The following is a 72,089-nucleotide window of genomic DNA, read 5'->3' as shown; positions in this document are numbered from 1 at the left end:
TATCTTGCTGACTCAGTTTCGCTATTTAAAGTTTCCGTCTATCTATCATAGTTTTCAAGTTTTTAATATTAAAAGGCAAAAATGCATTACCATGTTGACTATAAGTTATCTATGTTCATATCCGTAGATATGGATATTTTAACATCCTGAAGTATCCAAGTACACCCTGAGGCGCAGCCGAAGGGTGTACAGGGTACTGAAGGGTGTTAAAATATCCATATCTACGGATATGAACGTAGATAACGAATTTATCCCCGGTCTTAGTCTAAATCTGGCGATTTTTAGAGAAATTCGACCATAAAGTTTAACGTGAAAGCAACGTTTTTTTCATTTTTTAAATATCTTTTATTGAAATTTGGGAATTTGACATATTTTTAACGGGGTGTAGGGTACTACCTTTGGTAGAACCCTACAGGTAGACAAATATAAGACGTTTTTAAACTAGAGACAGAGAAACTGAAATGGGTCGAATTTGGCGCGCAATGTTGTGAGAGTTTCATCATAAACGGTGTGACGTCAACGTGGGTCATTTGCATAGCTAGGTCAGTAGTACCATTCATTGACAATGTGGCTGCATAGTGATGCATTTACTAAAATGAGTGCAACTAGTCGATATAATAAGATAAAATCGTTAGTGGATTAAGTATTTAATTATACAGACATCATGGAAAATCTACAGAATTCGATATTTCATAAGGAACAACCATGGAACAAAGGAAAACGCGCGTGAAATTCCCCGATGTAATGGATAGCAACGTCCGGGGATATGGGTTAGCAACACCCAGGGGCTATGGGTTTTGTAACGACGTGCGTTAACCAATCAAACTCCTAGAAATATACTAAGCCGGGGATAAAATTATTTCTCATCCGACCCGCATTACCATGTTGACAATTATTTCTCATCCGAACCGCATTACCATGTTTACAATTATTTCTCACCGCATTACCATGTTGATAATTAGTTCTCACCCGACCCACATTACCATGTTGACAATTATTTCTCACCCGACCCGCATTACCATGCTGACAATTATTTCTCATCCGATCCGCATTACCAAGTTGCCAATTATTTCTTACCCGATCCGCATTACCATGTTGACTATTAGTTCTCATCTGACCCGCATTACCATGTTGACAATTAGTTCTCATCCGAACCGCATTGAAAACCTCTAAATTTAATTCTAAATATATGAGGCAGACATAACTGTATCTGTGGTATCCTTAAGTTTGTTTCAAGTTTGATCGGTTAGATGCATATATCATAGTCACCATACTTTGAATTGTTTAATGTAAGGAGCGGAACGTGAGGTTACGGGATAATGCTAGCTTCTTTTAATTCTTCCCAAAAAAGCTGCTGTATGAGGTCTGCTTCATCTGAAAAAACGAAAAAAGACAAAAAGAAGATGATTACAGTTGGAATGCAAATTGTGTGTGAGAAGCACATTCTGTAAACATAATAAAGATGTTGTCGATACAAAAATAAAGCATGTTGTTGTTGTTACTACCACTGGGTCGATACCTCTGCTAGTGGCAGGGGCGGATCCAGCCATTTATAAAAGGGGAGGTTCCTAACCCAGGATAAAAGGGGGGGTCCAACTATATGCCCCATTCAAATGCATTGATCGTCCAAAAAAAAGGGGGGTTTCAACCCCCGGACCCCCCCCCCCCCCCTCCTTCCCCTGGATCCGCCACTGAGTGGACTGTTAGTCCCCGAGGGTATCACTAGTCCAGTAGCCAGTGCTTTGATACTGGCATGAAATACGGATATTGTGTTATCAAAATTTGTTGTTACGCAATTTTTGAAATTATTTTGAATTAAGGTATATATAATATATCTCCTTCATGCAAAGCTCAAATTCCTTGCCCATCTTTGGTTATATTTTTGTCCTTTTTGGTTTATAAGTTCTTCATTTTTTAAAATAAGTTTAAGATGTTGTAATAGTTTGGCCTCGAGCATCACTGAAGAGACATTTATTGTCGAAATGGTGCAGAAAAAGTGGTACCGTTAAAGTTACTGTTGTCAGTTTCAGATATTTTTTTTGTTTGGATCAGAGTGGGTTTTTTGTTGTTCACTTGACCTGAAGGATCAAGTTAGCTTTTTTCGATATGTAGCGTTCTTAGTCCGTTAAATTTTACCAAAATATTAATTCACCTTTGAAACTAATGGGCCAATTGTCACTTGACAACAGTATCGTAACTATATCCCTTTTGGATAAGTCTGTTTAAAGGTTTGGTTAGCTTTTGAGGTGAATGACAAAAATTCTGTGCTTTATATAGAATATTACCATAAAAGATAGGATGTGAAATACATAGACGTATAAGATGTCTGCACGTTGATTTATATTTACGAATGATGTTCTTGTATCATGATCAAATGTAGTACAAGTTTTGACGTGTTTGTGATATCGAAAAGGCTGGTGTAATGATTTTCAGTGTTAAAGAGAGATCAAATACGTTGTTACATATATACACAAGAGCGAATCGAACAAGTTGAGATATATAAACACCATACGATGGTGCCAAAGGGAACCGTTCACAATCTAAAACAGAAAATTAACAATAGGAAATGAAAAATCATCTCTTTTATCGTAAATTTTAGTATTAAGCTTCCCTTTAAAGATATAGATATCAAAATCCAGTTTTAACCTTATCAATGAAATCACGGAAATTACGCCTGTATAGTTCCTAATCATTTGTATTACATGTTTGAGTGTTTCTGATCATACTATTTCTTGTCTTCAAAAATTCAATATACTTTAATTGTCCTTCTCCAGCTATACATGTACATTGTAATTATACATATATTCTTTTTAAAAATATCCAGATATAAAAATAACCATTCGCACTGAGACTACTATAACACGTGTTATAGTAGTCTCAGATTCGCATTAAAAAAAATTAGAATTATTACAAACAAGCAAAAGTAAATTGAATGATCAGTTAGTAATAAAAGTTACTATTAGGCCTATATGAAAAATGAGATACTTTAGAAACTAATGAGAAAAGGCTTAGTGTGTACCTATAGCAGGAGGAATATAAACGCATCGGCTATGTATATAGTATATATTTTAGCTTCCTTCCCCTATCTTAAAATATCCGGTCAAAAAATAGGACGCTTTACAAGTTTGGAATAAATTTGTGTCCTTATTTGTGAAAGATGACACACTATACAATAAACGAGGTGACATCAGAAAAGTCCGACGTAACATTTCGTGGAATACCGTACGCTGACGCCGACCGGACAGGGCATTGGAGTATATGGGCGATATCACTACTCTTTCAAGCTAACAGAGCAGTTGGTATGACGAATTCCTTCATGTATATGGACAAATTGCTCACAAAAAACGTCGGGCATGTAATAACAAAACAGATATTAGACATCAACCCGCTGGTTTATAGATACACGTACAAAACACCTATCAGATTGAGATTTTTAATGGACATCAAGGAGATCGGAAACTCTTCCATAATCTTCGGTACTGCTCTATACGATGAAGAGACTGGACTAAAACTTGCTCAGAATTTGCTCAAATTTGTACAGATCAACACAGAGACTAGGAAGTCATTGCCATTTCCAAGCTGGTTTCAAACTAGTTTGTCTCACCTCAAAATGACAGGGAAGTATACCAGCCTAAATAGAACCACCCTTCCTGAAACACCTGAAAACTATTTCCGATGGAAAGTTATTGTTCGCTACAGTGATCTAGATAAAAACATGCATTCTAATCAAGCCACTTACCTAAAACTTTTCATGGACTGTGCTACCAAAGCATCAACATCAGGATATTATCGCCATTTTAAAACTGATATGTGCTGGTTTAATGTGGAACATGTTGCTATTAATTATATTGGAGAAAGTTTTGTGGATGATGAACTTGAGATATATACCTGGCAAGACAATTCAGATGATTCTAAAATATTCTTTTCATGTTGTAAAGACAAAAAACAGATTACCTTTGCAGAGTTCAAGTATGGAATAGAAAGAACTAAGCTTCTTTCATCTGCAAAATTATAGCTTCATCAAGGAACACATAACAATATAATTAAGGTGGTACATAACACTACAGGGAGATAACTCTGTAAAAATCAGCTAAACATTTTAATCATGTTCTATTGTTAAGGAAATATTAAGCTTCTCAATGATCAAAATTAGTGTTTGTCAAACTGCTATCATGGCTAAATATCCAATGAATTTTTTCCGATAAAGTGTGTGGTTCAAGTTTTTTGAAAGTTTTATATTTTTGTCAAAGGGTCATAATAAAAATTTTTGTCAAAATTTTATGATACATGTAATTAAACGAGCCAATTTAATTTTATTCAAGGTGTTTGGTACCACCTTAAATAATTTCTATTTTACTATTCATTGAATGTATTGGATTATTATTAATTTAATCAGATAGACAATAATTATAATTTCCAGTGCTCAGTCAGGGGCGGATTCAGGCGGGGGTGTGGCGGGCGTGCACCCCCCCCCCCCCCCCCTAAAATTTGCAAAGCATGAGTTGTCCTCAGCCTAATTCTCGCTAATTTTACCACAAAATATTTTAAGTTTGAGCCCCCCTAACCTATTATCCTGGATCCGCCCCTGTCAGTCAAGGACTAATAATTAACATGTTATGCAATTTGTGCACTTTTATATATTTTATATGTTTTAAAACAATTGAAAATACTCACTCAGGTTTATCATGTTTATAATCAAGATAAATAAGAAATTAAATTTATGAATACTTAATTTAATATTTATCATATAGATATAAGAAGATGTGGTATGAGTGCCAATGAGACAACTCTCCATCCAAGTCAAAATTTATAAAAGTAAACCATTATAGGTCAAAGTACGGTCTTCAACATGGAGCCTTGGCTCACACCGAACAACAAGCAATAAAGGGCCCCAAAAATTACTAGTGTAAAACCATTCAAACAGGAAAACCAACGGTCTAATCTATATAACAAACGAGAAACGAGAAACACTTATGAACCACATCAACAAACGACAACTACTGAACATCAGATTCCTGACTTAGGACAGGTGCAAACAATTGCAGCGGGTTTAAACATTTTAATGGTACCAAACCTTCACCCTTATCTGAAACAATAGTGTAACATCACAACATAGAAAGACACTCTATAAAATATCAATTGAAATGGCTTAACTCAATCAAAAGACATATTAACACCAGTGAACATACACTGAACAAATAAATTTGACCTATGATACAATGTAAATACAAAATAAATAAACCAAGGGAAGAATAATAAAAGTAACATGTTATACCACTGTAAAATGTTAAACAATTTAAGAAAAACAATATGCTTGAACAAAAATATCAGCCATTTGCAATTACTCTAAACACTGGTAAATGAAAATAATTTTGTTGTTAGGTATACGTGTGACGGCGTGCACAAAGCTGAGTCCACAAATGTAACGACTTCAAATTACTTCACTCATTTACGACGTCAGCATTTTCCCCCAGAAAACAAACGCGTAACAAAAACACTGGACACTTAGTTTATCACATAGCTTTAAACATACAGGTTCAACATATTTCTTTTTTTTTTAACAACAAAGTGCAGCATATGCTCATTCTGGAAATATAAATAAATATATGCTAAGAGCAGTGTTATGGAAATAATAAGCGACTATGTCATGGAGCCTATTCAGAAAATAGCGTTAAAACGTCATTTCTTTAAATTGTAACATAATAGCTGGACATTAAAAAAATTCAGGTGTTCAGCCTGGACTATCGAATCATTCATATTTTGCAGATTTTTTTTAAACCTTTTGTTATGCATATTTGGAATATCAAGCTATTTTGAAATAAAAAATAGCACTTAAATATTTTTTCTTACCGATTCTTCCATTTTCGAATATTAATCCTTCCAAATTACTACTTCTTACACATAACGAACTACATTTCAAACTCATCCACCATGGCCGTTTTTGATTTTTTTTTTGCGGTGAATTTCGTATGACGTCATAGTCCGAATCCGAAAAATTCTTTTATACGAAAATGCGGGAAAATATGTTGAATTTGTATAAATTTTAAGTCAAAAACTCTATTTTATGCTTATTTTATGTTACAAGTTTCACATATTTTTGCCGTTTTCTCTATGTTCGTTTCATACTTTATAGATTTAATTTTGATAACTTTATAAGTATTGTGGATTGTAATGGCTAGCATTCATCATTTTATCATAAAAAAACTTACTATTTAAAATATATTTTCGACACGGTTGTATAAAACTACTTTTAAAAGCGCATTTTACAGTTGCCTTCAACTTTGTGCACGCCGTCTGACATACAGTTCAAATAGAGAAAGGAAATATTTTTACAAAATAAATAATTTTGATGTTCATAGTACGAAGAAGTGAAAATTTATAGTAATACCAAACATGTTTATAATATGCAAGTTCCTAATTAGATGTCTAGACTTTAAAGGTTTAGCTGTGCAGCAGTGACATGTTACAAAAATGTAGATATGCAACAGTTTAAAAAAATGCACATGATACATGTGTATATACACTGGGGTAATGTATATATATATATAAATATAGTCACAATGACTCTGAGTTTTCCAATCAGGCAGTAACATCCATGCTTAAGGAGAGACGAAAGATACCAAACGGACATTCAAACTCATTAGTAAAAAAAAACTGACAATGCCATGGCAAAAAACGATTAAAAGGCAAATTACAGTATACACAACACAACTGTTACACAGTAAACCGAAGACTGAGCAACGTGAACCCTACCAAAAACCGGGGGTGATCTCAGGGGCTCCAGAAGGGTACGCAGATCCTGATCCACATGTGGCAACCTAAAGAGATTGAATGTCATCTGTGGATGTATAATTATGTAGCCATGTCCAGTGCTATATATCTTTCCAACATCTCTATGAGAGGTCAGTAGGGGCCAGTTGCAAAGCAAAATTTCTGTCCTTATTCAAAACACCCTCTTTTTCAATACTAATATACATGCATTTTCAACCCTTCATCCAAGTCAACCAACTTTTCAGAACCTTATCTAAGTATACTTAGGGGTGGATGGGGCAGGAGGATTTTTTCCAGATTGATATTTTATTTTTATCTGTTGCTGATCATATAATGCATGCTTATTTTTTATCTGCGGATTTGTGGCTCGAATATTTATTTTCACTTTACTTTATTTTATTTCATGTTGCAGAATGTTCATTTTCATCCTGTCTTGTTCAAAGTCATTTATTTTCCGTTTTTACCAGGCCGAGTTTTTATTCATTAACAAAGTCCTCCTATATATCAAGGATACTTTTTTATACATGTATATTTCTTTTATTCGCATCATCAGTAAAAAATATTTTTCTAATTGTGTCCAATGAGACACCCACCCCATCCTACATTTACCTATATATAATTCTGTTTCTCGATACATGTGTAGGTTAGGCAACTCAAATGTCTTTTCATGGAAATTTTAGGGATTATGAAGTATCAGGGGCAGGGTTTAGTGTATAATGTACAACATGAAAAAAAAAACACAAATCATCCTATGTACTACACCAGTCAGGGGAATTACTTAGCTAAGTGATTATTAAATGATTTTAATCACTTGGTTTGATTAGGGTTTTAACAAGAATTATCACAAATATGAGTTATCTATCTTTATTTCATGTCTGAAATCACTGAAATGAGTAGAACATTTAATGTACTAAAAGAAGTGATTTTTGTCGAGCCTTCGACTTTTGTCGAAAAAGCGAGACATAGCGATCCTACATTCCGTCGTCGTTGTTGTCGTCGTCGGCGGCGTCCACAAATATTCACTCTGTGGTTAAAGTTTTTGAAATTTTAATTAAAAGCTAGTATCTAGAAGGAAATTTTTTTTAAATTTTGTTCCATTTTTTCCGTATTTTACTTATAAATGGACTTAGTTTTTCTTCCAGTTAACATTACATACAGTCTGCAGTTTAAGTTTTTAAAACATTTATTAGATTCATAAACTATCCTGAATTTTTACCAAACTTGGACAGAAGCTACTTACAATCAAAAGTTAGTATAAAGAGGAATACTTTTACTTTTTTTTTTCGTCATTTTTGTTGAGCCTGCAATTAACAGCAAAAGTAGGCGAGACACTGGGTTCCGCGGAACCCTTACAAATTTTATATTGTGTGACCTTTCTTCAAAGATATAAAGGCTGTCCCTGCTGGTTTGAATGGAGATAAACTAATTAACTGAGCAAATAGACTCTTATATTATGAAACATGATACACATTTCATATAATATGGATCTGTATTATAAGTGAAAATCACTTGTTTAAGTAATATATTTTTTATGACTATTTTCTGATTAGAAATCACCTCTTTGAGTACCATATTTCAAGCTGACCCCTGGCTTTTTCATTCCCGGAGAACAGTAAAATTTTGACAAGAACAGTACTTTTTTTATTTCATAATGTCTAAGCCGAAATGTTGAAGTTTTCAGGAAAAATACTGCCACTGTTAGGAAAAATCTGATAAGCTTGGGTAAAGCATTTGAAAATGCCCAATTTCACCCCCAAAAATGTATATAATACCAAAATGCAGAAAAAGTGACACAACATTACTTAGGGTTATTTTTGAATAAACCCAATTCTAATTATTACTTTTCAACAGTTTTTTTAGTAAAAAAATGTGTTACGTTTTTATGATTGCTAATTATTATACTATATCTTGAAATTACTACTGAAACAAGTGATAAAATAAATAAGTAATTACCCTGACTTCAAAAAAAAACTTGTTGTTTGTAGTGTTTTCTTAAAAAGTAAATATTGTCTTTGAATTTGTTACTGATATTATGATAAATATCTGAGTGTACAAATGTGCTTCACTACAGAGTTCATTAATTTGTAAGTAAGCAGGAGTTACCTCCCATTAATTATAAAAAAGAAGATGTGGTATGATTGCCAATGAGACAACTCTCCACAAGAGACCAAATGACACAGAAATTAACACATATAGGTCACCTTACGGCCTTCAACAATGAGCAAAGCCCATACCGCACAGTCAGCTATAAAAGGCCCCGAAATGACAATTGTAAAACAATTCAAACGAGAAAACTAACGGCCTAATTTATGTACAAAAAAATGAACGAAAAACAAATATGTAACACATAAACAAACGACAACCACTGAATTACAGGCTCCTGACTTGGGACAGGCACATACATAAAGAATGTGGCGGGGTTAAACATGTTAGCGGGATCCAAACCCTCCCCTAACCTGGGACAGTGGTGTAACGGTACAACATAAGAACGAACTATAACAATCAGTTGAAAGAGGCTTAACTCATCAGATGGATAAAAATACAAATACTACAAATACAAAAGGACGTGGCCGGGTACTTGTAAATGCAAACAACAAAAAGACACTAAGTACAGATCTGAGAGTACTCGCAGTTACTGACAGCTAGTTCAAAGCCACTAACAACTAATAAAAAAAAATCATGCATCTAAGACTAAATTATCAATCCGTACACATCCAACATCCAATGGATTTAGTGTAAAGACGTCATAAACAGTCAGAGAAAAACATGACCTTGTGCAACGCCAAGGTACAGTTATCGACAGATTGTAGATCCATGAATGTGTATATGTATATAACAATAATATTTAGTTTGCTTTTAATTTAATGATAACAAAATCAATATTAGTACCAATAAAAACAATATTTAATGATCTAATTACAGTGTTGAATTGGTAACCTTTTAGAATACGTTTATTTAAAGGATCGATAAGTTTACCAGGATTGTTTCTAAATTTCCGGGCACGGTAAACAATATTGCCGTAAAAATGAGGATGTGCAATCCCATTTGAAATAAGTTTTCTTCAGGTACAACCAAACTTCAAAACCAAATCTTTATATCTGTGGAAGAATTTAGTAAAGGTTTTAAGTAATTTGTGGTAACGAAATCCCTGGCTTAATAATTTACAAGTAATACATAGATTACGTTCGTTAAAATCAAAAACGTCACAACAGACACGGGCATAGCGAACGAGTTGTGAAATATAAACTCCGTAAGATGGTGCCAAAAGAACATCACCATCCAAAAAGGGAAAATAAACAATAGGGAACGAAAAATCGTCCCTTTTATCGTAAATTTTAGTGTGGAGTTTCCCGTGTAAAACCGAAATATCTAAATCCAGGAAAGGACAGTTGTAACCGTTTAAATTTGATTTATTTAAAGTAAGTTCCTTTGGGTAAATTTCGGCAGTATATTGAGAAAATTCTTGATTATTTAACGAAAAAATATCATCAAGATAACGGTAAGTGTTGTTGAATTTATCAATTAAATGCAATTTAGACGGGGCTTTACTGAGTTTAGTCATAAACTGTGATTCATAACAGTACAAAAACAAGTCTGCTATCAAAGGGGCGCAACCATGTTTTACAGAAACAAGTTGATCACATTAATGGACTCATTTTGCTCTCTCAGTTTTTTTGGACATAAAATTAATTAATTGTGACATTGTCCAATTTTATTCTGGTACATTATAGCTCGGGTAGATTATGCCATTTCACCTGTCCACAGTTGGTTTGACCATGCCTAAATAGAGCCTTTATTTTTCAGAATTAATTCATAATAAAGAGCTGCGCCATGAGCACATGATACGCCTGTCGCCTTTTAGCTTGTCTTTATGATTTAATAAATCTATATGATCAACTAGACATACTGTGAACATTGCTCAAATAGACCCCCACCCCCAATAATAAAAAAATAAATAAAAGACATGCTCACACATTGGTACCAATTGACAGAAAATAAAATTATGAATAAAATCCCATAACTCGAAAAGGTAAAATCTAAAATTTATAAGAATGAAAAGGGAGCTTAGTTCAATAGAAATAAACAATTCATCAAAGTTTCATGTAAATCAGTGAAAGCGTTTTTGAGTGATTGTCCGAAAACTGGAAAATCCCCCCTTTTTATTGAATAACGTTCCAATAATTTAGTAAAACCAAAAGGGAGCTTACATCAACAGATATAAACAATTCACCAAATGTCATGAAAAATGGTAAAGGGTTTTTAGTTATTGTCTGAAGTGTTGATGGCGGACAGACTGACAACAGTGTACCATAATACGTCCCGTCTTCAAAGATGGGCGTATAAAAAGTTAACATAGCAATTGCCTGGATGTGTATAGGAAAACTTTGTGTGTGCAAGTTTCGTTTGTCTTTTCAATGTTTTTTTGCCATAGTGTTTTCCGTATGTTTTTAGGCTTAAAAACTTTTTCTCATCACTACACATTCTCTATATGTCTTTCCCCAAGTCATAACTCAGGAGTCTGTGATTTAGTGGTTGTTGTTGGTTGCAGTCTGTCATATTTGTTTATTGTTTTATCAGAAATCAGACCATTGGTTTTCTTGTTTGAATTGATTTACATTTTTTCATGTCTGGGCCTTTTATAGCCTACCATACATTATGTGTTTTGCTCATTGTTGTAGGCCATACTGTGCCCTAAAGTTGTTTACATCCAAGATTGCTACACTTTACGCAAATGTCCACCCCCCTACTCCCTAGTATAAATGAGGAATTAATATGTGTGTCACAATGAGTCATTGTGGGAAGATATTCAAAATATGGTAAAAGTCCCTTAAATCCCATAAAACGGTCAAATCAAGATGGTGGTACAATATGGTCAACTTAACACATGATGGCTAACAATCCTACATGTACCAAGTACTAGACCTTTCTGTCAAATGGTCTCTGAGGAGTTGCATTTACAAGGTTACACTATTACAATACTCCAAAAGATAGTCAAAGTCACATACTTCATTAAAATGGTTGTATAAAAATAACAGTATAATATGGGCAACTACACATGATGGCATCCAATCCTACCAAATATGAGAGGTTTCTGTAAAACATTCTCAGAGAAGTTGTGTTCATAAGGCGCTATTGTGTCCAAAAATTTAAAAATGTTTGGATTCAAAATGACCAACTACACATGATGGCAAACAATCCTACCAAATATTTGGGCTTTTTGTGAAACATTCTCTGAGTATTGACATGATTGATGTGTTTCTGACAGATGGACGGACATATACCATAATCATATCCCCCCGCAGCACAACACGCAAGGGACAATTAGTCTATGGTAGAATGTTATTGCTGTAACATTCCTTTCTTTTGTATTGGGTTTTGTAAACTGTAGGGATTTTATGTCATAATTAATACACCATATTTTTATTTTCCATTACAAGAAAACCAAATTTGTTTTCAAATTTATATTTTATTAAATATAATGTCATTTTCAATATATATGTATATATATCAGCAAAACATTAACAAGATATCTTGTAAAGTAATCAACATAATTAAATATTTCCATCAAAGTTTAAATCAACTTGTGAAATTTACAGTAAAACATAATAAACAAGACATGTATGAAAATATCTCTCCAAAAATTGGAAGTTATAATGTTTCTTTTGAAGTAAGGGCTGCTTCATAATTAATTGTGTGTATGTGAGTGTGGGAGGGGGTGTTACAGAGTACAGAGGGGCTGTAATTAAAATTTCATGGGTGGTTGCACTTTTTGAACGCATTTTTTAGAGTCAAATAAAACTTCTAAAATTACATTTGGGGCAGCAGGGGTGACAGAAGTGCCTCTAACACCACTATTTTGTTCTGGAACAGCCCTAAACAAAGACAACCTGGAATAGTTTTTTAAATTGAAATTTTACAATGTTTCAAAAACTATTTCATCATCAATTGGTCGGAATTGCAAAAATAGTGGAATTTGTTTTCAAAATCTTGAAAAGATAACAAATTGTAGATTTGTATATTTACACACACACATACACAATGAGTCACATTACAAATTTAACTGCAGATTCAGGAAGTTTTCACCTTTTTACACATCAACAATACCAAATCATGGAAAGAATATCATCAGGTAGGTTGTTGGGTGTGTGTGTAGGGGGGGGGGGGGGGGGGTAATTTCAGTACAAATTTATATTGAAAATATGAGACAATTTACAAAACTAATATCACCTAGTATGTAGAAAAACAAAACTACAATGTAACAATGTAACAATGTAAAAACTAATAAATAACTAAAACAAAGGACTAGATGTACAAACAATAGGCAACTGTCAATTCATCATAAAATGTTGTATATCAATTTTCACTGATTTAATAGGTACATAAGCTGTATTTAGGTTAATGTAAATTAACACCGCGTTTTAGTTTCTGCCATAATTTTATAATTGCCTGATATTAAGCAGGATGGCATTTCCTGTCAATATTTTGTTCATCTGCCAACAAGATTAAACAGAATCAAGGTTTATAAGAATTTAAATCATGAAAATTGATATGCATAAATTAAGTTGAATCCTCAATACATCTTTCCATAAATTATTCTTTGTTGAATATTCCGTCTCAGAGGTTCAAAATGTTTCCTTCTGCTTTTCTTGTAATACAATCACTGGTGTTAAATATTTTATTCGGTCATATATAGTAGACCAAATTTGATAAAAAGAACTGTAAACACATCATTGTTCAGAGATATTTCTGGTTTAGATGGGCCATGAAAATTTTAGTGTTCCCCAAAATACAAATTTTATATAGACTTGAATGTAGAATTTAAAAAAAACTATGGAATAAGTTGACATGCAAATACAATTTTTCCTTATTCCAATAAAATTGGTAGAGTTGGTGATACAAAATTTATGAATGCATAGTATTTTAATCATTATAAAGACCTACATCCCACCATTCCTAATTAGTACAATTATTTTCAACCTCTTACATTCAACAAAGACCTAATTTAAGGAAGGCCTCAACATCATAACTATTATTTGTAAAAGATGTATACCCACAGATAAATTGTATCACAGATCGCATTTTTACATAGTTAAACAATATCATTCAATTTTTAACACATAACACAGAAATTAAGAATTATGGAAGCAAACTTTAGGAATCTGATTATGGAAGAAACAGGGAAAACCTAGCAAAGATGGAATCAAAGCATATTTACAAGTTGGTATATTCGAGACAGCAGATGAGTATTACATGTACAAGAATGTCTTCTTTACACTGAAAAGTTAAACTTATAGATGATATGGTCACCTTTCATTGATAAAATATGCAAGTTCTCTAAGAAAATTCTACGAGGATTGTAAAGTAATACATTTTCAAATAAAAGTAAACATCATTCTTATGTGAAAATGTTGTATTTTGTAATCCATACTGCCTTATGAAGAAGGGGTATAAGAGGTGGTCTCATCCAAAAGAGGTGGTCTCATCCAAAAGAGGTGGTCTCATCCAAAAGAGGTGGTCTCATCCAAAGAAAATAAATGCCCAATCTAGAATTCTTGTGAAAATAATGTGTCTTCCTGCATCACCATACAATTACATACTGAATTCCAGATTTCCTGACGATTTAACTGGCTTTTTCCCAATTCCCACAAAATGGCTCAATCCTGAATTTCCAAAAAAAGGTCAGTGCAACCATCACCTTATGAACATAAAGTCTTGCATATTTTCATTAAGCCTTTTGTGTATGTCACCATGTTGCTAGATTTTATGTAATCACCTCGTCATGTTTCTTCACAGGGAAATATGTGCATTTGAAGAGTGAACGAAACAAAAATTTCAAATGCAACATATATCTGTTCTTACTTAATGTAACAGAACTGACAAACAATTGTAATTAGTGCAACATATATATAAATTGTAGTACAGCCAATTTCTCTGTTAAAAACGGGTGCAGAACTTCTAAAGAAAACAAAACGCTTTCAAGTCAAGCTCAATGTGCAGCCTTAGGTGTTGGAATTAACAATGCAAGAATTACAGACAAAATAATTTTTAAAACAATAAAAAAAAAATCAATTACATTAAAAAAAATATGAAAATAATACAAAAATTACAATAACTAATTACTTTTTACAAAGTAACCTTTGTCATACAAAATACTATCTAGCACTTATAGAAGTAATGGAGTTGACACTTAAAGAACATATACAAAATGCTGCATATCACAAAGTAACAGCAAAGACTCATACAATGTAACAATAACAGAAAAGACTGATAAAATGTAACAGTACAGAAAATACAAATACATCATGATGCATTGTGGTTATATTAGAGAATTGACCACATGAGAGTATTTTTGCATTGCTTTTCTCATATGACAAAATGACTCATAATGATAATTTACATACAGCAATTATTATATTAGACATTATCTTCATATGAATAAAAGTTACTTGAAAAGTTGCAACCATAAGATTCAATCGATAATTACTTCTCTATAAGCATACCTTTAGCAGGTTAAAAAACAACTTTTCTGCAATTTAAAATATAAACTGCCAAATAATTAAGAACCACTATTAATCTTATGATCACAAATTCTTATCATGATTAAAATGAAGAACATCTCTCACTTTCAACAGGTACAAACTATGCTGTTTTATGTTTTTGTGTAGTTAAACTTAAATATAAAAATATTCAATTTTTACAAATTTCTTTGGACATATATTTGATTCCGCAAGCTACCAAATAATCCAGAAGTATTTATTAAATGCATGTCTATAACTTAAATTGTATGAATTGTTACATTGATGAGCAGGGTTCAGCACAACAGCAGTAATTCTTCAACTTGTTTGGCAAGAGTTATCTCCCTTTATCTTGGTACAGCAAATCCAGTGATGGTTATGTCCCCTTGTCTATATGCTGGGATTGTGGGAACATTTTTCTTTGATTTTGATTTCCTTTTAGGAGTACTTGCATTGGAAGAATCTATAAAATAAAAAAACAGTAATATAAATTTCTGCTTTAAAATTATAAATGTGCTTCATATTTTCTTGAAGTACTATGAATAAACATAGATTTGATTTTTTGATTTTTGGTGTTTTAACGCCACTTATAAGCACCGCTTTTGGGCTATTTCGTGGCGGCCAGTTTTTATTGGTCGAGTGCACCCGCAGGAAGCGGGGTTCGAACTCACAACCTCAGTGTTGACTGGCTAGTGATTACAGTAGTAACTACTTAAGACCACTCGGCCACCAAGGCCCCTAAATAAACATAGAAGATATCATTGAACATATTCCTTTTTTTTGTAACTATAGAATAAAAATCTTCAAAGAGTTGATTCAATGCAGGAAATTATATACAAATAACACTTTATAAATTTGGTGCAGCAGAACAGCTTTTCTGGATTTTAATACCTTTACAATAAACTCATTATAGATACCAGGATTAAATTTTTTACATCAGACACGACTTTCCTCTTCAAATGTTCAAAAGACAAATCAGTGACCTTTGAATTCAAAAAGCTCGATCCCAAACATTTGAAATTTTAAAAAACATTTGAAAGCCAATGATGTATATTTATTGAAAGGTGATTGCTTTATGCTGCATCAGCACAAAACGGCTATATTGCGGCAATCCTAGAATGTATAAATACCTGAATATATGAGAAGCTATATGACAAAAAGGGACATAAAAAGTATAGCCAAAATCATCATATTTAAATTTGATAATAAAAAGATGGAGAGAGAATGTTTACATATTATTTGCTTTCAAGATATGGTGATCATACTTCTACTGTACAGATGTCAAAATGTTGTATCTATGATAGACATGTCATTGAGTGGTTTACAGTTCAATAAAATGTGTATGGTGTAATGGGGAATATTCAATAGTATATGGTGTAATTGGGATTGGTGTACTGTGTATTAAATGGGGAATACTCAATAGTATATGGTGTAATTGGGATTGGTGTACTGTGTAATGGGGAATACTCAATAGTATATGGTGTAATTGGGATTGGTGTACTGTGTATTAAATGGGGAACAGTGTATGGATGTTAAACCTTTGCTATCAGTTTTTATGCCCCCGCCGTAGTGAAGGGCATTAAGTTTTACCCTTGTCCTTCTGTACGTATGTCCCAAAATAACCAAATGTTATGAAACTTATACACAATGCTTATTACCACAAAACACAGATCAAGTTTGAATATTGGTGGCGTCACTTTTACCGTTCTAGAGTTATGTCCCTTTACAAATGGAAAAAATTGCTGAATTTTTCATTTCCGTTCTCTAACTTTGGTTTGCCTCAACCAAATGTTATGAAACTTATACACAATGCTTATTACCACAAAACACAGATCAAGTTTGAATATTGGTGGCGTCACTTTTACCGTTCTAGAGTTATGTCCCTTTACAAATGGAAAAAATTGCTGAATTTTTCATTTCCGTTCTCTAACTTTGGTTTGCCTCAACCAAATGTTATGAAACTTATACACAATGCTTATTACCACAAAACACAGATCAAGTTTGAATTTTGGTGGCGTCAATTTTACCATTCTAGAGTTATGCCCCTTTACAAATGGAAAAATTGCTGAATTTTTCGTTTCCATTCTCTTATTTTTTTAAGCATTAAACTACTCCATAGTAAGACAAATAATATATTTATAACAATGATGATTATGACAATGACTGAAATTATTAGAACCTTCCATCCCTGTTCTCCTACTTGACAGCTTACCTCTGTATCCCTGTCTCTTCGTTTTGTTTCTGTACCCTACAGGTGATACCAGGTCTCTATCTCCTAGTAACAGAAAAATGGCAACATTATAAAAAATCAAAGAGTTTTATCAATTCCATCATTTTTCACACATTTTTCAGATTACCTAATAAATCTAAAACCAGGATAAATTTAATTAAAAGAAAGTTGTGTCCTATTTAATGAAATTTATTTTAACATTTAATGTTGGTTAAGAATAAGGGTTTAATCTTTATGCTGAAGAATTCACACTTGTCTTTCAGATTAAAACAACTGCCTAAAAACATCTAATTAAGTATTTAGTATTCTTATTTAAGTGGGAAAAAAATATTTGTCCTTGATTGAATTGGGGGAAAAAAGTGAATAATTTGTATGTCAAAGTCCAACATCCACAACTACACAATAAATTGACTAAAGCCAAAAGTGCAAATACAATAAACTATCACCCTCTACCCAGTACTTATAAACTATGCACCAATCAAAACATTGTGTTGCATAACTAAATAACCCATATTTTTTTCTAAATTCTAATTATTGAAAGACACATAAGAAGGTTGGTACTATTACAACTTATTCTATCATAAAAAAAATTATATGAATTTAAAATTCAAACATATTTATTTTATTTATTAACAAATTCCCTTTTCTGAAATTATAAGTATTGGCATGAGGAAAAATGATGTTAAAACTAGATTCTTCCAACAACAATTTTTTTGAAAACAAATAACACCAAGTGATTATCTGCCCTTACTAAGTGATCACTGGCAACAATCCATGTTCTCCTTTGTGAAAGTGCTTTACATGTGTCTGTCATCTATAGCTAACTTCTAAACTCTGATCTCACCTTCAGTTGACTTTGCCAACTCTGGAAATAACCCCTTACATGCTGGGGTCAGGGTAGGATGTCCCCATTGTTCAATATCTGAACTTTGGCCTATTATCAAAGTTGTAAAATTTACAATTCTTCCAGTGACACATTAATAATTTGCAAAAACTAGGCTAAACAAAGTTAATCATTTACAATACCATCTATAATAGTAATAAATATGCAGCCTCTTAACCATGTTATCATTTGTTTTAATGGGTAAAACAACTTGCATCTTATTCTGAATGTATTACATTGTAGATCCAAATTTATTTACAAGTACAGAGTACGAAACATCATATACAATCACAAAAATTATCTAGCCGTCATAGATTCTATGCAAAGATGAACTTTAGCACCTTTAGAACATCTTCAGACTCCAAAATTTAAAATCTGAATAAAACTGTTTATTTGAAGTTTCATTTTTAGTGAATCAACAAAGACACGACAAAAAATATAGTACTAAAATTATCTATATTCCATCCTTAATGTGTTTATCAAGACAGGAAAGTAAAGATGTTTGAAACTGTACTCAATCAATATATAATAATTTATCTATGTATTACATTAGAAAATAATAAGATTTGTTTTGGCTAGTATACCCAAGGCTTAACCAGAATAATGCTTAAAATTCTCTCAGTTTCCAATTTCAATAAATTACATACCTGTGCGTGCAGTATTAACATTGCTTTTCTCACTCAGTCGTCTTGACCGTCCAAACTGTAAATAAAATTCTTCATATTAGGATGAAGTCTAAAATCTAGTTTCAATTTAGTTTATTTAATCTTATAATAATTGTTTTGTAAGATACTTGTTAGTATTTCTTTCTATATGATACAATTTAGTGTACAGCAGACTGTGTAGGGAGAATGCCACACTCTATGCACATGAAACAATCCTTGCATCAACCCAGTTAGGAGTCTGTAGGTGACCTGTTGCAAGGCAACATTTTTGTCCCTATTCAACATATTCTCTTTTTATCAGTGGAAATGTTGGACCTGGAGGGGTTTCATTATCTTTCATGTTGACTGGTACCTTCCTCGTTTGTAGGTGGTACTTTTCAATTTATTCAATGAATACCTTATATAAAAATTCCTACATTTAGGCGGCACTTGTCAATAGCATAGGAGGGTAAAAGTCCCAGGTACCGCCTCCTAATGAATGGCCTGGGCCACTCACCGTCACCTGGGTATTCAGAAAACAACAATCCCTCAACCAATTCAGCCTACTGCACAAAACAACAATCATGGGTAGTCAAGTACATTCAAACACCCCCTTAGTAGTAATAGTAATGGGTAGTCAAGTACATTCAAACACACCCTTAGTAGTAATAGTAATGGGTAGTCAAGTACATTCAAACACACCCTTAGTAGTAATAGTAATGTGTAGTCAAGGACATTCAAACACCCCCTTAGTAGTAATAGTAATGGGTAGTCAAGTACATTCAAACACACAACACACCCTTAGTAGTAATAGTAATGGGTAGTCAAGGACATTCAAACACCCCCTTAGTAGTAATAGTAATGGGTAGTCAAGTACATTCAAACACACCCTTAGTAGTAATAGTAATGGGTAGTCAAGGACATTCAAACACCCCCTTAGTAGTAATAGTAATGGGTAGTCAAGGACATTCAAACACCCCCTTAGTTGTAATAGTAATGGGTAGTCAAGGACATTCAAACACACCCTTAGTAGTAATAGTAATGGGTAGTCAAGGACATTCAAACACACCCTTAGTAGTAATAGTAATGGGTAGTCAAGTACATTCAAACACACAACACACCCTTAGTAGTAATAGTAATGGGTAGTCAAGGACATTCAAACACCCCCTTAGTAGTAATAGTAATGGGTAGTCAAGGACATTCAAACACACCCTTAGTAGTAATAGTAATGGGTAGTCAAGGACATTCAAACACACCCTTAGTAGTAATAGTAATGGGTAGTCAAGGACATTCAAACACCCCCTTAGTAGTAATAGTAATGTGTAGTCAAGTACATTCAAACACACCCTTAGTAGTAATAGTAATACCAGGCATCTAGAAATAAAGTTGGTTTTAACTGGAATGAATTCCTGACATTGTTTCTACTCTATCAATAAATCCTTCTTTAAATAAATTATGCATATTAAAGTTAAAAAAACTGAAATTTAAACAAAAAATACTGGATGTATGCAAATTGAGAATAATGAAATAATGCTTGATTTTATTAATGTTCAGAATGGATTCAAATGCATACAAAATTAGAGAAATAATTCATAATCATTTTAACCAAAAAAATCAGTATACAATAAATCTATATATCTGTACCTGCTGTGAGTACCCCAGTTCATTTCCGCGGGTTCTTCTGTTTTTCTTTAGATCAGCCTCTCTCTGAAGTGAATTCTTCTGACCTTGTCTAATAGGTGGAAGTGTACTATCAGAAAAAGAACTATTTTTAGTACCATGTGATAAGTTGTCATCACTTGGATCTTTAATCATTGGTAAAGTTGTTTCTGTGTATTTCTTGTTATGTTTAGCTAACATATTTTGAGATAAATAACCATCGTTCGTTAAGTCTTTTTCACTGTTAGGTCTATATAATGACTTTGTGTCACCATATTTTTGTTCAATAATCGTCCTTTTTTTGGCTGCCAAAGCAGCAATGTTTCTAGTACCAGTTGCAATAACAGTCCTATCTGTTTTTTCTCCAGGGGTAATTCTAGGAGTTGGTGATAGAGAACGGTCTTCAGGACCACTCATATTGGAATTATTTCTCCAAATTCCAGATAAAGTTCCTTCTTTTATCCTTCTTGCCTGAGCACTCTGTGAGAAGAGCTTGTCATCACTTTTTGCACTGAAAAGAAAAGAAAAGTACAGTAAGTGTTGCATTGTCTGTGTTATGTGAAGATTGAGAGACAAAACAAATTGTAAAAGGCTTTTTTTTTATCATCTATTTTCCATTTGTTAATTAACTAGATATTCCAATAATCCTTGGTAAATTCATTCAAAATTTGTCCAGACTTGAAGAGATTTATAGCTTGAATAAGTAGTATTCTGTTTGGAGAAGACCTCATTTATTAAAAACTTGTGTTCAAAATCAAAAGTCACAATACATATTTGTATAAACAAACATGGGAATCAAACATTAAATAAGATCTTTGTCTATCATGACCATATATTGACCTCTTAAAGTAATTTTGGATTTGTTTTATTGTTGGGTGCTGTGTCATAGATATTTATTCACCAACTTATCTTAATTATATGTACCCGACACCACCTTTAAATATTACCATAGAATTGGAAAGTGAAAGTTTCACAGAACAAATATCCACAGCATTTAATAGACAAACAGTAGCATTGTTTTCCTTTTATTTTAAAAGAATTTCTCCTTTTCTGACTTCTTTTCTACTAAAGTACAAATATAATTTGTTTCACAATTACCAGTCAGCATTTAGTAGACTAACAGATTTATACATCAGATTTTCTTTTTATATTCATACTAACCTTTTCTTTCCTCTTCTCTGATCCTCCTCTTCTGTTAAAGCACTCATATGATCTGTCTCTCCATCACCATACAGTCGTGTACTAGCCACTGAGGGTACCTAGATTAAGTAGTGATATACTACATATACAATAATGTTCAACTATACACTTGATCTTTTTAAAGTGTTAATTTGATAATTTAAAAATCATTCTCCTCAATAAAAGGAGGAAAAAAAATTTCATACACATTTTTTCTTCTTCTAAAAATTGCAATTTTCACAGATGATTTTCTATATTCTTTCACATCTTTCATCTCAATGGTCAGCAATTCTCAAGTTATAATGGGTTTTACAAAAATGTTATTTTTGTCAGCATATTAACTTTCCTTTATTAAAAATTAACAAGAATGTGTCCATAGTACACGGATGCCCCACTCGCACTATCATTTTCTATGTTCAGTGGACCGTGAAATTAGGGTCAAAACTCTAATTTGGCATTATAATTAGAAAGAACATATCATAGGGAACATGTGTAATAAGTTTCAAGTTGATTGGACTTCAACTTCCTTTAAAAACTACCTTGACCAAAAACTTTAACCAGAAGCGAGACGGATGGACGAACAAGCAGACAGACGGACGAATAAACGAACAAAAGAACGGATGAACGGACGCACAGACCGAAAAACATAATGCCTCTCTACTATCATAGGTGGGGCATAAAAAGTCTATAAACCTTAATCTTTCTTTAATATTTGCGGCTGAACAAAAAATAAAACAGCAATCAATCAATAACTACTAGAAATCATCTTACCTTGCTTCTGTATTCTGGAGTCAAATTCAACAGCGTCTCCTCACTGAACAACATACGATCTTCTTTCTCTAACTTATATAATTCCATCAGTTCTTCTAAATCTCTTGTCAATGGTATATTGTTCTCTGTAGCAGAAAAAAAAATTTGTATAATCAGAACTTTTAGAGAGGGTTTTTTTTTCAAATTCTATTTTACAATTAAGATAAAATCATAAAAATGTTTCCTCACGAAAATTTGATCTTTTGAGGAAGATTAGAATTTAAAAGAAGAAAATCAATAATACCTAACTATAGAAATTGTTATATTTAAAAAATTTAAAACCAAAATAAGCAACTTAACAGTATATCAGACTGATATCAGATGTCTTCTTTTACACAATTAGAGAGTTCTGAAATTTTCAAAGTCTGGTTTCTCTTAAATATTTTTCAAAGAATTCTGAACTTTTAAAAGTCTGTTTCCTCTGAAACATTGTTCGTAGTGCTTAGCCCTCATTCATTTCTGATCATATCTTTTAAAATCGCCTTTCCACCATAAATACGAGTTTTTCAAACAAGTACATCTCAATGACAAAAGCAGAGAATTTCCCATAAAATTCATGTGTTACACATCTACTGTCTGCTTAAAGCCATTCTCTCATGAAAATGATACTTTCATTTTAGCAAAATATGCATCAGATGTCTAACGCACCTGTTTATCAACAAATAAATTAATCTATTACAATTCAAAGCTATACCTTCTAATAAAATTTTCTGTTTCCTTATGATTTCATCACAGAGAGTTCTGTGTTGACGAAACCTTACAATAACCATATCTTTCTTCTTGATTTGGAAGTCCCTGATCAGACAGGCAGACTGTCCTTCTGTATTTTCTATTTCCAGTTCATGTACCTTACACATCAACATAACGATCTCTGTCTGGTCTTCGTCGCTGATTCTCTGAGGTACAGTCTGTCGATAAATTAAGGAAAATATTAACAAATATATCAATGTTTTCATTATTACAAGCCAATAACAGACATTTTCAATGCAAAAGTGATCGGATTTTCTGAAAACTACTGTAGAAATTACTATGAATAAAAGGAGATATGGGATATACTATAAATGCAGAAACTATTGCAAGGTTTTTATTATTGCAAATAATGCAATTGGGTGATAATCACAATAATAAGAACTCGCATTCTGATCTCTGATACATATAAGTGTTCGCAGATTTTCCTGAAATCGCAATAATTAGAACTCGCATTTTTTGTTCTTTCTTCAAAAATTGCAATAAATGCACGCAATAATTTCTGAATTTACAGTATATCAATCAGACAGCAACCCAATGGCACAAACAACTAAAAGTTTGGTTATCTTTATAAAACAATGTTTCTCTTCACTTCATCTTTTTTATGTGTATCCATAGTTATTTTTTAATTTTTTTTAAAGACTAAACATTGACCTATAATGGTTTACTTTTATAAATTGTAACTTGGATGGAGAGTTGTCTTATTGGCACTCATACCACATCTTCCTATATCTATAAACATACCTTGATATATATAAAGCAATGATTCTGCATGGAAGCTGTTGTTTTTATGGTAAAATGTTAAAAATGTTAAATTTCATTACAAAAAAGCCCCAACTCTTCCATAAAGGAAAACAATTCAGAATGTCATGAAACTGTGCCAAGGGAAATAACTGCTACTAACCTCTTCTAGTTTTCTTGTTTTTGATTTAGCCTGTTCAAGTTCTTTATACACTGTGCTTCTGATTTTCTCTGTTCTGTATTTTTCATCATGCAAAACTTTGATCTCATCCCTTGCAATTTTAACTTCCTCTGGCTCAACTATCTCATCTGATCCTATACCAGCCAGTTCCATAGATTTAGACATTTGTCCTGGAATAATCAAAGTGGTTTTAGCCTAGAGCAATTCTTTAAATTTTTAAATTAAAATCAATGTAACTACTTATTTATCGGCTTATAATATCTTCCTCACAACTTCATTTCACTTAAGATTGAAAAAATTTGAAATTGTTTTTAAGATACAAAGTTTGATCTTGTTTTTTAGTTATAAACAAAATTCAGATTAATGTTTGTAACATGGTAATATTCCAGTTCTTCTTATGGGCTATTTGATTAAAATGTTTGGGAGAGGGGGGAAATGGATTCTTATCCACCCCCTCAACTAACGTACTTTCTCGAAATGACTTTGCATGCATCAAATGGACATACAAACACAAATGACCCACAACCAATGTCAAAGTTCACTTTCTACTATTCCACATTCATTTTTATAGAATAGTTCTAATGTTGGTTGAACTGACAAAAATATGGGGAAAAAATCTACATAAGTTGCTAAATTACATTTTTTCTATCATTTCTTGATTTAAAATTTCACAGCAATTCATAACCTTCTTTAGGTTTTTTCTTTAAAATCAAATAACAAGGTCAAGCATAATGTATCCCCCTCCACCCCCCCCCACCCCCTCCCCCTCCCCCTCCCCTTCCCCTTTTAAATTCCTATAATAAACAAACCTGCCATATCACCACCTTCTTTCCGTAATGATGACTTTGCTCTCTCTGCTTGCCATCTAAAATACAATAAATCTAATAATCACAAAAGGTCCTACTCCTGCCCCACAATACTATTATCACATATTGCAATTTTGAAGTAAATAAGTGGTTTCTGTTATCTCCCCTTTAACATAAGGGACTGATATTATTTTCCTTTAAGGCATATCATCAGGTAGTTTTCTACAATTTTATAAAGTTCCATCAATATCCATCAAGCCAGTTATGAGGATTTGCGCTTACAAGGCACATGGACAGACAGAGGTTAAGATGGTTAGGGTGAGACCTTTACACCCCAAAACTGTGTAAGGGGGTATAATAATATTTTGAAGTTTTAGATTTTCCCAGTACTCTGATTCAGTTTAAACTAAATAATGCAATGCCTGACAATATTTTTTCCAAACCTTTGCAATTTCATATTAACACTGAATTAAGGTGCATAACTTTATAATTATGAAGTTATGATATTCTAACCTTAAAAAACTTTTTAAAAAGATGACCTGTAACCCTTTGCTAGCAAAATTTATTCAATTTACAGTACAGTAAATATTCAATTTAGTAAAATATTTTCCACAAAACCTATGTCAAAAGATTTCTATGTGTACAGGACACTAATGACCTGGACGCAAATTGACCTTCAGGAACAGATAAATCCACTCACTCAGTAATGATCATCTGATTACGATTTGTCTCCAAGCTAATCTCCATAGTGGCATTGTTCAGTTCCATCAAACTTTTCCTATAATAGTAAATATCACAAGTCATTATAAATACAGCGCCTTGCTTAGTACTATAACAATCGTTAGAATTTTCTATACATTCATTGTTAAAAATGTTCTTTCTGAAAGCTGAGAGTGTTAAGGCAGTACAATTACAAAAAGTTCTTTTTTTTATTTTTCTGTCTATACAAAGCCTTTTTTTTACATTTGTCATTTCGGGGCCCTTTATAACTGGCTATGTGGTATGGTTTTGCTCATTGTTGAAGGCCATATGGTGACCTATAGTTGTTAGCCTCTATGTCATTCTATCTCTGGTGGAAAGTTGTCTCCTTTACAACCATACCACAAATTCTTATTTTTATATTTGCTGAACAATGGTAGTTTTAACAGCATTATGTTATTTTTGTGATATTGTTGACCATATAAAATCACTAGATGTATGGTTAGTTAAATTGAACGATTATTGGTTGCTTAAGATCACATCACTATGGTGATAGAAAGCTGATTATAAAACCAACAGCTAAAAATATTGACCTTGTCTGTATTTCTATATGTGGTTGCAAGATTTACAACAAAAGGTTTTTGTATAATTTGTTGAGGATTTACAAGTACTGTGGATTCATTATTACTTATTGGATACTAATTTGTGATGATTTTGTGGGTACAGGTGACCCACCAATTCAAATGTTCCACGAAATACAAATTTTCTATAAGTGTGTATGCTGACTTTTGTAAAACCACGAAATCAAATATCCACAAAAATACTATCTTTCCTCACTCCATAAAAATTGAAACCCATAAAAATAAATGGATGCACAGTAGTCCTTATTCATGACAACATTATGGAAAGCAAGATCAACCATTATTATTTACACAGTGAAGCCTTATTACCTCAATTCCATTTGATCTTTAAATGATATTAAAAGTTGTTCCTTCAGTTTGTTTAGTTCTTCTTTGTCTAAGTTTCTCTTTGCTTCTAATACTTGTGCTGTGAAGAAAAACAGGATTTATCATAAATATTTAGATTTACACTGGATCCATATAAAATGTCATAGATATGCATATGTATGTACAAATTGATAAAGACATTAATTTATTCCTTCAGTAATTTAACTGCAGTAATGACAAATTTAAATGCGGGAATATTGAGTAAGTTAAAATGAAGATGCTCCTTTCTTTTTGTAATTTAGGTCAGTCTCCGGCATGAGGCTTGTTGTCCTGAAGGGACGATATATATTAACTGTTTGCAATTTAAAAATACTCCAATATTTCTGTTAAATACACAAAAGTTCAAGGGGATTTGGTTCTTTCCACTGCTTCATAGCATAGCGGTCAAATTAACAAATTAAAATTTTTTTAATATAATAACAAATGTATAATTGTGGTAAAATTTGTTGTTGGATACCATCCCGAAACCAACTTAAAACAAATTTCGAAATAAAAATTGCTAGTGGTCACTATATGTTTGTACCTTGTACAGCCTGTATAGAAGATCCTCCATGGAGGCTGACAGAAGTGGTCTTATCATTCAGTTTAACTCTCAGTCGTTGAATCTCCTCCCGTAATTCCTGGATAATGTTTGTGTACTGGGCTATATGATATGATACGTCAGTCACATTTCTTCTGACCTGTAAGGTAAACAAACATAAATAGAATGTTGCATTTTCTTTCTCATTTCAATTATTTAAATGTACAGTTATAAGATTACTAATGATACGCCCATACAAGTCAAACATTTAGAAGTAAAATTAAAGATTCTGAAACAGGTACCAACCTATAGGTGAGATCTAGTGTCTAGTTTAAAAATATTCTAGTAAGTCTATAATAAAAGCAATGGAGTTTCAGTTTTGTATCATTTGATTACATAATCAGCTGTCAGATTATAACTTACTTCAAGAAAGCATAAAAAAAGATGTATTTTATTTTGTATGTGTGAGCTGCTACAAAACTTGATAGAACACAGATATGGTGCTGTTTCATTTTAAAGTTTTCTCAATTATAGCATAAAAATAACAACATTGATTTTCCACTTCAGTAATAATTCATTAAATTTTTGGAGTTATCTCCCATAGACAGTAAATTAAACTATAGTAAAATGTATCCAGACTTGAATATAATTCTTTACATATTGCAGACAATAAAAATGCAGGACCTCAATTTCAGCCCTGATCAGCTGAAAATATCAAAATTAATTTTACTATTGGTTCTGGTTTTATATTGAACGAGTTAACCATTGTTGGAAATTAATACTATTGATTATATATTGAAACTCAATATATAGTTGTTCATCTATCAGTTGAGGTGCTATTTAAAGAATGTTCTAATTTATTTCATATTGATTTTGTATTAAAATAACTGTTTTTCATACAATAAATATGATTCTGCTAGTTTAAATCCATATGTTGTTCTCTGTGTCTTTTGGTTCTTTGTTTCATTGGGTACTGTATCATTATGTATATCCCACATCTTCTTTTATTTATATCTCCATTATTTTTTCCCCCTGTGTCTAAATGTGTTTCTAGACTCCTTGGTCCATGCAGATCATAGATTAATGTATACTACTTGCCTTTGTCTTGATGTGTTTTGCTCGATCTGCATACACTAGTGTATTTCTAGACTCCTCAAACTGTGATGAGGCTGGACTAATATGGGCTATCATCACAGTTTTACAGTTTCCACCTAATGCATCTTTAAGTAGTCTCGTTAGTTTACTGTCTCTGTAGTTGATATACTTGTGTCCATTTTTATCACCTGCAATAGAAAAGAATACAATTTGGCAAATGCATATATACTGTAAACCAACATATTTTCGCTGATACTTTATTTTGTGTTTAACCATTTCTACCAGACTTCCCAGAGATTTATTTTCACTATTTCCTAATTTTTCTTGATGTATTTATGTAAGGGAAGATGGAAGTTTAACATATTCACGACGATATATATTCGCGTTATTTTTGAAATCGTGAAAGTCGCGAAAATTAGTTGGTCTACAGTATGTGAAGTCAAATTTGGAGACACAATAAAGAAGTTGCAGCTGATGAAGGAAACTTAATGAATATGATGAATTGACGATCGCAGTATACTACCTGCTTGATACATTTAGTATAATATCAAAATCTAATCTTAAGGAAATTTTGCAAAGAAAAGTCAGTGTATTGACATTCAGGAACAATTTTCTGTATTTTCATTTTCATTTTGCTTTTGCTGTATGGCCAAACATTTCCTTGCTATTCATCATGTTTTACATGAACATCTGTGATGTTCTTGAATGAATGACAGATTTAATAGCATGTATTTTTGGATAGGTTAGCTTTCATAAACTACTGATTCAGGAGACATCAATCTATTAGATTCCAACAAAACTTACTTAAAGCATTGATACAGTTCCCTAGAGCCAGTAGTGACCTGTTTATATGTGCACCCTCTACCATACGTTTCCCTCTATTGTGTGTGCTTGCCGCTCTTTCTGATCCAGCTAAATCAACCATAAACATTTTGCCGACTCGTACTTCTTGTACCGTATTCCGTACTCTATTCTGTTGTTTTACAATGACTTGGAGGACAGCATGAGATCTGGAAGAAGTTTTATTTGCAGCCGTAGGTTCCTGAGTTCTCTCTTTATTTCCTTGGAATAACATATCCATCACCTATAAGATAAAACCCATCAACGATAAAATAACCATGAAAATGTATTTTCTGCTGAACATTTATTTTGCAGTCAATCAAGCAATCCCAGGTAGTGCATATGTGGTTTTATCATGGCCAACAATCAGATTTGTTTTTATCTATATATGTTTCAATTATGTTCATAAAAATAGATGGCTGTAATAATATTTTGATAACTAAGTTTAATACATACATTCTTTCAACATCTTCCTGAGAAAAAATGTCAATCAAAACTTTTAGTCATGAAAAAAAATGAAAAATGGGAAAAACTTGCAATACCGGCTTGGTTTTCTCTGGCTTACCATCTGGATTCATAAATATTTATTGGTATTGATATTTGTGGATTAATTGAAAATTATTTTGTCATAATACTTGATTTTTGTAGTTTTGAAATTCTGCATATATTGGAGTTTTATATTTCATCATGTGCACACTACTATACCATGCCAACTTGTATAAGATATCTTAAAAGGATATCAAATCATTTTAATTGTTTAAGATTGCTTTTAAAAAGAAATTTACCTCATTCGTTGACCTTGTTGTGACCTCAGATAGACCTGCCACCTGAACACCACCCTTGGCATCTTCTCGAAGATCAAGGATACCTGATGATGGATTTAACAAGTCTCGAATCATTTCATTGTATATCTGAAATAGATAAAGAAAGTTCTTATAAAAGTCCTGACATTGTTCTTATTGTTTACAGACTAAAATATGTTAAGTGTTACAAGCTGTCCCTCCTTTCATTAAGAGCTAATAGATATAGGAAGATGTGGTATGAGTGCCAATGAGACAACTCTCCATCCAAGTTACAACTTGTAAAAGTAAACCATTATAGGTCAAGGTACGGCCTTCAACACAGAGCATTGGCTCACACCGAACAGCAAGCTATAAGACTGCTAAATTAAATGTAACCAAACAATAATTGATTGAAGATCCATAGCAGATATTTGATAGTCTCAGACTCTATAATTTATTCACATTTACACCCTTAGACCTTGCACCACTTATCTATTCCATAATAATTGATGGACGATTCATAGTAGCCAGGTCTTTGAAAGTTTATAAATCATTCACAACAACTTTTGCAGACTTGGACAATTTAGAACTTGACCTATTGTATAGACCCTCATCTATTGTTGAAGACTGCATTTGGCCCTCTACATGTATTTCGATTATTAGTGTTGTGTGGTTGCTGTCTCATTGACATATACCCTGCATCTCCTTTTTTTACACTGAATGAACACCCGGATCTGCTTTTGAATCTTAATTTTTCTGCAGCAAGACACATTAGTAAAAGCTGTATACTTCCTTTTAACCTATCAAATAGTATATGCATGTATTTAATAATGACAAGTTAGAGAATCTACCTACAGTAAAAGTATTACTTACAGGTAATTTATTCTTACTAACTATACTCTAGGGTATATCAAATAGTGATAATTAATATCATTATATAATTGGTTTTGTTAGATACTTATGATAGTTTACTCTTTTGGCACTAAGCTTATTTGCTGAGAGTTGTGAATTTCTATCAGAGTCATGGTTAACCACATATTACAATCCCTGTATCCTCCAGAGGGATTTAAATTGTATACTGCTAGATATAACTATTTGCTCTTAAACCATAGTGCAATTAAGTGCTTTTCCGACCATATAAGAATCAATTGCTGTCCAAACCATATCAGTTTTCAATCTCCAAGAAAATGAAGCTCATTTGTTATAGTTTTTTTTTCCTTTTTCAAAAAAGTTTAATTATAGTAGAAATGAACAAATTAGGATTCATCATTTTCTAATATATTGTATGAACCAAAATTTATAACTTATGGACATATTTATTCACCTAGAACAAAAAGAGATTTTAATCTTATAATGTAATATTTATATTAAGGAATCTCTTGAGAATTATTATAATATGACAAATGGAAATATTTATTGTCTACCTTTCAAATATTTCATATCTAATATCAATTTTCAAATAATTGTGTACTTTCTATTCCCTTTAGATTAAGTTATAATCTAGATCTAAATTCTTTGTTATTTGTCCAATATAAAAATAAGGAGATATGGTATGATTGCCAATGAGACAACTATTCAATGTTCTCTGGAGGAATCTTTCAAAATAAAGATATTTGAGATTATTTATTATTAACTTAATTTCTGCTATAAACAAATAATATAATGACTTTGAAAAAAAAGGCAAAAGATATCAAGGGGACATTCAAAAATTTTAAATAATTAACTCATAAGTCAAAGACAAACTGACAACACCATGGCAAAAAAAAATAAAAAACAAAAAAGACAAACAAGCCCACAAAACTCTACAAAGAAAACTAAAGACAGACAAAGAAAACATTGAACAAACTTTTTTGGATCAGCTAAATTGTAAAACTGAAATAACAAATTTATGAAGTCTGGGTAATAACTTTACATCATATCACAAGTGATCAGAGTTAGTTCCCTTGGGTACTTTCAAAATGTTTTCCACAAACATATTAATGGTAGTGCTCCAGTTTTAAGACACATGTAATTGGCTGTACTGATCAATAATCTCTACTATTATAACCATTCAGACCTAACAAAGATTCTATATCAATTAAAGGTTTATATTACACTAAATTAAATGCAGTATTTTTGTCAAACTGCACAATTAATGCCCTTTACTCTACTCACAAAAAAAAATGTTTTATTCCAATATTTGCTGTACCCTTCTATCATATAATAGCAGTGACTCTAATAATTTAAAAACTATTCATCAGATATGGTATAACTGCACTGATATATTTATTATATGCAATGGGCTTTTATTACATGCACAATGCCTGCCATTTAATTCAAATACAAACTGCAGACATTTCTTGCCAAATCTTCACATAGTCTGTATTCAGCCTAAGTGCTTTTAAATATGTTGTCAAATTAATTATTTCAGATCTAAGATATGAGACCACAGCAATCCCTCTTTTAATCAATCAGTTCTTATGGCAATTATCAAAAAATATTTCAAATTTATATCAAGAATAAAATTACTACATTCAGACAAATTATTTATTTGTTCTGATATGAAGGCCAAAAAAAATATATAAACCTCCACTTAAGATATATTTTCAACTCTGAACAACTTATTTATAAACTTACAAAGAACATATCAGAATTAAATATATAATAGCAGTATAATGTTATTTAATCATCATTTAATCTAACCACTTAAGATACGTCATGTTAAAACCTTATCAAACCAATTAATACTTAATACCTATATAAAATAAATTATACTCATACAAATGTAATTTGAAAAATGAATTATTGACTCACATGACGTGAAAGGATAATTCAATCAGCAGTTTTGACATTCAGATAAATTGTATATTGGCACTTGTATATGTTGACAAATATTTCTATCTTTAATATATGACTTCAATAAAAGCAATTAAGGATAGATTTTGACAGGTTTGAGATTTATTGTACAAGTAATATCACTTAGGTGAGGCTTTCTCTCTTTGTGTATGATTTTTCCACAAAATTCAGCATACAGGGAGCTATTTATACTTTTTGTTAATATAAAAGCCCTTTTTGAAATCTGTAACCCTCTAGTTAAAGGGCCAACTTAAATTTCAAACTCAAATATCTCTGCACTACTCAGGAATTATATTCCAAATCAAGAATTTGAAAGGATTCAAGATCATAGTGAATGTGTGAGGTTCAATAAACAATGTCATTGAATCATGGCACTAGTTAGCTGTGACCAGTGATTTTGGTACTTATTCTTCTTAAATGATTTCCAGAAGAAGAACAAAACTTGTATTATAATTAATACCAGTACTAAAAGAGCAGCCGTTTACCCTTGAGGGGGGGGGGCCTGACCTTTATCGGGACTCCGTGATTGGGTGTTTTTAAGCTGAGGATTTCTGGATTGATCCTTTCGGGATCTGGGAAATCTTTTTTAGAATTTCGGGATGTCAGGATTTAAATTTCTTTAAATTTGTGACCTCAGGATTTCATGTTTTTAAGCCCGGGATTAGGACTCCTCCGACCCCCCCCCCCCCCCCCCCCCCCCCCCTCACCCTTAACACTGACTGCACCATTTTTGAAACCTAAAAATTGAAAAAACTAAAATTGAATTTGCAGGGCCTTAAATTCCAAACCCACCTCATTTGTATTTCATCTGATTTTAATATTTGTTGAAATCTTTGTTTAGATTAAACTATTATTGCCTTATTTACATGTGTTCTATTGACTTTACACCTCACAGTTCTATTTCATTTTGTTTTTCTTTATCCAGTTTCAGGTTTAAAATTCCAAACAGAGAATTTCAATGATTTGAAATTATTGAAATCCTTTAATTTAAACGTAAGGTTAACAAACATTGAATAATCAAAGAGTGTTTGTACTTATAAGGCTGTTGTAATAATATTGTTCAATTCTAACAAATCTTTTTAAGCTTATAATATAAAATACCCTTGTTATTTTCATGGCAATAATATAAATACTATTGAGCCTCTATGAATAACATTTTACATGTTTATAAGAAACAGTACTTGGTAAAAGGTTAAAAATTAAGACCAGTATTTGGTAACATTCCCTAATACAGCCAGATAACAAGTAACAATTAAGTATGTAGTGCAATGAACATGTTTTCATACATTCATGTCCTGTAATTTCTTTCATCCAATAAGTCCATAAATTTTCTAAACATACTGTAAAATGAACAGACTACAGTTTTATGTTATGCCTGAAAATTTATAAATTGTAAAATGGTAAAGTGTAGAATTGCTAAATACTTTTATTCCTGTTTTTTTAGTCAGTGTGAAAAAAATCACGAACAAATATTTTGTTGTAGGATGTGCACATGCAGTTAAGTCTTAGCAATCTTATTATATCTTTTTTATATATATATCATAAAATCATAAGACAGATAATGCTAATTAAATAAAGAAAATGACTGAGTTAAGATAAGCTACATGTACATTCAAATAAACAATCAATTCTCAGATGGCATGCACTTAGAAATCATTTCTTTAGGTAGAAATGTCTAAAACTTGATTGTTCAGAACAAAACGCATGATAAAATTAAAAACTCAATTCTCTGGATTAGGTTCCAATTTTAAGAATATTATCCCTGACCCCAGCTGGGTATCATGTATATTTCAAAATGAGAATGACACTTGCACAATTATGACAATACCTTTAAATACTTGCATTACGAATAAAAAAAGAACCTATTGGTTAAATGTCAATGAGACAGCAACCCAACAACAACAGTTAATCAAAAATAACATGAGCTTGTACTCTGCCTCAATGATGGCCTTACTCAACTTTGAGCTGAAGAACAGCAATTAAAACCTGATCCTTTGCTTTTAGTTTTCTCAAGTGCATGTAGATTATTTATGTCATGAAACGAGGGTGGTAAAGGGTTATTTTCGTGCAACCTGTTTTGCCATTTTTATTTCATGTGCAGCCGTGAAAAAGGTTCATTATTCACTGTGTTTTGTGAAATCGGTAAAAACATCAATGTGCAAGAAATTTTTAATTGTTCCTTCATCGTGAAATTGCAATTTTATTTCGCGTTCTTCTGTGCAGATACCCCCCTTTACGCCCATCTGAAACAATTTCAATCATCTAGATGTTAACCACACCATACAACATTTGACAATTGAAAAGAGCCCTGACACGTTACTTAATATAAAGTTTATATAAAACATGAACTCTATAACTTGACATTATTATGATTTACATAAATTTTCGTTAGGTAAAGAAAAGTACTTTTAGAATTCCAATTAGAAATAATAACGTCTGTCCGTAATAAACAGTTTTTCATATAGCCTGAACTGAAAAAAGCATGGTCAAGGTCAAGGAAATGTTTTTAAGACTTCTTATATAACACATACATATAGTCAAAGTCTAACATGACCTAGTTCAACTTAATCTGCGGTTTTAAGGTGATACAAACTTTTTGTAATCGTGGAAAATTAAATGTCTCTATCTAAAGAATTTTTTGTTACAGTAGTAAAGTTTAAATATATTAAATTTCCTAATCGATACAAATATCACAAAAATCAAAAGTACAAAATTTAAATTTATAACATAAAACTTTGTTACAACCCTGTCAATAAAGAATGATCTTTTAAATAAGTGTCTATTTAATGTGTCAATCTCTAAATGGCTCCAAGAAAGGTCGTATATAAATTTAATAGAAACCATCAAATATCAGTCATGAGCGACAAATTCTGTAAATGAAGACTATAAAAAACAGATATCATTATAAGACTGATAATCTTCTAAGATCATGAATCAAACACTGTCAAGATCTCATGACCAGAAAATTGAGACACCAAAGGGTAAGATTTCCATTCTCTGTTTGCTTACCCAAAAATGTCAGTGGCGGATCCAAGGGGGGGGGGGTTCCGGGGGTTGGAACCCCTTTTCTTTGACGATCAATGCTTTTGAATGGAGGCATATAGTTCGAACCCCCTTTTAAAAATGGCTGGATCTGCCCCTGAAAGTGGTGACTGGATAATCTGAATTGAGAATATAGTCCGTTTGACTTCTATAAATCTTCAGAAAATAATTCTTAAAAATTCATTTTTACAAATAAACATTTTTTTTCTTGATGTATGTTAATGTATGATATATACGAACTCTGACTATGAATATCATAATTTTAGGCCAATAATCAAAAAAGTTACCCATTAGGTCTCTATGTTACTTCTATTGTTTTTTATATAAAATACTTGATGGAGTAAGTATGAATAGTGTAACAGGTTCCCATTCAAAACAAAAACATAAGACATGTGCTTTAAACCTGTTTCATTATACCATGTGACTTTTCTCATTTAAATAACGCTGACCAGCAAACAAACTTTGACTTCATTTAAGTTTTATGTCATGTGATTACTGAACTTATTGTATACATGATTTTGCATTTTTCATTGTTCAATTTCTAAGAGTAACCTTAGTAATATTTTCCACTGGACATTACTAGTATAACATTTTTAAAAACTACAAAGTAGTTTTATTCAAAATTCAGTTTAGAAATTTTATTAAAAAGTTCCCCTTTTCATCAGTAAAGGTCTTTATGGTTATATTTTATCTAATTTTATTTTCATATTATGATTGTCATAAGCTGTGTTTTTTCAAGAAAAAAGTAAATATTAAATGTATTCTGTAAATACTTATTGGTGAAACTTTTTAGAGGCTCTCCATTTTCTTAATACTGTCATCATGCTTTAAGCATGAAAAGCTTGCTTATATTCTTTAATAAGATATATATAAATATATAATCAAATTAAGGTAACAAAAATTAAGATTTGGTAAGGAATAAAAACAAAATAAAACATCTGATTATAATATTTTTTCCCACAAATAACATCTTTGTAGATACATGCAAGTTCATTTATAAAATCATATAAAACCAGTTATAAAAATACTTAGATGATGGTCATTTTTCATGACATGTATTATGTCCTTCGATATTTAAATGAGTTAAGTCACATGGTACAATGAAACAGGTTTAAAACACATGTCTTATGTTTTTGTTTTGAATGGAAAGCTGTTACACTATTCATACTTACTCCATCAAGTATTTTATATAAAAAACAATAGAAGTAACATAGAGACCTAATGGGTTACTTTTTTGATTATTGGCCTAAAATTATGATATTAAATAGTCAGAGTTCGTATATATCATACATCAACATACATCAAGAAAAAAATGTTTATTTGCAAAAATGAATTTTTAAGAATTATTTTCTGAAGATTTATAGAAGTCAAACGGACTATACCATAGATTCCAAGTATTTCACTTTTGTCAAAGTTTTGATTTTTTTCTCACTGGTTACTAGTTAGTCATTCAATATGATTAAATAATAATACAAACTCATCTACATGTACATATGCTGTTGAACATTCTGACACGAATGTAATTTTCTACACCAATACTGTAAATTTAAATTTCTGACACATGCATGACATGTACTACCTGTGTTATAAAACAGATTCAGACATTAGTTTGTACCTCCAAATAAGACATGGAGACTTTGTATTTCATTTCTTCTTTCGTTCTGTCCATCTCTACAAACAAATCGTTTAGTCCCCGGGCCATGATTCCTGGTTCATCATCTGTACCCAACATGGTGTATGTTTTTCCTGCTCCTAGAAATATACAAAAATATACCATTCAGTCCCAAAGTCATTTAATAAACAAGGGCTTTTAAAAGGGCTAATGTAAAAATAAAATTGATTTCCAGATGTAAATAGTATAAATTTTTACCTTCAATCAACCATTTCTTCCCTATTTGTATGAAACACATGTGTCATGTTTGTAATATAATATCCTTTTATATCCCAGACATTCCAACAAATTTTAATATTCATTAAGAGAACCTGTATGCCTAAAATAATTTGAAGCATTCAACTAGTAGAATTGAAAGGAAAACCCAACAACACAAAGAACCAAAGACATAAATGTGTCTGGTTTGGGAAGGTCTAGAATGGACTGGAATAATTATTTTAACTAATTGTTAAAAAAGGATTGACTTGGATGTAATGTAAATTAATGATAGGGTAACCCACAAAAGTGTTTCAGTATTAGATTGCACTGAAGTCTTGACTGATTTTTTTCAGGACTTGCTGGTGCCGTCAAGTCCTAAAACACCACTTATATGTCAAAGAAATTATGTACTATAGTGTTTGAGTTCAATAAAATTGAGAATGGAAATTGGGAATGTGTCAAAGAGACAACAACCCGACCAAAGAGCAGAAAACAGCCGAAGGCCACCAATGGGTCTTCAACACAGTGAGAAAATCCTGCACCCGGAGGGGGGGCTTCAGCTGGCCCCTAAACAACAATGCGCACTAGTTCAGTAAAAATAATCTAGTATTCTGGCAGTGTATTCTGTATCAGAATAAAAAAATCATTCAGAATTGCATTGTCAAATTCTTTGGACAGGCAAGTCTCCAATAAAATATAATTTCACTCAAATCAATTTTGAATAGTCATAATGAAACAGTCAGTCAATATTGTTTATCGCAATGCTTCTTATTATTGATATTTCTTTTTATTTCTTCTTCATTTTTTGCCAAATGACATAGCAATATTTGATTGAGCCGTAATATTATAAAATTTGATGTACCATACAGCATAATATCTGATAACTTCAATTCTATCGAAATACATCATCGCACATGAAAAGTAGAATTAGATATTAACATAATATTTTAATGAAATATATGTTAAATGCTAGATTAAACAAGCAATATTAAATTTATGTTCATCCAAAGTATTGATTTAAAACATCCTATATGAATTACTAATGTGATTTTTTTTCAAAAGATGACAAATGTGAGATCCTTGGATATTATACAAACATAAATAAATAAATAGGATTCATGCATGCAAATGTAACTTCAAATGTAAAAGAAAATTGTAAATAACCAGTCTGTCAAGCGGGTGGTTGAGGGTTCCTTCGGTGTACTAAATGCTTGCCAACTTTTCATTTTCATTTATCAATCAACATTCGATCACTGCTTTTTGTGCAAAAGAATAAAAATGCAACCTAATAATTTCACATTATAACATTTTCCTTTTTAATGTGAAATAATACTTTACTTAGTGTAATTCTATGCACATTAAATGTTGGTATTAGACACACCCATGAGAACATTAGCATGAATTGGTGTATATCAAAATTATACCATAATATTTGGTTAATGCAAATTGATAGATTTCAGTAATTTAGAAATGGGATCATTTTAGCAATTTGACCTTATTTTATGGTAAAGCATGATTAAAACAGAATGTCCAATATTCATGTCATCATTCATGTTGTATAAATTTGAAAAAAAAGTAGACACTTAAATTACCACATGAAAGGATAAATGCAAGGGCATAAAAACAAAAGATCCAATCCCCCTAAAAACTTCTGTTTTACGTTCAATACTTTTGTGTTTGTTTTTAGTTTCAAATGGAGGTACAAAAGATTGCCAATTTTCAGTTAATCTTTTCAACTGAAAAATGCAGTTGCAGTTTTGTATGCTGAACTATTATTATTTCAAGTTTTGCTTACAGAGTAAAAGTAAGTTTATTTTAATTATTTGTATGATACAAACATTTACAATTTTTTTTCATTTCCAGACATTTTTCAATTATTAATTTTCAGAACATTCAGTAAGACAACCTAATATAAGTAAGTAACATAAAAACATGTTCAAATTTGATATATATATATATATGTGATTATGTTTATTCTTTCTTCTGAGTCATGGGGCCTCGGTGGCTGAGTGGTCTAAGAAGTTGCTACTGTAATCACTAGCCAGTCAACACTGAGGTTGTGAGTTCGAACCCCGCTCGTGCCGGTGCACTCGACTCCAATCTTAATTGACTAGGATTGTCAGTTTTCCTATCGAAGGTCAGTGGTTTTCTCCGGGCAATTAGGCCTCCTCCACCAATAAAAACTGGCCGCCACGAAATAGCCCAAAAGCGGTGCTTAAAAGTGGTGTTAAAACACCAACAATCAAAAATCAATCAAATCTTCTGAGTCATGCAAATTGCCAGATCTTTACAGGTAGAATATATGTATCCTAAGAGGGTACAGAACAACTAAGGGAGTTAACTCTTTAAAAATCAGCTGAACATTTTAATAACATACTATTACAGTAAAGAGAAATCAAGCTTCTCAATGATCAAAATTAGTGTTTGTCAAACTGCTATATATCCAATGAAATTATTCCTGTAAATTGTGTAGTACAAATCTCTTGAATTTTTTTATATTTTTGTCAACAGGCCAAAGTAAATATTTTTTCAAAATTTTATGAAAATTAAGCGAGCCAAATCTATTTTAGTCAAAGTGTTAGGTACCTCCTTATGTTGATTTCTAAAACACCCCAGCATAAGAAAGAGTTACAATTGTGAAAATAAAACAAAAATGGAGGTAAAGAGGTATATATTTGTATTGCCTTTCTTCTGCATGTGATAGCATGCCAATATCAGTCTAACTTAAATGCTCATATCATTTTGCAACTTGAAAACCTATTCAACATTTGGTTTAGATTTTTTTACACATTGTTGATTGTCAAGATTGTTAATCTCGACGATCAGCAAATTGTATGTTGGAAAAGCTGAAAATATGAAAAAAATGTTAGTAATAATCATTTAAAACATACCAGTTGCTCCATAGGCAAACACTGTAGCATTGTAACCATTGATGATATTTGGCAGCAAAGATCTTGTTGTATTCTTGTAAACCTCATCCTGAAGAATAAAAAACAAAAATATTTACCCAAATAAACAAACTAACTTAATAATGATCATCCCATTTACATTTTGGTCAACAAAAATACATTGTATGTTTATCTGAAGTACAAGTCAGTATAGGAAACATGTGGACAAAATTTAATCTCAACTTTAGAAAATTAACAACAATTAGGAAAAGAGACAGGAAATCAGCTGTGTTATGGTCCTTTTACAATGTTCCACTTGTTGAAGCCACGACTCAGGTCTCATTCCTCATCTTATGACATTACTTAATGTGAGATATCATTGAGGGTTGCAACTAGTGTAGCCAGAACTGCCTTCTTTCCTCAGAGTGCCTTGAGTTTAACATGGGGTTTGTGTTGCTCAATCTTTAGTTTTCAGTACAGTGTTTTATGAGTTATTGTTTGTCTGCTAGTCTCAATTTATTTCGTCATGGTTGTTAATGTCTGCCTTTCTGTGATTAATAATTTAAATTACACTTAGTATATCCTCTACCTTTTTCCCTATCACCACTTTGGAAAGTTAAAATTAAAACTTCTTCATTTCATATATCATTTTATATATTGGCATGTAGTCAGGATGTCTCTGAGGGGGGTTAGTTTGGGTCAAGACAGTCAAACTTCAACCTGAATCTCGACTTTAATAGTCTTTAATAGTATTTTTGATTTCAGAGGGGGTTCAAAACACATGGCTTTAGGTATGTAAACTGTTGTGTTTACCCCTTACATTTGAAATGAGAACATGTCAATTTAAACATTTTCTTTTTTTAAAGTGATAATTCTGAAATCATGAAGTACCTGGTCACTTATATTCAATGAATATCGTTATCTAAATTTTCATTAAGCTCGAATATTTGAAGTGTTTAATGACAAAAAATCCACTTAATCACGTTCAATGCAATGATAAAGCTCTTATATAAATATTTCCATTTGTTTTAACAAAATAAATCCCTTTATCATGTGCCAGATCAGAAAAAACAAACAATTCCGATTGCATATCATATAACAATTGTGCCATTTATCTGAACAATGCCATTGTTTTTGTGTATTTAAGAACATATAAAATATGTCTTCATAGACAATAATTTTGTTTTTGTGTATTTAAGAATATATAAAATAGGTCATCCCAGACAATAGTTTTGTTTTTGCATTACATGCAAATTAGCAGTTTTATCTTTAAAATCTTAAGTTTTTGCACACTTGGATAATTGACAATGATATTTAAGATAATTATAGTAATGTCACCTTGATGATGGGTCAAAGGGTTGGAATTAGATCCACAAGGTTTTTTCAATTTATTTAGTTTTAGTCTTATTTAGAATAAAAATCATTCTTTTTATGGAGGGAATTTCAACTTTGAAATTTATATATTTGATTGTGGGATCAAATATATTCCATTAAAAATATGAAGTCAATTAAAAAAATTGTCTTGTTGAACACTTTATGCTGAACTCTTGATGTTACACTGTCGTGTTGCTGTCTTATTCTGATGAATACCCTAATTTGGCGTAATTAATAATCATAAGAATCGACAAGAATTATATATAATAGTTAAAATTGAGAATGGAAATGGGGAATATGTCAAAGAGACAATAACCCGACCAAAGAGCAGACAACAGCGGAAGTTAACCTACCTTCCCAAATAAAGTGAAATTAATCTTATGTATATTTTATTAATCTTTGTACCCATTTTTCATGAGAAAAAAATAGCTGTTGATATATATCTTTTTTGAGACATTTTTTTATTTGTTTGAAGTTGCTTAGGGTTGGAGTCTCATGTTAGTTAACTGAACATATCCTTTTAAAATGCAGTCTTTATCATAGGTTTTAGTGAATGTAAACTCTATACGTCTTGTTTGGAAGGCATTTTAAGTAAATGTAAAAAATATTGCATCCGATAGAAAAAAATGGTGCAATCAAGACATGTTTACACACTTGGACAGGAACACTAATTGACATATAGGACTTCAACCTTTCACTCCCAGAATACTTAATTTGAACTGTCCTGAACTTTTCAAACCAATAAATCAAATTCTTTGGCTAAGGATTCCAACAAAAAGTACCTTTTTTATTCTCCTTTACATGAATTTTATTATTGTCTTAATAGCACTTTCTTTATGCATTTGAATAAATTAGATGAAAGGATCAATGAATCAATGAATTTGATAAGTAACTATGATAGATCAGGTCAACTTCTGTTAAATTGTTAAATTCAGTCAATCTCTAAGTTTGATCCCCTATATAACTTACACAAGTAACATGTATATCATGCCAAGAAATCCTCGCTAAAAATTCCGGTCGACCTCCTACGGCATCCATTAGTAGTTAAAGATTTGATTTCATTCAATAAATAATTTATGACCCGCGTGTACGTCTCACTTAAAACACAGCCATATACCAAATGGTCAAAATTAATCATCCATGTAATTTGCTCTATGGGATGTTTGCAAAATTTCAACGGAGGCAATTTCTTGGCATGGAAAAAATAAACTTGTTTTCCCCATATTACTTCTTAGAATAGGTTTTTGTATAAGACTGAATATCAAGTGAGGAGCCTTGTGGTTTTCTAACTTGTCAATATCTGAATTGTGTTTGTTATTTGGCAAATTATGTGTCTTTGGCAATCTTATCATTTTAATATATTCACAACTTTTATCAAATCTGGACGATTAAAGCTTGACATATTATATAGAGTTAATTTCTATTCTCAAAGAATAAATATATTCAATATTATATTGCCATCTAGATGTCTTTTTGTTCGCTGCGTCCTTCAGTTGTTTTCTAATTGATAATAAAAAATTTATTTCATTTGATTTCAACAGGACTTGTGTTCTGCATGACATGATGTAAATTAATGCCATAATCTGTATCAAGGCTGCATTATAAATTCAAGACTGCTACAAAAGCTTCCCATTAAGTTATTGTGTCTATTTCACTGAGTTTATAAGATCATGGAATATTATCAATATGTTATTAATAATTTCATGGAGATTTATTAACAATGAAATTTGCAATTTAATAATATCAACTAAATGAAATCAACCATTTCTTATTTTATTCAATAAATTAAAAAAAAGAATATCAATATAAATCCTCTTACTGAATTTTATTCAATAGTGCTTTTTGAGACTTTACCATTGAAAGCGTTTTGCCATACAGATTCAAATTGAACAGATATATACGTTTATGAATAAATTCTTGTAAATTTCAACTGTCGAAATGACTATTTGTATACTGCATAAAACTTACAAAACTGTACCAAAAATGTATTCTGGGGACAAAAGAGATAGTATATGTTTTGAAAGGAGTTCGATCTTGGGAATTTTTGAAAATCCAAGAACAAAATTACAAAAATAGACATTTCGAGGTTTTAAACTTATGAGTCTTGAAAAAAACATGAATCAATTCATCAAAGAGGATCAAACATTTGTCACTGGACACAATCTTGTTTATATTTCTTTGAATTATAACTTTCTATAATCTTCTTAAATTCATTTTCTATCTTAAAATTTCAAGTACAATTGTGACAGTTGAAAATTGAAGACTTTTTCAATCCTTTTGTTATCAAGCTTTCTAAAAGAACATCTTATTGATTTAATTGTTGACAATTCAACAAAGTAAAGATTAAATATCATATATATTAGATTGATAGAAGATTTACTTTATCATGTTTATTGATTCTAAAAAGTCAATCTATTTTATATACAAACACTTTAAAAAATTCAATATAAGTATTTGAACAGTACTCTTACTAAATACATATGTACTTAAAGATCAGATTCCAAAATATTAACAATGCAACTCTGTTTGAATAAAATATCCTATAATTTTCAAAGAGAAAATTGTTCTTTAGCAAGAATCATTTTAAAATCTGGACCAAGCACTTAAAGAATAGTTTTGAAAGAAAAAGTGTCTGAAAATTTGATTGTTATGTACTTCATACTGATAAACAATTTATACAAACTTTTCACAACTATTTGGGTCATCTTGAATTATCTTTCTTAAGTTTGAATGATTTAAATATGATTTTTTATGAAATATATTTCGTAAGCCAGACATGCATACTTTCTTAAAAATGATCATTTATTTGTTTCCTTTCATTTTATGTAATCTTGGTTCAAATCCATTTCTAATTATTTTTTTTTTCTTCTAAACATGCTAATATAAAGATACTTTAGATTGAAATATACAATTAATTTCCCCATAGGCGACAATGATAGCCTTTTTTGAGATACAGACTTTAGAAAGTTGATTTTTTTAACGAAACCTTGCTAGAATTAAAGAAAAGTTATTAGGACAGTATTTGTTGGTCCAAAAAATATAGGTTCGCGTTGCTTTTCTTGGCGTAATTTGTACTTATCTCCCATGCCTATCAATTTTGCACTTAAAAATATGTGTCTCATTCTAGCGTAGAAAAGACATCTCAGTTCCGTTAGGCCTAAGGAAAATAATTTATTTGGCCTTTGGTATAATGCAGAATGCACGAAATCTCTAATAATAAAAAATAATGGGCGCACATATCAACCAATCAGGATTAACTATACTCTTAATTCTGAATACCATGTTATCTTCATAAAATGGCTGTGCCCATAAAATCTAATGGTTTATTGTAACCTTTAAGTTGACCGCTCTTCAGTTTATGTTCTTTTTGGTCATATATTTACACCTCCTTGGCTATCAAATGTATGGATTGGAGCTTTCCTGATTAAGCTAATTTACTAAAATCATGAAAAGAGCTTTAGACCCACAAAATATGAAAAGGCACTTTTTTTAATTGAGACCACCAATGCAGTTTTTCAAATTTTACAATTTGTAACAACAGCAACATGACATTAAAAAGTATTTTTTGGAAAAAGTTTCATGATTAAATAATTACACTTAAAATAAAAGTTTGCTTAAATAAATTTTGTTTTAATTAATTAAGCTAAGTTCAAAGTTTATGACCTTATTCAAATTGTAATTAATGTATAAGTGACCTATATTATGTGTTACGTTACAACTTTTAAAGGATATAACCTCTGTGAACTTAATAAAAACCCAAAAAATTACATGAAACTTTTACCAACAAAGCGTTCAGTGACCGTAATTAATCGTGCCTCTAATTTGTAATAAGTAAACATAATAATATTGCGGAATTTTAAAAACATATATCATGTATTACACTCTTAAGTACAACTTTAATACTTTTCATATAAAGCAGGTCAAATGATCAAGAGATGAAAACACCTAAACAAGAGTGCTAAAAATGTAGCTCAAATAATAAATATCAAAAGAAAATAGGTCAAAACGATGCACAACAAATCATATAGGATTTGGTTGTCCATAAAAATAAGATAGTTGCTCCATTTCATTAATATTTTATCAGCCCTGTCCAAAAGATCTGGGTTTATTGCTGGGATTGGTATACAATTGATGAGATAAATAATCTGATTTATGGACGTGAAGAGTGATACCTTTCACAGTACTTGTACAGATTTCAATGAAAACAAGCTATTCAAGAATTTATCTCTCTATAATATTACAACTCATATCATAATTGCTACTGATAACGTTAATGTATAACTATAAGAGAGCCGCTTTGTTTCAAACATTATTATATTATGTTCCCAAAAACGCCTGATCTTGCCCTTATAATTAAAGAGTTTTTCATTACCTTAATTGTTTTTCATATTTCAATTGGGAATTTATAACATCAGTATCATGAAAACTGTAGGTTAATCATGGGTTAATTCAATAACACAAATGATGCCCCTTTGCATATAACGTTATATAGCGGCACAACTCAAGAACGGTAAAAGTGACGCCACCCAAATTCAAACTTGATCTGAGATTTATGGTAATAAGCATTGTGTATAAGTTTCATAATATTTGGTTGAAAAGTGACGTCACCCAAATTGGGATGGGGGGCATACAAATAAGGATAAGAACTTATATGCCCTATATAATGTCTACATCAGTTTTTTAAAAGAGAGTGGGTATAGATCCTGGCAGGATATCCCAAACTACATTTTTTTTTCTTTCTAAAAACAGAAGTCTCAGCCATGATTTCGTTAGTTATTGATGTATTTATTCAGCTTTTTTCCTCTAGCACTTTGCCATTTGTTGAAATTCTAATGTTCAGGACATTTTCAACCAATTATAATCCTTTAGCTCATTTTTTCAAATATTACCCAGAATTCAATAGATTCTTTTAAAAGTGGTGAATTTTCTTCATGCATATAAAAATAAGAAGATGTGGTAGGTATGATTGCCAATGAGACAACTCTCCACAAGAGACCAAAAGACACAGAAATTAACAACTACAGGTCACCATACAGCCTTCAACAATGGGTAAAACCTAAGCTTGATTTACCTGTAAGGCATTGCTGTCAAATGTGCAGTCGAAAACAAACTGTTTTTCTCGTGACCTGTTAGCTCGTAGGACGTCATCATGATCTTCCATAGGATCCATTAGTACAACCATCTATAAAATACAACAGATGACACAAATTATAATAATACTTCACCAGTTAATTCATGTTTTACTGAAATTTTATTTACTTTATACATCGCTTTATTTCAAATTTTGAAATAAAGGTAGATAACTCCTATTTGTGATAATTAATGACAAAGCATTTACTTAATCAAATGATTACAAAATCACTTATTAATCAAAGTAATTCCCCTGACAATGCTGACTGACTTAACTATACTAAATAATTTGTTCAAATATATACTATTGTTATACAATGCCTTATATAATATTATTGAGATATATTGGACACATGTCAATCTCAATTCAATCAGTAAATATGATTTATTCAAAATAGTGTTGTAATTTGTACACTTATTTTTCTTTTCTTATTCTCATACATAGATGGCATAATTCATCCTTTCATGATTTAATGTAGATAATTTTTCTTTCACAATTTTGCTAAATATTTGATTGAATCACTGCATGTAGGTCCATTTTTCTTTCTCTTATAATGACTTAAAAACATATAGACAGAGGCCCTGCATGAACATGCAGCTTTAACCAAGTGTTTTACTCTCCATACTGCATAAAATTCATGACTTAACATAAAATTCAGTGGAAAAATGAAGATTGTTAGGTGTGAAGAATTTTTTAAGTATTAAATGATCATGACCACAATTATCAATTTAGGCCAAAACTTCACATTCGTCTGAAGATTAAAATATGACAATCATAATCACATCTTTATAATAACTATATATTGACAAGTCCTTGAAAAGAAAAAAAAATAATGCCATATTGTATTACTTTTATTTCACCTAGCTGACTCATAATTGAATTCTTGTGCCAGGCTAATTCAAACTATAAACTTGCCATGGATTGTAATATGTATGACAAGAATTTGTAAGGCGTGAAATTCTCTGGAATTTTGGTCACTATAGCTAGGCCAGGATTGCACTACATTAACTTAATTTTATTTCACCTGAATCATGGATTGATTCCTGTGTAACCATCACTCAATACATTGACTTCCCACAGACAGTATAATGTAAGACATAAAGAATTTATAATGTTATAATGTTGTTGGTCACCATGTGACACTTCATGTACTGATCCAAATTTATTATCTTACTCCCATGTTATTATTATTGCTAACATTGATCATAATAAAGACTTATCTTGGAAGGAGAAAGTTAGAAACAAATTAATATATAGGCCAAGATAAAAAAAAAACAACTTATGATTAGGGTATCCTTACCTACCAAATTTTACAACCCATCAAACTTAATTACCCTTAAGTTTTTATTGACACTTTTTGCAGGCAGGACAAAATTGCAGATGGTCTTCATATAGTTGACGTCAAAAGTAAAAGAAATCCTACCTACTCTGTTTTTCTTAAGCATATGTTAAGGATGTTCTCTACTCTGTTTCAAAATAACAAGCTTTTTAAAACATGTAAAAGACTGTTATAAATTGATAGTATATGAATAAAGGAACTAAAAAAGCAGAAAAAAATGAAGGGTCAGTGTGCTTGTTTTTAAGATATAAGCCTTTGAAAATTTGGCGTAAAATGATTCTCTCTAGATTTTTCATACATTTAACATTGGCACCTTTTTTCTATAAAAAACTATGAAAAAATAACAAGGATTTTGTAAGATTTTCAAATATGGCTTTTAAAACTATATGTAATAAAATTATGGAAAGAAAAGAAGGGGTTACTGGTTAAAAAATTTAATGGCACAACATGGATAAAACCAGAGGATTCCGAAAATCTGGCAAAAATTCAAAAACAAGAGGAGCGAACATCCTTAAGAAGGAAAACAACAATCTTAGTCCCCTACATTACGATGTAGGTATAAACACATGTATGTACACGTCTTACAGTAATTTACTATTGACTATCACAATTTTGTTTTCTAATCAAATGAAAACAATCCTATAATTGACTTGTAATGAAGAGTCAAATGAAAGTCAAGATTTTACAGTAAATGTTGGTCACCATACAACACACTACATGGTCGATATTATGTTCATTTCTTTTTAAACCTCATTTATTTGTAAATTGAAAAATGGACTTGCTATGGACGAAGAAATGACAAGAATTTAAACGTTGTGGGATGCTACGGTGACTTTGGTCATCATACTATGGACGAAAAAATGCTGATGACATTTAAATTTAATATGTATGTTAAATTTATTAAAAAGACCACCCTAATATGAATAATTTTATAGGAATAACTAACTACTGAAATCATTGTCCTCATGATGAGAAAATTCTTATTTGACCTTTTAAACTTTTAACAAAATATTTTAAGAAATTTTCAAATGTCTTGTAAATTTGAAAATAATATTTCTATTTATAAGTATCTCTATTTATTAATGTTTCTAGTGAAGTGCGAGTCACGACATGATCAATTTATATTTCATATATTGTATCTCAGTATTACAATTCAACAATTTGGAAAATGTTATCGGGTTTCAAATTCGCCTTTTATATATCCATACAATAAAATAACATTAAAACCTTTTGGACAAGGAAGCTCCTGAAAATTATACATCTTAAACCATTTTTGGCAAAATTAAAATCTATGATGAAGCAACTAAATATGCATTTTCATAAAATAAGAAGCATTAAATTATCAACATTTGAACATTCATGTTTCAATTTTATCTGTTTTAAATTGACTGAAGAGAGCAATAAAAGATGAACAACCTTATCAAATATTGCTTATACTGCCAATTTAGTACAATAAAATTACAATATCAAAAGAAATTTTCCCCAAAATATGATAAACTTCAGTAACTTTACTTCAACTGTTCTGTTTCAATAGTGCAACATCAGCCTCTATAGTGCAATATTATGAACTTCCAATTTCAAACCAATAATTTCATTCAAAACCATAAATAAACAAGAATGTGTCCATAGGATGCCATGTCCTGCACTCACAATATCACATTTCCATGTTGAGTGGCGTATAATTCAAAAAGTTCACATCATAATGAATATATATGCTTACTAAGTTTCAAGTTGATATGACCATAACTTAATTATAAGATCACTGTAAAACAAAGCTTTAACCTGATCAGAAAGGAAGAGTTTAAATGGAAAAGACAGAAGGCTAATTAACAGACTGAAACAAAGACAGGAAAACACTGATACTATAGTACATGTAGGCAGGGTATAAAAAGCAGTTTATTAGTAACATATTCATTCAAAAAGTATTTACATAGACTATTCACCTTCAAATAGTCACTTAACAAATAACAAATTGTCTTCCATGAGTTTAGCCTTTGCTATAAAGAACATGTCAATTCTATGTGTAAGATACACCAATGAGGGTGTTAGGTCATAAGGTGCATCTAATTAACAACATGATATTTATGTTCATTCAAAAGGATAGCAATAAGTCAGGAGAGGGATTTTTAAGCATTTTGGCCTTATTTCATGGTAAAGCATCATTGAATGATATTTGGTGTTTAACGCCTCTTTCAACACAATTGGCTATTTAGGGGCGGCCAGTTTTTATTGGTGGTGGCAGCCGGAGTGCCTGGAGAGAATCATCCACTTTAGGCAGGAAAACTGAAAATCCTTGTAAATTAAGATTGGAGTCGAAAGCACCTGCCATCTGCTGGATGCAAACTGTAAACTTCAGTGATATAGTAGTTGAACTAAGTACAGTTGTACTTCTATGAAGAATTTTTACTTACAAATAATGTCTTTGAAAACTAAACTTTTAATTCCAAACTTAAATGCGTCCTTGAACACTAATATATAACATGACTCAAACACCATCAACATTTTCAAATTTCAAATCTCTATCTATCAGGAAGTTACCAATAGGCATGCTCAGTCATGTTATGTAGTTCTTGCAATGTTCTTGCAAACATATAGAATTGTCAAAGATTTCTGCAATCTAGCTGCGAACATCACTTATATTCTAGTTTTTCCTGCAACCTTACTGCAAACATTTTTGTTTCTGCAAACTTGCCGCAAGCTTGCGGCAAAAAGCTGCAATGTTTGCAGGAGGTTTGCAGCTAGCTGCAATCATCTGCAAACATTATTGAAAGGGTTCCTGCAAGCTTTTTGTTTGCAGCAGACCTGCAGCAAGTTTGCAGCACATCTACAGCAAACATTTCAGTTCTGTAAGGGCACTTAGACCACTAGGCCCTTTGGTTAAACATGATAAAATGAAGGACATTTTATTAAATTTAATGGCATCATGGTGCAAGTACATGCTTTTTAAAACCCCAAAACCCCACTAAATGGCAAACATATTTCTAGCAAAGTAAATAACACAAAATATGTGTACTTTGGTATATACTTTCAAGTATCCAAAGACTTGAGACAGTTTAATTTAATAAAATTAGTTATATGTGTCTCATCAGCTGTAGATCGAAATATTTCAAACAAATCAAAGTTCATTAGCATGCATAGATATCCAAGATCTTACAGAATAATCTCATCTGCGTGCATATTCAAGACTTAAAGTAAATATACATATGCAATCTATTTCAAAAGAAATTGACGACTAGCATGAAATTAAGTAATTTATCTTCTTAAACAAACTCAGATCTTATTACCAATTAGAATATCTTCTACCAAGAGACTTCGGATTGTCAATAAAATGTTTTGTTTGATCCTAAAGCTCTTTAGAATTTTTATTCACGATACAATACCTTCTTTTCCGATTGAGGTCTCTTAAAATATATTTTATGACAATGACAAGATAACAGAAGGTGAAGATATATTTTAGAAGTGATTATATGTTAATGTCAAATAAGTTACTTATAGTGTTCAAAGGTTTTGCAAATTACAAATTTGACAAAAAATGTTTTAAAGATTTGTTGAAATATTGAAATAACGTAAAACATGAAATGTATCTTTGAATTTGAATATGGCTAAAATCATTTCGTAAATATTTGCTTAGAGATAATCATTGTGAATCTTTCAATGTTTGATTAAGAAAAAAATTAGTAACTTGTGCATTAAAATGTCACTAAAATATAGTCTTTCATTATCAAAAGTAATTAAAGATGTTGAATTATATTCCAACTCCCACATGAACTATGAAGTTCAGGTGATAGTTAAAGGGAAAGGAGGATTTTTTATACCAATACCTCAAAAATAAGAATAAAGGATAACACTGATCACAATCAAACATGACCGTCACCTTGGAAACCTTGGAACATAATTGATGTGCCACCCAAAAGTGAACTTCCATCCCTTCCACTCAAAACATTCTCAGTGTGTTTGAGCTGACATAATATGATTAACAAATTCAAGCTTAGATTTTCAAATGAAATACCTTCAAAATAAGTCAGTTTAGAAAAGTACATATTTAAGGTTTGCCTCTGACTAACTTGACTCTTAAAGCATGTAAAGCTCAGGAAATGTAAATAGTATTGCCAACTTGGTTTGAATTATTGAAAGTCTTACTAATGGGATGTCAATAAAAACAAAAATCTCATCCCAAATGAAGGAAAATTTATAGTTATATGTAACATTCATGTTAAATGCCCCTTAAAGTTGTCAACAACACTTAATCATGTTAAAGTAAAATTATCAATCCTTTTTGTCCCTTATAGCTTGCAATTTGGAAACCACAAGAGCTTCTAAATGTCTGATTTAAAAGTGCAAGCTGATAATTACAAAAATAACTGATAGAAAAAACTAGGTACATCAAAAATAAAAATTTCGTGAAGAATTGAAAGAAAAAAGTAAATTAAAATTGCTCAAGTTTATAAATTGAAAAGGTACATGAAATAATAACACTTCCTCAAGGAGTGTTTTAATTAGTTTACGAATTAATAAGAACTTATCATAAACCTAAAATAAACAATAGGAAATAATACCAGGATTTTCAAAAGACAATTGCATTATGCTGCCTAAATAGTCTGTACTGACTTAACTCTATGTAAGGTGGTATAAGGGTCAACAACTCTGTTGAGACACTAAAGATTTTGATATCAATTAATTGATATTTATTAATATCGACAAACTGGACCTAAGTTAAATTGATTTTTGTAAGTATGGGGATTATATAAAAGATCTTAAGTGATTATAGATCTATAAACAAGATTATTTTATATAGTGACAAAGCTTGTAACGGCAATTTGTAAACTATTGATTCAGTCTATCCACTGTGTGTGGCTAAATAGAGACAGGTTTTATATCATTTGTATATAGATCTGTGAATGCTCACTATATATAGCTACATTTATAAATGGAGTTTGGAGGAAAGTGGTTTAAAAAGTTCCACTCAATTGAGTTTTTAATACTGTCAGTGCTAGAATAATGGCAGCTTTCATATACAAATACACATATAGTTTTATAATTTTATATATAATAATGTATATTAAAGGCAAATATTTTGAAATCTAACATGCATCACAGATAATTCATTGGCTATTACCCTTAAGGTCTTAAACCGTTTTCTCGGAATTCTCTTAACTCAGTACAAAGGTCTTAGACCTTTAAATTTCATGGATTTAGATTCTGGACACTTTATAACTTTACAATATACATGTATATCAAACTGATTGAAGGTCAAAATTTTAAAAAACATATTCAATCATAGTTACTGAATAAACCAGTCTGATTATTATTTTCCCAGAAGAACCTTTCCATGGACATGATACAGGAAGTACCAGGAACTTTAATAGGATGAGAAACCATTATTATATTTTTATTGGAACACTGAAATTCATCCCCAGTTCTTTTTGCAAATTCATTAGATTTCTGGTTTCGTTTGTCTATTTCTTTGGGGCTTCGGTGGCCGAGTGGTCTAAGTAGTCCAACTACTGTATTACTAGCCTGTCAGCACTGAGGTTGTGAGTTTGAATCCCGCACGTGCCAGGTGTGCTTGACTCTAATCTTAATTGACTAGGATCATGTCAGCTTTTCCACCAAAGGTCTTGGTTCTCTCCGGCTTCCTAAACCAATAAAAACTGTCCACCACGAAATAGCACAATAGTGCTGAAAGTGGGTTTAAACACCAATTAATCAATCAATCAATCTTTTTCTTAAAACAAGTCACAAAGCACATTGTATTATCTACATATGAATAAAAGAAGTGGGGTAAATATGCTCTATGGTCGGGTTGTTGTCTCTTTGACACATTCCCCATTTCCATTCTCAATTTTAAATATCACTGAGACAGGTAGACCAAAACACAAGTAATGAAAAGACACCTAAAGTCAATAAAAGTTCTTCAACAAAAGACAAGTGTCTATACAATATGTCTACCTCTAAATTGTCAGAGTATAAAAAAAATATTTTTTGCTCATTGTAGAAGGCCGTATGATGACTTATAATTGCTTTAATCCACGTCATTTGGACCCTGTTGACTCATTGGCAATTATACCATATTTCCTTATTTATATGAACAGAGACTACTAAATTTCTGCCTCAACACCAAATACCCCTTTTATTTTTTTTTAAATCCTTTGGTATCTTCTTGGTTGTTTTACACGATTTTCATTTACTGTTTTTACTGTTTTCTCAAATCAATTCAAAAGTTTAACATAGGTCAAAAGTTTTAATCCAGGCTGATATTGTTTATTTCATAACTTGAACTTATTTTCACTTTGTTATTAAATATCAAAAATAAAACACAATTGTATGCAATTCATTATAAGTTTAAAATCTCTATAATCAAAATATATTCAACAATTGAATTATCTATTTATTTTACCATATCAAAGTTGTTTTTATTATACATGTATTCAATATTGAATATAGAATTCCAATAATAAATTTCTTTACCATCAAAGATTGTAATTAAGCCCCTATGTGATGTTTATACGCCAGGAATATGTTATAATTTTTTTTCTTGATCTTTTAATCAAAGACACATAAATAGAAAAGTAATATCTTATTTATGATGGGATGAATAAAGACAATATAACCTCGCATGAAATATAAACTTTTTAATTACAGGACTGATGAGGCAAAAAAAATCCAATTTGAGGAAAAGTACAAGAAAAAACCATTGAAATCAACATCTCAGAAAAAATAATCCATTTCAACATGAAAACAACAACAGGATCAAATTTCCTGTTCTATACAGAAATATTTTCAAGGTCTAAGACAGAATTGATCAGACTTTTTCCATATTAATGCCTTTGGTAGGGCTAGATATGTTCACTCCTCAGTTTGTCAAATAAGTTTTGGCTAAAGATCTTAAGGGGACCCTGTACTTTTAGAGTTAAAAAAGTATTTAACAATTGTACCAAATACCAAGGAAAATTCAAATAGGCGGAAGTCCATTAAAAACCGGAAAAAAATCAAACGCTCGACTTTTTCAACCAACTGAACTAATTGAAAACAACTCTCATATTCCTGACTTGGTACAGGTATTTTCCAATGAAAATGGTGAGTGAAACTGGTTTTATAACAAGCTTAACCTCCCACTTATATCACAGTTGTTAGGGTTAAAGTGTTCAGTTTAGGTTTTAGGACTAGGGCTAGTGTTAGGGTAAGGTATTGGTATGGATTAGTTCTAGGGTTATATGGACAGCTAGGGTCCCCAAAAGTAAATGATGGCTGAGATTGATTGATTGATTTATGACAATTTTAAAATGTATAAGGGGTTGCCTGATTTTGTGTTATTAGAAGAATAAAAATTAACCTCACAAAAATATTAAACTGCACCTGAAACATGTCAATTCTATAAACGTACTTTATCATAAAATGGCAGCAAGTAAACAATGTCACATTAAAACATTGATTGTAAGGCTGTACATAATTTCTTATATATATAACATGCTATAAGCTTCTTTTAATTTAATTCAATACCTTGGCTTGTACTTTATGTGCAATACTTTTCGCTCCATTGTAATTTTCATCTTCGTTCAGAGGTCGTATTCTTAAAGCCACCTAAAATAGAAATTATATAACAATATTTATGATTAATCAGTAATTGTTTTGCCATTCAATCCTTTTCTTAGGCATGTTAGGTTATCTATTTGCTGAATGAGTGTGAATGCTAATGTGTTTTGATGGCATATCTCTTCTGTTGAATTTAACCACAAGTAGTCTAGACTTAAGAATTTTGTCAGTATTTTTCTATAAGACTAAAAATATATATATATAATAAAAACTATAACACAATTTTCCATACGTTTTGGCCATTACGGCCTCCTTCATTGGAATAAATTACAACATTGAAACAACAATAACAATGAAAATAGGCCGTAATGGCCGAAACGTATGGAAAATTGTGTTATAGTTTTTATTATACATTCAATCAGAGACTTTATATAAATATATATATATATACAAAGTTATATACTTAATTGTTATATGCCTTCCACAATTGTTCCAGCATAAGAAAACTGTTACAATTTTTTAATTTTTTTTTAAATAGTCAATGTCAGTGAATGTAATAGGTTCTATCTTAAGGATGTTCGCTACTCTGTTTTAAAATAACAAGATTTTTAAAAGACTATTCTGAAATGATAGTATATAAATAAAGGAACTAAAAAAGCAGAAAAAAACAAAGGGTCTGTGTGCTTGTTTTCAAGATAAAAGCCATTGAAAATTTGGAGGGAAATGATTCTCTCTAGATTTTTCATACTTTTAACATTGGCCACTTTTTTGTTTCAAAAACTATGAAAAAATAACAAGGAATTTATAAGATTTTCAAATATGGCTTTTTAAACTATATGTAATAAAATTATGAAAAGAAAAGTAGGGGTTAGTGGGCAAAATTTTTTAATGGCAATACATGGATAAAACCTGAGGATTCCAAAAATCTGGAAGAAATTAAAAAACAAGAGGAGCAAACATCCTTAAGTCATAGAAGTACTATGTTATCTCTTCCTATATGAAGTTCTACACACACGTAATGCTGTAAATGGTTGCTTTTATGAGATGTCAAATACATCAATGAGTTGCAATTTCACCAAGGTAAAATCTCAATAGGTTAGTCATTTTCACCGTTAGATCATGTAGATACAGTATCTGTATATATCATGTATATATATGCTTTTTTATCCTTATTAATCAAATTTAGAGTAAACACTTATATATATTATTGTCCAAGGTGCCTTTTGAGTTTTATCGTTTCATGGACATGGGTCCCAGTTGGACCTTCATACTGTGACATACATTGTCATTTATGTTACTTTCAAACTCATAGGTTTTTGTTTCTATAAAAATATAGCTTTTAAATGAATATTTAACTTATAATTACAGCAGTGTTATAATTACTTTTTATTTTTTCTATCATTTTATTTTTTTGGGGGGGTTGGGGGATTTCAGTGTCTGTGTCCATTTCTAGGTTTATGATAGTTGATCATAGTAGTGGTCTACTACTACTAGTACCTGAGACTACTATAACACTGTGTTACAGTAGTCTCAGCAGTATCAGGTCGTTCCCGGCTCTAAACTGATCCGGCCCCAAGTCGATCCGTCCCAAAGTCGATTCGTCCCAAGTCAATCTGTCCCACGTTGATCCGGCCCTAAGTAGATCCGGCCCATAATAAAATAATGAATAATTTTAAATCGATACAAAAATGATTGGTACTGTTTGTTAAGCAGCATCAGTATATAAATATGAAGTTATTTTCCATGATCATGATGATAACTTGGAATATCATGGGGAAAAAAGTTTTTATTTAATTCACACATAGAAGAGATAAATCCAATGGAACATGTAATTATGTAATCATCATAATTACTTGTTTAATTCAAACCATTAGTCTATAACTAACGCCAGTTGTAATCACTTAATTCAATCAAAATCATGATTGATAAAATTTACTTAAGCAACAAGGTCTTTTATTTGAAGTTCTAATAATTAATTGTTATATTTTTTTTTAGATAACATGAAGAAGAGATGTACTTTATATAGATTAGACCGTTGGTTTTCCCGTTTGAATGGTTTTACACTAGTAATTTTTGGGGCCCTTTATAGCTTGCTGTTCGGTGTGAGCCAATGCTCCGTGTTGAAGGCCGTATACTTTGACTTATAATGGTTTACTTTTATAAATTGTTACTTTGATGGAGAGTTGTCTCACTTGACACTCATACCACATCTTCCTATATCTAACTATTATTTCTTTTCACCACTGTCTTCTCTTGTGTTCTTCATGTTCTTTTTTTGTACCATCGAATTGTGATATTAAAAGTAAAAACCCATTTCGTCTCCTCTTTTATTGAAAGGATTCGGCAACCAAACAATTTTTTTCAATTTGAGAAGTTTTTATAACTTTAAACAAAAACAAAGTTTGTATACATCAGCTTGGTGATCGGCTTGTACAGTTGTGTATGTAACTATTTGTTATTACACCCATTGAAAGACTTGTTAATATCACAGTCAATTGAAAAATGCTAATTACTGCTGATTTATGTGGATGGTACTAAATTCTGTTATATATCATGTATATGTTTTTATTATAATTATGCATACCCAATAGTCTTAAAAACTTGTAATATAAAAACATAATCATCATAAGTGTTTTATACTGCATAATCATCAGTATTCATTTGAGGTGTTAATTTGATTTGAATTCAAATATTTTGTATAAAAATAATATTATATTCCAAATTTGACAATGTGTGAAATCTTAATCATTGTTAATAATATAAATTTTATCAAAAATATTCAAATAAATGTCTCACCAAGTATGAAAATTTAATATTCAAAGATTCGTGAAAGGCCAACTTCTTTACCGTCCACCTTTTATATAATTATATCAAAATTCCTAAATATTTATGAATTACACTGAATTCATATATATATATATCTTTATTTTTATTCCTTATGAATATTTTTTATATTGGGGCTGAATGACTTTAAATATGGGGTCAGATCAACTTGGGACGTAACGACTTGAGACGGATCGACTTGGGGACGGATCGACATGAAAGCGTCTCAGCTAGTACTATACAAACTCTGAGACCTGATTCTTTTCTGGACAATTTCTGTTTAGAAATCTTCTACCGATAAACCTCCAGAAGAGTCAATTCTAGATATGTGAATTAAAAACTGTTCAATGGCCAAGAATGGGTATTGATATGTAAACAGGTATTGATATGTAAACAGGTAAAGAAAAATACACGTGAGTAACTACAAACAGACAAACATGTTTGGATTTTGTTTTCATCAGCATAACCAGTGACATCTTCATGAGAAGAGGTTAACTATATCATGCACCAGTGTGTCTTTAGGTGAAGGTATGTTCCCTGGCGCCTTCTTTCTTTGTGAACCGTTCTTTGTGCTAAAAATCAGATAACAAGCACATTTTCGTGGCAAGACTGTTAGTGTATTTTTTTTGACCGGAAATCCTTTTACTAAATGACAACTCAATTACGGTACTACAGCAATGCGGACAATATTGCATTTGTTTAAATTTGAAATCTCGAGAAAATATGAAAAGGTATTAATTTTAAAATTTTTTGGTCCGAATACACGAGATAAGGGTCTCGATTCTATTTTGATAAGCTTTCTTTATTCGCTCCCTTCTTAGTATTGGTAAGTGTTAAAAAAGGTTTGTTAAACATCTGGAGACTAGCTAATATATTGATAAAGATTTATGTATTCGTCCAAGTAAAATTGAAAGTCTCTTTTATATCGGCTCATATATGAGTTTTTGCTATAAATAAAAAAATATACCCAGTCGCAATGATTGGGAGCATGTGTCTACCCTTAACTTATGGAATTGGTTCAAAATACGAATAACACATCAAATCTAGACCTGGAACATAATATATAGTTTAATCTTCACAGATTATAAATACAGAATAATGAGCTGAAATAATAAAGAATTTTTATCGCATCTATAAACAAGAAAATAATAAACGGTGTTTTCCGAGCGCATGTAAATAATACAGTAACTGTAAAGCTATTAATAACTGACAAATCTAATGGTTAAAAAAGAATATGTTATTTGTCACCCCTCCCAGGAAAATCACGGGTCCATACTCTATTTAATGAAGATGGTTTTTATAAAATTTCACAGATGAATTTAAGACCAGAGTGAATAAATGGAAAAAAAATGTAAGTTATCTTACCGTAAGGTTTTGTTCCCCTCCCCCTTTCGTCGTCGTTTTGGTGTCATTTGCAGACACTGCCATAACAATTGACGTTGAAATTATTCCTAAATATATATCTTTCAGGTATATTCCATACTAATTAAAAAATTATAAACAAAACTGATAATAATATCCTATCAAGCAGTAACACCCAAGTCTAACAACTGCTTGTCACATTTTTCAAAATAAATTTAAACCGTGACACTATCAATATATCAATTTAAAACGATTTGTTTGACTTTCCGTAAGGTACACAACAAAACTAACGTGTCGAAACGAGATCCCGTTACGGTTAAGTAATTCCCAACGCACCAATCAGTTAACTTATTGATTTCTCAGGTGTATACAGGTACAGGTGATAATCAAAGCACAATTAGGTATCATAGATGTACATTACAACAGAAACAATACAATTGATTGCTTAATTGATTTTGGATGATTTTTGACGTCATAACTAAAATGATTCACATAATTTGTCCATATGTAATCAGGTCATTTTATAACGCGACCTGTTATGATGTATATATAACAGGTACGACGAGATGTATTAAAGAATATTTTGGCTAAATGTGTATACATATCAACAATTAAGAAAGAAAGAAAAACACTACAATTTACGTGTTTCTTGTATTTCAAATGTATAAACTACAGCACAGATATGTACATGTAGGCCAATTCCCATTGATTTCGCATCACTGACAGATTCAGCTCGGAGGAGATTGAAATAAGAAGTCGCAAATATTTATGAAAGGGGATGAATTAAAACCTTTTAAAGGATTATCATATCATTTTTATTTATAACATAAACATGCTTTTCAAAACTAGATACTACTGTTGGCGTTTGAAACTGATAAAAGTCTTGGTTGACATGGTTGACGGTAATTTCTCTACAATATTTGCGAAGATGTATGGAACATTGTAGAGACCTAATGGAATTTGAACATTACATATATAGTATGAATAAAAGACTTTAAAGACTTTTCAACAGGATTTTTATTGTATTTTACATTTTTATTCATAAATCGTTTTTCAAATATTCCTAGAAATGAGAGAATACGTCGATTAAGATTGCTCTTCTGCCTGTGTTGAAGATGAAATACATTTCCTGATGTCAGGTAAAATAAAATTGAATCAACAATATTGCTCTCTTTGATTTTATTAAGAACAATGGTTTCATTTCCAAATACACTACAATGAGCAGCTTTTATTTTATTTATTATAGTGAATCTTCAGACAGCTAGTTTGGTCATAAATGCAGCTGGAAAATTTACCTAATATAATATAGTTATGATTAAGTACTATTTGTTTTAATATAATGTATGCTTTGGAAACTTGCTACCGGCTTCAATGTATGCTTTGGAAACTTGCTACCGGCTTCAATGTATGCTTTGGAAACTTGCTACCGGCTTCAATGTATGCGTAGTAGGTACTGTAACTATATTGTATACATGTAACTATACTAATCAATGTTGTTTTTCTACGGTCTGTTTGCTCTCTATACCCGTCTGGTTGGTCTACGGTCTGTTTGCTCTCTATACCCTTCTGGTTGGTCTACGGTCTGTTTGCTCTCTATACCCTTCTGGTTTTTCTACGGTCTGTTCCTTCTGGTTGGTCTACGGTCTGTTTGCTCTCTATACCCTTCTGGTTGGTCTACGGTCTGTTTGCTCTCTATACCCTTCTGGTTTTTCTACGGTCTGTTCCTTCTGGTTGGTCTACGGTCTGTTTGCTCTCTATACCCTTCTGGTTGGTCTACGGTCTGTTTGCTCTCTATACCCTTCTGGTTGGTCTACGGTCTGTTTGCTCTCTATACCCTTCTGGTTGGTCTACGGTCTGTTTGCTCTCTATACCCTTCTGGTTGGTCTACGGTCTGTTTGCTCTCTATACCCTTCTGGTTGGTCTACGGTCTGTTTGCTCTCTATACCCTTCTGGTTTTTCTACGGTCTGTTTGCTCTCTATACCCTTCTGGTTGGTCTACGGTCTGTTTGCTCTCTATACCCTTCTGGTTGGTCTACGGTCTGTTTGCTCTCTATACCCTTCTGGTTGGTCTACGGTCTGTTTGCTCTCTATACCCTTCTGGTTTTTCTACGGTCTGTTTGCTCTCTATACCCTTCTGGTTGGTCTACGGTCTGTTTGCTCTCTATACCCTTCTGGTTGGTCTACGGTCCGTTTGCTCTCTATACCCTTCTGGTTGGTCTACGGTCTGTTTGCTCTCTATACCCTTCTGGTTGGTCTACGGTCTGTTTGCTCTCTATACCCTTCTGGTTGGTCCTTAATTGATAGTAAATAGAATAGAGAATGGAAATGGTGAATGTGTCAAAGAGACAACAACCCGACCAAAGAGCAAAGGCCACTAATGAGTCTTCAAAAAAAATCCGCATCCGGAGGCGGGCTTCAGCGGCCCCATAAACAATAATGTATGCTAATTCAACGAGATGGATGCCACACTAAACTCCGAAACATACAAATGAGTCAAAATTTAAAAAAAAAAACTAACAAAGGCTAGAGGTTCCTGACTTGCATTGGGACAGGTGCAAACGCGGCGGGGTTAAACATGTTTTGTGAGTTTTCAACCACCTCCTATACTTCTAGCCAATGTGGAATAAACAAACAAACATCAATACGCACAGTGGATCTCAGTTTAAAAGAAGTCCGATGCTAGAACAGGCAGCAGAAGAAACTAAACAAAATAACAATGAACAACATAAATTAACAAAGGACTACTAGTAGTTACTGACATGCCAGCTCCAGACTTCGATTACACTGATCGAAAGATTACATGTCTTCATCATATGAAATTCAACCACAATCCCTCCCGTTACTGGTTTAGTATCATGCCATCATAAATGATGGTAAAGTATGTTATTGTTGCTGATGTTATTATACTCTTATAAAACAAAAATGGAATTCATTGCTTTACACATTGCCGATGAGATCTATAAACGAAATGGCAGTGTATATTTGTAAAATAATGCAACGAAAGACATCCTTTACCAAATTTAATTAATTTGCATTTGAAGGACAATGTACATAGCATTATTTCCCATAAAATGTTGCTTTTGCTAAAAAATTATCTTCTCATTGAATGTTGTTCCGAGTAAGGAAACCCATGGTTACTCTTGCTCTATTGGACCGGGCATTATTCTGCTGAAACATCTCCCTCTGTTGGTCAAAAACATTGAGAGTATATGTGGCTGCAAAATATCTGCTCTATATAACGTTGAGTCGTTAAATTTTCTAGGACACGCACTATAGTGTTGTTCTGCGGTTGCAGGTTATTGCTGTCCACGCAATGACACTAACACCACCAAATCGGTCAACTGTCTGTACGCAGACACGGGCGAAACACTTATTTCGACGCCTGTATAAGCAAGCACGTCCTTCGCTTCTTTCGAGAAGAAAACGATACTCATGGCTGAACCAAATTGACGGAAATTCTCTGTAAACCTGGGATACTAGCAGCAGTGGTTATGACAGAGACTGTTCGATTACGTATATATTTTTGAACCACCCGAAGATATACATACCTGACATGGACTGGAGTATTGATGCCTGGCTTACCGCTTCGAGGTCGATCTTTTGCTGATCCAGTTTCATTTATTCTCTGCAAAAGGCGTGAAATTTTGCTCTGTTTAAATTTGAATTGTCCGGTAAATTCAGTTTGAAATTGTCTGGCTTAAAGACGGTCAATGACGTTAACGATACGTGTAGCAGGGTCTAATCATGGCATAATGGAATTTCACAGTTTTGTACATGATAATTACGCGGGTGATTAACCGCAAGTTTCTTAAAGAATACATTAACATTTTTTCTGCACAGTTACAACAACATTTATTTCTTTGTTCTTGAAAATACACTAGGTATGGCGAGATGACAAATGGCTTGTACCAGCATTTTGTTTTTGGAATACTCATTGCTTTAATATTTAATTGCTAATCATCGGTTTAATTTTAATTGTCCTTTTAATTGAAAAAAAAAATAAACCCATATGCATGCGTTTTCGTAGGTTTTATTTCTAAAACAGCACACCTTTCTGCATGTACTATTCCTGGAATGTAGGACAGAGATTAGTGCATGACATGTGTACTATTTTAATTACAAAGTAGAGTGTTATGCATGTATTATTGCATGTTCTTTCGTGATATACGCGATGCATGGTAATCCATTGCTTGGTCATCCTAAATACTAGGAATGAAATAATTGCCACTGGACGCTAAGCAAGCAACAACCAACCAATCAATACACCGTTATGTTTATCATATGATTGTACGAAGTCTGGAACCTCGATAGTGAAGTCTTTAACAATATCTTAAAACAATTTTGTCATTTTAAAAATATAAACAATGGTCTCTTGTGGACATTTGTCTAATTGGCAATCACATCTCATTTTTTTATTTTTAAATAAATCATGTGAGTGCCAAAGCAGCGACTTTTGATCATGAGCTGAAAATACCCTTAGGAACTAGTAGTCCTACAGCAGCGGTATCGACCTATTTAAAAAATGACTTAAATAATACCATATGAACCGCTATATGACCAAAAGGGACACATATTTTTTACCGCCTTATAAAGGAAAAAAAAAATACATCAATGAATAACCCAAGACTGTGACGCGGACATTGAAGTCATTGCTATGGTTTGGTTAAGCTATTGACATGGTTCGGTTAGGTGTTTAGTAATTCGTCATGGTTTTGATCAAGTGTGTCATGGTTTAGATCCAAATTTATATATGTGTGTTTCAGCTCAATATTGATAGTTTGTTTGAAAACGCTTGTAATTAAACGAAGTTGCACGATTTACCAACTGACTAAGTAGAAAAAAGCCTTTTAAACCAAATTTGATAGGTGTAATCGACAAAGCGAACATTTAACAATTTTACTTTTCGTGACTTGTCTCTGTATGCAAATCGTACGACTATGAGTGTCTTGTAAAAATTTAGGAATAAATGAGCATTCATGTAATCCCACATACAAAAACATCATTTGACAAGGATGAGATATTGGCGAATAATAAGTCCTTTGTGGCTTCAATTAACATTACATTGAACAGCCGTGAAATCAGAAGACTTACCTTGTTTGTATTGGATACCTAAGCAGCTAAGCTTTACAAAATTCCATACAAACAACCGTACATTGCCGGCTCATCTCCATGTTCGACGAAAGAATTGTCCATTAGATTGACAAAGATTTTTTCCGCAGTGAAAGAGGGTCTTCAGAAATACTGTGAAACTGTTTACTCGCGTAGTGGTATTAACCATATGTGGATCCTGAAAAAAAACTCCAAAGAACTTCTTGATAATTTGAAATCTCGATCTTTCTCTGAAATTAGTTATATCAAAACTTTTGATTTTTCAACCCTGCATACCACCATTCCCCATGTGAAATTGAAAAATCGTCTAAAAGAAATAATTTACAATCTTGCTTTTCAACATAAAACTAGTAGCATACGCTATAAATTTATTACTTTGGGATACCACACGGCATATTTTGTTAATAGTGAACAAAAAAGAAAAACATGCTACATAGAGGAACAAGTGATCAGTATGCTGGAGTTTCTTATTGACAACATATTTGTTGAATTTGGAGGTAGACTTCTTCAACAAATTGTAGGCATTCCTATGGGAACACACTGTGCGCCTCTCCTTCCGACCTCATCTTATTTTCATATGAGTCGGAGTTCTTTCAGACATTTGTCAAAAACAAGAAGATCGAAGAAGCCAGATCATTTAATTTCACATTCAGATGCATTGATGATGTTCTTTCCATTAACAATCCAAACTTTTCTGATTGGGCTCCATTATTATATTCCCATAACTAGAAATTAAAGAAACAACAACACGGCTTCCTCTACCTCATTTTTAGACTTATACCTCGAATTTGACATGAGCGATCATCTGACAATCTATGACAAAGGAGACGATTTTAATTTTGAAATTATCAATTCCCCCCGCCATAGTAGCAATTAACAACTTCACCTGCATATGTGATATACATTTCCCAACTCGTTCGGTATTCAAGAGCTTGCAGCTGCTTCTCGGACTTTGTAAAACGTAACCAGTGTCTGAGCAGAAAGTTGGTGAGGCCAGGGGTATGTTTTAGTATTCTTGTATTTGTGTTTGTAAATTATGACTTTAACGGTTTAGTCTATTTTTGGCAATATCCATTTCACGTTTGCTCGGTACTTATTCATCCCGTCATTGTGTTTTTGTGCTATGGTTAATTTTTGTATTCTTGTCTTTTGTTCTTGCGTATGTGCTTTGTCTATATGCCATTTTGTTTTTCTTTGTTGACATATTTGTTTGTTTTCATAGTGATTGTTATTAAGATTACAAGTAATAGCTTTTCTAAAAAGCTTGCCGTATTTTAGCTGCTTATACATGTATTGAGATCGGTGGTTTGTGGGTATAGGGGTTTTTATTGGAATCTTGCACTCCAGCATTAGAATATATAGTGTCTTTTTTCTCCTGGTTTTTGATTTTAGTTGTAGTATTGGTGAATCAGGGTTATCATTGAAGGAGGCTTGATAGTCACAGCTGAAGCACGCCTCCGGGTGCGGGAGTTTCTCGCTGCATTGAAGACCCATTGGTGGCATTCGACTGTTGTCTACTCTATGGTCGGGTTGTTGTCTCTTTGGCACATTCCCAATTTCCATTCTCAATTTTACATATGATGATATATATATATATATGGTTTGTAATAGCTAAAGTAACGATACAAACACTTTTTGTTTGTTTTGTGGAATATGATTGTTTACTCTTTATGACAATGCAAGTAGTTTTAACATGCATACTGTGTCTTGATAGTTATGTAATAGTTAGCAAGGTTATAATCAAGTTGATAAGAAAAACGTATTATTTACTTTGAGGATTACTACTAGACAAAATGGACTACCAGTGGCAGATCTAGAAATTTTCATAAGAGGGGGGCCAGCTCCAATCATGCCTCAGTGATTCACTACGTGTATATGATCAACAAAAGTGTTCCCATGAAAGGGGGGGTGTCCCCTGAAAAACTCTCTAAATCCGCCTCTGACTACTATAGTTGGCCGTTCGAATATGAGAATATTACATCTTATATGTATAGAAGACAGTGGTCTCTTTAGCCCAAATAAGAAGGGCGCCGCACCCTGGGTGCTCTTAGCCACGCCCTGGGTGCCTTCAATTGCGCCCCTCCCTGATGTCTTTTTCCAAGGGGGGGGAGAATAGTAAGTTTATTTAGCTTCTTTTTGTTAATAGTGATCTGATGTATGAATGTGTATTGCCATGTTTTATGAACATGTAGTATGAATGACTTTTCTAATGCAAATTTTATAGAGTGAATAATCAAAACAACAACTTATGCATCTTTATTAACAATATATATACAGTAAAAAAAAATTAAGTGAACTCGTGATACACACAGAAACGTAGACAAAAGAAATGAGAAGTGCTTTTTCCTATCATAAAAAAGTGCCCTGCCCTTCACTGGCACCCTGCCCCTTTCTATTTCTAGCTGGAGCACTTCAAGTGATGAATATCTCATCTGGCTTTTGTCTTAGAAGAAGCAATTAGTTTTGAAGGTACAGATTAAGTGTTGTTATTACTAATTTCCAGATGTAGTATAACTGTAAGAAGATGTTTTGTGGTAATGGATTTGGAATGAAATATTAATTGCAAATAATTTTCTAGAACATGTTGTCAGCTGGCTTCTTATATTTTTATTATTTTGTTGCGGTTTGTAATCTTGACATTTTTTTTGTAAGTTCTATAGATGAGAGCTTCATATTGGTACTATCATTTAGTGCTTTATATTTGGTGCATGTGTAAGCATATACTTTTGTTAGTTGGAATATTTATATTTTCATTTCTGATGGCAACAAGTTCATGTAATACATATAGTCAGGATTATTAGTAAGCGATAGTTGTTTTGTTTGTTTATGTTTATTGTCATGATTGATGTGGACTATATAACTTGCTGTTTGGTGTGAACCAAGGCTTCATGTTGAAGACAAATTGTGACTTGGATGGAGAGTTGTCTTTGGTACTGATATGACATTCTGTTATATCTATCGACAAGATTGAGAACACATTTTTTTGTAATAAAACATATTTAATTCTATGATATCATGTTTAACAATTTATCGGTAATTTGTGCATTTTTCCTTTGATGTGTACTCTCTGATAATGCCAGTATCAGTTGACTGGTCGTGATATATAAATTATTGGGTCAGTTCGCAATTGACATGCTCAGGTGCGCTGTGTCAGGATCTTCTTTCCCCTTTCATTCACAAAATCATGCATGATTTTTTTTTTGCAGAATCGCAAGATTGTTTTGGTGAATGAAACACTTCTCATATTGTTTGAAAGTTTCAGTAAAGTTAGTTATGCCTTTTTGACAGATTGTGTGAAAATTCGAACAGAATATGAATAAAAAACACAATAAACTTTAAAAAAAATGCACCATTATTAATAATTTTCCTTGCTGATTCACAATGATGTACAAAACGTATAAATATATCATCCATGCTATTCCGATCTGAGTTTTTATTCATACATAGTCTGGTGCTGTTCCAAGTAGTCTTCTTTTTCTGTTTCTTGAGAAGTATTTGTTTTACCTGTTCAGTCACTTTAAAGTGTTACAATTAATATTTAGACGCAACACAGAATAGTGACCAAAAAGGTACTGCTATCATATGAGAGGAGCTAGAAATAAAAATGAAACGTACACATGATCAACATTTTTGTGGGACCATCAAGATGTGGTTTCATTGACTTTTTTGTCAATATATAGACAGATATTCATAGACCAAATAACAAATAAGCAACAAATTCAAAAGTAGATGAAGGATGAATTATAGAAAGAAGGGGTACCCGGGGGCCCGAAACTTGACAAGGTTTGGTTTAGAACAAGTAATATGTCTGCATTAACATTAAATGTAGGTTTTAAAAGGGGGACCCAGATCGCCTTTCCCTAAATCCTTTTCTGAAATTAAAGGTAACCGCATATTTCTGGGCGCAGTTGAAAAATAAATGAACATGACTTTGAAAAAGCAAGAATATTAAGCTAAAAGAAATAGACCAAATTTGGATGACATCTATTAAAATGTTTGAAATAATTATGAAGTTAACAAGAAATGAACTTGTTCAGATAATATACAGTCAGCCAACAGACTTGTTGCTTCCTGAAATGTCTGCTTACACAGTGCTTTCCTAAAATGATTGGTAATGTGATCGTTTTCATGATGAATGATGAGCAAACATAGATTATGCCGTTGGTTTTCTCGTTTGAATTGTTTTACATTGTTATTTCGGGGCCTTTTATAGCTGACTATGCAGTATGGGCTTTGCTCATTGTTGAAGGCCATAAGGTGACCTATAGTTATTTCTGTGTCATTTTGGTCTTTTTTGGAGAGTTGTCTCATTGGCAATCATACCACATCTTCTTTTTTTATATTATAATGACAAGATAAATGTTATGTTACCCACCCAACTAAGTAAAATATATAACTTCTTGTTGAACTTCTAAAACAACAATAAATCTGCTGATTCATATCCTATCATTCAATGCTGTCAGATGCTATGTGAAAAATAAAGAAATTTACCTTAATGTATGCTTCCATTATATTCGGCATTGTTATTCAGTTATGTCCAAAGCAGAACTTATGAAAGGCATGCAATAATTTATTTTCAATAGATGCATTTGAAAAAATTATTTTCGGCACTAGTAAAGCGACGTCTATGTTCATGATGTCATGTGATCATCTATATATATATAAGAATATTTCATTAGAGTTGATTTATTAAAGATTGCTTTGAATCCTACTTATTGCTATTTGTCTGCAATTACTGGCCATCACAATTGCAAAGGTTCACGTAAAATTTTGACGTCATAATACAAAATATCTGACGCCACAATTGAAAAGTGATTGTAGTATGATGTCAATGGTTGAAGCGGGACAGATTCTCATGTCAGCTGGGACAGAATTCCATAAAGTGATTAGGTGTATGGTTATTATATATGGGTACTATGTTCAGGAGGATGAATTCTAATATATATACGTAAAATACCTGTTCGGTTTTGGATTAACATCCTGGATCTGGATTTCCTTATCAACCACCATCATTGTTAACGCATCCATGTCATAAACTAGAGCCTTTACATAGTCAGTTCGATCTGCCAAAATCACATACTACAAATACTTATACAAATACAGCCGATAGATTAAACTCAGCACCATTGTATATTGATGATTATACATATAGTATCAGCTCATTCAGATTTGAAAAGGTTAGCAACCATCTGAAAATGGGAAACCTTGATTATCTCGAGCATGTGAATCAAAGCAAATAGTAATTATCATCACGACGAAATATACTTATTGTAAGACCTGATACATTGTACATTGTAATGTGAACAAATTAGAATTGGATTTATCTATATCAAACATTTGTCAAATGCAGTTCTCAGTGCTGTTGATATATCAATTAACAATGACTGCTGAGCGCCACTGTGTATAGTGGCAGATCCAGAACTTTTCATAAAGGGGGGGGGGGGGGGGGCTATATAATCAACCAAGGGGAGGGGCGGCCCCAGCCCCCCTTATTGGATCCGCCTGGGGTGTACGAATTATAGTTATCTCGTACCATTGTAAACTCGTACCAATGTCAACTCGTACCACTTAAAAATCAAAGCGCGAAAGCGCTGTAAAGGCAGTTAATTACAGGTTGTGTGTATTTTTAGTCCAGTTATATCATTATCTTGCATAGTACAGTGTACCTATCAGAGGTGGCTTTCAGTATTTAAGATTTAGAGTTCTCTAATGATATTGAACAAGTTTTATGAATGTCATATTCTGAGCACTATATATGAAGGCGATTGTTCTCACTTGTTTATGAACTAGTGCATTATGTCCAGTTTGTACCTTTTTTATCTATGTTTATAGTCAAATACTGTTTAAAATAGTTAGGCATTTTCTTTTGAGTAATAAGTAAATGTTATCAACTGTATTTTATTCAACTTTGCAAATGTGGTTTGTTACTGGTAAGTATGGATGATAGTTGTTTCATTGGCAATCATAACACATCTCCTTATTTATATAATGATCTATATTCAACGACCTCAGGTACAAAATAAATGTATGTAACTAAACTATGATGGGAAACCTTTGACTTCTTTCTTTTATATAAACTTTTGATTTGGTACCATAGTACTATGTAGAATAAATGTACATTGCAACATGTCAACTCTTTCAATGACAATACTTTTTTTAGAAACTATAACTCCAAGCAAAATTATATTTCCAAGTATAAAGTAATTTATGAATGAAACAAGAGGCTCTCAAGAGCCTGAATCGCTCACCTGTATTTCACCAGAGAAGATTTTTAAATGTTAGCAAACTTGATGAACAAATTGTGTAAAATTGTCTTTAAATGGCAATAACTCCTTAAGGGGTCAATTGACAATTATGGTCTTATTAACTTTTTTGTAGATCTTACTTTGCTGAACATTATTGCTGTTTACAGTTTATATCTATCTATAATAATATTCAAGATAACAAAAAACTGCAAAATTTCCTTAAAACTACCAATTTAGTGGCAGCAACCCAACAATGGATTGTTCGATTCGTCTGAAAATTTCAAGGCTGATAGATCTTGACCAATTGAACAATTTTATACCATGTCAGATTTGCTCTAAAAGCTTTAGTTTTTAAGATATAAGCCAAAAACTGCATTTGACCCCTATGTTCTATTTTTAGCCATGGTGGCCATGTTTGTCGATGGATC

The 72,089-nt window shown here is 31.8% G+C and overlaps 2 protein-coding genes across 3 annotated transcripts; one reads left to right on the top strand and one right to left on the bottom strand.

Moving 5' to 3' along the window:
* The first annotated feature begins 3,107 nt into the window (after positions 1-3,107).
* LOC127708629 (uncharacterized) lies at positions 3,108-4,732 on the top strand. The gene has a single exon (XM_052213655.1). The coding sequence runs from the start codon at positions 3,158-3,160 to the stop codon at positions 4,013-4,015; it is 858 nt and encodes a 285-aa protein (XP_052069615.1). The 5' UTR covers positions 3,108-3,157; the 3' UTR covers positions 4,016-4,732.
* A 7,486-nt stretch (positions 4,733-12,218) lies between these two features.
* On the bottom strand, positions 12,219-60,618 carry LOC127710073 (kinesin-like protein KIF19). 2 transcript variants are annotated; one of them, XM_052215804.1, is made up of 21 exons: positions 60,311-60,618; positions 56,090-56,170; positions 47,191-47,301; positions 40,749-40,836; positions 37,603-37,739; positions 30,114-30,239; positions 29,293-29,572; positions 28,492-28,676; positions 27,397-27,553; positions 26,817-26,913; positions 25,868-25,945; positions 25,171-25,226; positions 24,344-24,531; positions 23,387-23,600; positions 22,654-22,778; positions 21,865-21,962; positions 20,689-21,214; positions 19,048-19,102; positions 18,362-18,451; positions 17,500-17,562; positions 12,219-15,750 (listed from the first exon to the last, which is right to left on the bottom strand). In XM_052215804.1, the coding sequence occupies exons 1-21, from the start codon at positions 60,371-60,373 to the stop codon at positions 15,635-15,637; spliced, it is 2,934 nt and encodes a 977-aa protein (XP_052071764.1). In that variant the 5' UTR covers positions 60,374-60,618; the 3' UTR covers positions 12,219-15,634. The 2 variants fall into 2 exon arrangements, with proteins under 2 accessions (XP_052071764.1, XP_052071765.1); XM_052215805.1 differs by lacking the exon at positions 18,362-18,451 and having other exon boundaries at positions 60,311-60,617.
* Between the last annotated feature and the right edge of the window lie 11,471 nt (positions 60,619-72,089).

The sequence above is a fragment of the Mytilus californianus genome, unplaced genomic scaffold (assembly GCF_021869535.1).
Source record: "Mytilus californianus isolate M0D057914Y unplaced genomic scaffold, xbMytCali1.0.p SCAF_7, whole genome shotgun sequence".
In the NCBI taxonomy this organism is placed as follows: Eukaryota; Metazoa; Mollusca; class Bivalvia; order Mytilida; family Mytilidae; genus Mytilus; species Mytilus californianus.
Note: the sequence above shows the minus strand (reverse complement) of the source record. Positions and strands in the feature narration are given on the sequence as shown.

What these genes read in the sequence shown, in the direction of transcription:
- LOC127708629 (XM_052213655.1), top strand. Translation starts at nt 3,158, where the DNA reads ATGACACACTATACAATAAACGAGGTGACATCAGAAAAGTCCGACGTA.
- LOC127710073 (XM_052215804.1), bottom strand. Translation starts at nt 60,373, where the DNA reads ATGGCAGTGTCTGCAAATGACACCAAAACGACGACGAAAGGGGGAGGG. An exon ending in GTTTGCCTATGGAGCAACTG is followed by an intron (nt 37,740 to 40,748) that starts GTATGTTTTAAA and finishes GTATATTTCTAG; the next exon opens with GAGCAGGAAAAACATACACC. An exon ending in AACTGGGGTACTCACAGCAG is followed by an intron (nt 19,103 to 20,688) that starts GTACAGATATAT and finishes TTTTATTTACAG; the next exon opens with TTTGGACGGTCAAGACGACT.